Here is a 68,829-nt window from a genome sequence, read left to right on the forward strand (position 1 = left end):
TTTAGTAAGCGTGGTTATAATTGATTTACATATTTATTTATCAAACAAGTAATAAATAAAATATAACGAGTATGACATGAATTTACTAGCTTAATTGGAGAAAAATTGTAATATGATAATTCTATTTAAAAAAATTATTCTCTTGATAAAAAATATAATATTCATGTTGCGAGATAAAAGAATTTAAAACTGGTATGAATTTAATACAATAATAAAATAAAGTCTGTTATTTTGTATATAGCATTATATGGAATAATGTTTAAAGTAAGTGGAAAAAAATAATGAAAAAAAATTAATTTTATTTATAAAAATTAATTTTATTTATAAAAATTAATAAAGTCTATCAATATTTATAAAAATATTTTTGGGATAAAATTATAAAAATAACCGAAAGTTATAAATATGGAGTTTATCAAAATCCAAAGAGAAAAGGTGACAGCTTGACTATCTGGTGACATCCAGAGAGAGCTGTAAAAATTAAGACAGAATTATATCTAAGTTGTAACTAAGAATTTGCATTGATGTCTTAGTTGCCCTTCTGGTGCACTTTTGCCTCATTGGAGCTTCGCACTATTAGCATCTTCATTTTCAATTCTGATGGTTCCCAGAGAGGAATTTTGAGACTGGCATGAATTTATAGTGGTCTGCAGAAATAGGAAACGAGAGGTTATTAATAGTGTAGTCTCAAAAGTGCTACTCGGGAGTGCCCTAAAGGCAAAAACTTTGGCACTTCAATTTGCTGAACAATTGATAGTTCAGATGGATGCTTAGATTTTATATTCTTAAAGTTTATTGTAAAGTTTGAGTGAATTCGTTATCTCGTAATGCTTTTTGTCCTGTAAAAGTAGAAGCTTTTGCTAGCATTTGTAAGAATCTGATACTCGATTAGCTAGAGCTCAAATTAAACATGTGGGTTAGTTTGTGCGACCAATGTTAGCTGATTGAATATCACTCGTTATTTTATTAAACTGTGGCATATTTTAACTAGTTGAAAAGGTCGGACTTGGATAAAATTTAAAATGATACTGTTACGAGAACTAGGAGAATTAATCAACTTAAATTATAATCGAAAGATCATTCACAAGTTAATGTAGAATACTTGCATATATAAATTACATGCTTTATCCAATCTTAAATATTTAATTTATGTCGAGTAGAGTTCCAATAAAAGCTTTTACAAAATGGCATACATTTTCAATAAATTGTACGTTTATTTTTCAGAATAAATTGCTGGAATTCATTAACTGTTAATATTATTTAGAAAAGAAGAGAGAAGAGAAGGCAAAAAAATCAAACGGTTGAGGAGTTTGTTGAGAGATGCGATAAAAAAGGTAGGCGATAAGTAACTCCAAAGGGTAATAGGCATGGAGAGTATGTAATGTAGTAACCTCTTCCTCCTCTTCTGTTCCGAAATTAGGACAGAATCTGTTTCAGTAAAGGGGCCCACTTTTTTGTTGGGACGTTTAGAGACAGGTGCGTGTTGTTCCCTCTTAGTGGTGCACGGCTCTTTTCCTCGTTTGAAACGTGGCGCTATCATAGACACGTCCGCATTTCGGCATTTCTCCTCCTCTTTGCCATGTCACATGTCAGCCAGACCTCCCCCAAAAAGAAAATCACTTGTGTAACAACTCAATTTGCATTATGTGTCGCCGTTTTAGCTTAGCTTACTAGTCAACTAATTTGACGCCACCCTTACCTTACCCACCTTTTCCTTTTTGTTTTCTTCTATTTTGTCCTTGTTTGGAAACAGTCAGCCACCATGCCGCGTTACGCCCGGCGCCGTTGCTCCGCCTCCACGGCTGTCCTGACATTTTTTCTGCCCTTTTTCATGGGCGTAAAAGATGTCTAGGTTAGGTTTCTTAAAAAAAAAAAAAAGGAAATCCTTTTAGAGTCTAACAAAGTATGAAATATACAATAAAAAAATTATTTTTTTAATTCACTATATAAATATACTTTAAATATGAAATATTATAACTTCAATTTGAGAAGTCATCTTTAAAGATTTTAAAATTTAACTGTATTCAGAAGGAAAACTTTATTCACAAGCACTCTACTTGTATGAAATCAATACATAACTATGAATCTTTCGTTTCAAATCTTTCGTTTCAAATAAAATAATATTTGAAGAATTGATATTCAACATTCACTATCTCGAACATTTAATATAAATAAATATTATTCACCATATATCATATAATTCAATTTATTTATAAATATTATGCTTCTAAATGGTACTACTCATATAAACATAACAGGTTTTTGGTGTTAATGAATGTACATATATAGATTTGGATTTGGAAAAAAGAAGAAGAAATCATATTAACCAAAATGTTTGAAATTGGTGAACATTAGAAAGCGAAATTCAGAGACTAATGTTATAGTGAGGAGAGATAGATACAGGACAATGTAGTTAAATTGTCGGTTACCTTCTCCAAAGACAAGGTTGTTTTGGCCACCCCAAAGAGCAAAGGAAAAACGTACGTATAACTAGAGAAGTAATGACAAGTATGAGAACACATGGTGGCATCTACACCATAGCTTATGTAAATTTTCTTTTTAAAAGAAGGATATGATTTGGGTAACACCTTTTTTCATGCACAACTTTAAAAATTGAAAGAAAAGGACCCATGTGATTGAAACTAGAAAGTGCAAGATGTTTTCAGCAAATATCCAACTACATCTTGATGCACTTTAAAATTGAATCACTCGAGCAGTAAGCTAGCTACGTGCTTTAGTATTTTGCCATTCATATATTATTCGTTTTGTATCTCCGGAAAAGGTAGTTAAAAAGCTCAAGGGAAGTAGTTTTACATATACACAGGGTGCATGGTAGGTCCTGATATTTTTTTTTATTTTTATAAATATAATCTTATAGGCTATACATTCCTATCGTTCATATTTAGTAGTTCAGCCAAGGGGGGGATATTAGACTAGCAACTGGAATATGATCATAATATAGAAATATTTCTCATTTATTGGCCTTGCATTTGAGTCCTTCAAATCAGAATTATAGATTGAAATAAAATAAATATAAAGATTGGGGGTTGAATTGTAAAGCAAAGTAGGCATAAGAGTTGGGAGAGAAGTTTGAAGTTCTAATTTAACGTAAAAAAAGTATCAAACTCATCCGGTTCCTCATTATAGCGTAGAATTATGTCAATCTAATTCCTTATTCTACTACCACACACACGTTGGGAATTAAAGAGAGAGAGAGAGATTTCTTTCACAAAGATCTCTTAATACATAAACAAAATTAGAAATAGAATCTGAGTTAGACAGAGAATTTTCAGGAGACAATACAGAGGATGTTGCTTAACGCATTAGCTATTGGTTACAACTTAGACTTCTTCCCTCGTAACTGATGTGAATTTGAGTAAGAGATCAAACAAACAAACTCAATAGATTATGAACCTCGCCTGCATCCTTCCTCTTCCTCACGTGATCCCTTCATTTGTCCCGCTTGAGTATACTCCAAGTCTCCACTCGTTCGTATAATTTTCTTTTTTTCTTTAATTGACTCTAATAATTTCGCATTTGAATTATTTTCTTCAGTGTAGGACTGACACTTTTTATTTTCTTTCTGACCATACTATATATTAATACATAAAATTGGACCGACATAGGATTTATAAACAGATTAATTACGGTTTGAAAAAGTGGATGGCTAGTTTTGTACAGCAGTCAGATTACAGTCCTCCTGTATTTGATTGTGGTTGGATAATTATTAGTCACACATGCATTGGTACTTGCCTTTCCTCTTTTTTCCTTTTATTTTGTTCCCCTTTCATATTGTATATTGATTTTCCTTTTAATCATAATATATCAGTAAGATCTTATCTTAAAGAGAAAATTTAATTCATGTACGGTACTTTACTTAAGATTTATAAAATTTATCTACAAATATAAAATTTATATATTTTAAAATATAAAAACAATTATAGCTAACTAAATTCTCGTTTATCTATTTTTAAATAAATTTTAAATTAAAAAACTATTATGTATCATAATATTAAAATATCTCTTTTAATTTTATTTTATTTTTATTCTCATATTTTATTTTTAAATAGAATGAATCATTTTATGAATTTTAATCAAATATAGCATTAGAAACAACAATAAGTGAATTAAGTGAAATTGAAAAAGTATTTTAGTTTGATATCTTTTCATTGTCCTTCAACATTATATAATTACTGTTTAGTTCATAACTTTAGTGGACTCAAAGTAAAGAAATGAAGAACAATGACACAACTAAGAAGCTTGCCTTCGTCGTATATAACTGGCGTGAGACTGAGAATATAAGTACTTTTTCATTCATGAGAAATGTGCAAGTATAGTCAAGAACTTGAAGCTGCTGCTATAAGCAGATCAAAGGGGTAATTCTAATATGAGCTTAAAAAGCTGACTTAAAATGCATGTGAACACTGCCTCTCTGCCATCGCTCCATAAAAAGTAACAAAAAAAATTTGACAGAGGTTGACCAGTCCAATATACATCATGTGAATCTTTCTACATTACCTTTATTTATCTTTTCCCTGTTCTTTCTTTCTACAGGATGAAGATTATTGACACGCCACCACTTCACGCCTCTTCTCTTCTTGTGAGTTGCGACTGTAATTTACTAACATTTTGTCCTTCTCTGCTTTTGATGACTGTTCATGGGCACAGTAAAAATTTCTAAAATGACAGAAACATCCTCTGAAAATGGGTCCTTTTTAGGAATAAACGGGTAGGGATAGGGGGGGTTTTCTTGGCATTTGAAGGGATAATTTTCTTCTTTTCTTCTTTTCTGTCTTTTATTAATTAGGTCTTCACTGCACAGCCAGAGGGTGCTGCTTAATTGGCCGTGCAAGCAAGAAGTGGGTTGCTTCTTGCCTCCTAGTCGAGGGACAAGTACTCCTTTGCCTTTACGTGCATGGTAAGTGAGTTTCCAACAGCTTCAACAAAAATAACCAAATTAAACCCAATCCTTACTGCTATTACTATTGCTGCTGTTACTATATATTGCACTTATTATTAACTTCTCTCTTACAACTCTTGGACCCAATAGTTTGTCGCCGGTTGCCACTTGCATGCTGGAATTTTGTAAGCTCTCCTTGCATTTTAAGAAAATAGAAATGATTATCTTTACTTCCTGTTATACGCTTTATTTACGATTAAAAACCTTATAGTTTCTTCTTTTATTGAAAAGTAATAAAGATATACATTAATGGCCATCCAAAGGCCAATACATTAATGATAAAAGAGGGAGGACTATCTATTCACTCCTCCTGCAAGAGCATGTTCGACCTAGTTCGATTTAAATTTTCGATGATAATGAGCAATATTGACATAGCCTTAGGGATTATTTAGGGGTAATCTCAAACTGATCTTTGAGACTCTTAAGAGAAGTAATTATGCCTTGTGTTTTTTGCGTTACATTTTATAATTCAAAGGAAGTTGAGTTAGGTGTTCAGCTTCATAAAGTTTCCAATATGTGGAGAACAAAAGAGAATTCAAATTTATCAACAGGGTGCTTTCACTTTTCATTTAATTTATAGGACTGAGGTGGGATTTAAGGGAATCGTTGAAAAGGTGGAAAAGTTTTTAAATAAAGTCTTCTTCTTTTTTACTATAGGTAGAAAAATGGGAAAATTCTCTTCCAAAGAAAGAAGATTGGAATTGGATGGAGTTAAATGGGTAGGAAATAAAGAGATAAGGTAAGATATGGAGTGGGTGGAATACAAATCTGTTCATTTCATTTCTCATCTTACCAGTGATTGGATTCGTGTGGCAGAGGATACGTTTATTTTAATCTAGTGGACCGTAAGTAAACGTAGATATGTTCTCCACTAAAATAAATTAAAAAAGATTGACAATTCAGCTTTGCTACGGCTTTTCTTTTTCGGTTGGGGCAAATCACTACTGATAATAAAAGGCCATGATCAAGTAGTAAAGAAAATTCTATTAGAATTAGGCTTATATATATATATATATATTAACAAATTCAATGAAACCATAACAAAACAATATGGCACCGTTTTAACAACTGTTTGCCTATGAGTTCACGTTTCCCTTCAGCCGATGCTTAAGTGCACTTCTAAGCATCATCATCTCAACAACGCAAAGCAAAATGTTTAATGTTCATCACTTACAAGAAAAAATAATTAAAATCAGATATAGAGGGTACGTAACACATGTGATGAAAAGCTTAAAACAAAAAGAAATTATTGAATATGGAAGTTACATATGGCAGCTCAAGATAGCGTAAAATCCTATCAATATTCTTTGATCTAATTCCTAAAATCTTTTTTTTTTTTTCTTAGGATGAGAATAATAATTAAAGATTATTTGGGATTTGTGAGAATTTAGCGTAACGAACCATAAATGGGATTAATAAGAGGCAACTTCCGGATGTTGCTTAACGCATTTGGCATCTGTCCCTCTTTCTCTATTCTTAATTTCTAGTATAACTTAAAATTTTAATTCTTTTCTATTTTTACCTTTGCTTATTAATATTATTACAAGGACTAACACATCGAATAGAAAGATAGGCACCTTTCCTTCGTTGGTTGTCTGTAAAATCCTAGTAGTTAAGTGTGCACACGTGCTGGCCCAGTAGCTTGAGTCATTCTTAAGATATTTAACATTCTCTGTCGCTTTATCTTTTTTTTTTTTTTTTTAAATGACTTTATACGATAATACCCTATTGTATTAATTAAAAGCGATTCAAAGTTTCTCTTATTTTTTGACTGTGAGAAGAATTCAGAGTTTCAGATTTCAATTTCTTCTTTTAACATCTATTGATATTACCAAGGATTTATTAGGTAATAGAAATTTTTTTATTTTTATTATTATATAATAATTTTTTAAAGATATTTTATTAATTTAGCAAACTCTAAGTGTCTGTTAATTAATTTTTTTTTTTTTGCTTAAGAGATTAAAAGAAGAATAGAGAAGATACCCATTCAAGCTTTTTACCTTTATACGGGAGCCAATTGTAGTCAAAATCAACTTTTGTTTGTTGCTTATCTTTAATTGTCAGTTTTATCCCCATAGCTTTTTTTTTTCTCTTTCATTTTATTCTTTTCGCCAATAAATATAATTAATATATTATTATTGTTAAAATGGAAGCGAATAAAATCATTTTAAACTCAAAACTTTATTTTTCAATATTAAATGATTAGTGATCAGACTAAAATTTAATAGTTTTACTTTAGAATTTCTTTATTTTACTAATTTTTTCTTTTCTAAATTTATAAATGTTACTTATCTTATAAACGCATCGCTAATATCTAATTCATTAATAAAGAAGATATTTAATTCATAATCTCACAGTAATAATTTTTTTAACTTTGACTAATTAGTTGCTTAGATGTCTACAATTGTCATGTAAAAAAAGATATATAAAAGAAGCAGGTCTACTATTTGTTGAGGAGGAAACCCACTTCAAATTATACTTAATCAAGATAAATTGATATAGATTTATTAGGGAGTGGTACCAAAGTAGTGAACAATTACAATAAGAGAATTAAAAAATAATAATTAACCATTTTCGCTACTTTCCCCAATTTGCATATATCTATAACATCAAGAATAAACTTGCTTATGATGCAATTTAAAGAGCTCTAGCATAACATTATTTATAGACAAATCCTTGGATGGATTAATTGGCGTAACTTGAAGGGCGTTGTAGCTAGTGTACCATTCAAACTTCAATGTTGATGAATTATAGTTCATCACATGGCCAAAAAGGAAAAAAAGAAACCCTAAAGTGAAGTAGTAAAAGATTGCTTACTGCCTCCTACTTCCCAAACACCCTTTACTTGTGTGGTAAGTGAAGTTAGACACTATCCAAGATAGAAATTATCAACGTCTATCTCTCTTCTGTTCTTTAAAAGTTATCCAATTCCCTATAGTGAATTGAAGGACTATTAATCATGTTACTATTTTGTGGTTAAATGATTGATTTCTGTTTTAGTTTTATTAATAATTTTTTATTGGAATCTGAATTCAAAATCTTATATCTTTGAAGATAACTTTAGGATTAATTGACTTAATTTTATTGAGATTCATACTCAGTTAACTAGTCGTTTATGATTTAAGTATAAATTTAGAAAGATGATCAAATACGAAAAGATTCATTCAAAAGACTAATTATGAGAAATTTCTAGCTATACGTACTATTGCACACTTATTTTCTATTATAATGTATTTCTCATAATGTATATTAAGAAGCTTACACTCAAACTTGCTTGTTTATTTTATGTAATTTGGTCAATAAAACAACATAGAAGTCTTAGGGGCTTTTTAAATTGGGAAAGGGCACAAACATAGACTACATAGTTATGTCACAACATATCTAAGAAAACTCAGTTGAATTTCCAGAGCTTTCCCTTTTTTCTTTTCGTATACCTTGCTTTAATTTGGTCAAAAATACAACTGAAAACAATAAAAACATAACCGAAAAACAACCGAATCATATGTTTATAATTAAAAAGACATTATTTTTTTACACAGTGAAAATGATATTTTTCTATTGGTTTAAAAATATTTTTGAAAAATTTCTTTATTATTATTTAATTAATGATATAAAGATTTTTAAAAGTTAAAATTAATTTTATCTTATTGCTTTTAGCTTATACAAGATATTATGTACTAATTAAACTCTCCTACATGCATATAAATAGGATATGAGTATTACTTATAATATTAAGAATGCTTATATATTAGGATGGCGTGTTAACGAATATATATATATGAAATGGATGAAGGAAAACTCTAAGACGAGAGGAGATTGATACTAGTCAGAGATTGAATATGGTGGCATGTGATAGCATGCGTTCTGAATTTTCTTTTCTAATTTAAACAAATTTCAATTTGATGTAACTGTTTCTAGAACTGAATTGGCTTAATAGTACCTCCTTTTTAATTTAATCATAACTCTAGAATCAGACATATTTCGTCCCATTCCTTCCTATTGTTTGTTAGAATAGACCCACGAAAAGAAAAGGGGGGATTTTCCAACCTAAATGTCTAAAGAATAAATGAAGAATTAGTTTTAGAAAAATCATTGATTAGAAAAGAATTATCACAAATTGCATCTTTTATGATTATGGCTCTTTAAGCCATGTTTAGAGTGGCAAGTTGAAGCCTTCTTTTCACTGATCTAACATGCTAACTACTACTAACACATTTTTGCTAAAAATGAAAAAGAGAATTACAATCAGCTTGCTGAATTTTAGAATGAGATTCTTACCATAACTAATAAAAGAGTGACACGTATATATAAGTATTTTACACTTTGGTATTAGATGATTGACATATACTTTATCATTTAAAACTATTGAATATGTGTCAACCATCTATCAGTTTTGTATATAGATGTGAACATACATTAAGTCTAGACAATTTTTTTTTCAAAATTACCTTATATTTATACTTGTTATAATATTATTTACCTAGTATATAAGACAACTTATGCATGTCTTTTTTCTGAAATGAAAAGAAGAAATTAAACGTTTATTAGGTATATGTTAGTTTAATAGTAAAATAATACTACTTTAAAATGGACGATAACTATAAATTTAATTAAGTTAAAAGGAAATTAAAAAGAATTTAGAGGGTTTTATGTTCATGTATCCTGAGAGAGCAATTAATAGACGTCATGGTTGAGAACTCCATCTAATCTAACTCACACATAAATATATAAAAGAAACAAAAACCTTAATTAATTTATTAGTAAGTTAGTTTGTATTATAACATCAAATGACAATGAAAATAATTAAAACTATAATATAGGGCTGACTATGACGGAACAAAACATATAAGATGATGGTGGAATCTGGCCGTCCAAAAGACCGACAAAATTAAAATTGTTGTACAGAAAAAAGAAAATGGAGAGGTTAAGGGTTAGGATTAGGTTTGGATTAGCAAGAAATTGTTTTGCATCACTGCAACTATTAAACAACAAAATTTGTGATGTTTGGCCGGTGTCTAATCTTTAACCTCTCCCCATATTGTATTATCTTTTTCAAGGTTTCATTTAAACTTTTCTTTTCTCCCCTTTGTGTTGTGTGTATGTTGTTTTCTTTTTATTTCTCAATTTAATGGCCACTTCTAGAGGCATGGAGATTAGGAGTCCAAAGCTGATTTAGCCAAATTTCCTTCCATGAGAATTCACTGGATTGTCTTATTGTGCTTTGTTTTATTTATAATTTTTTGAGTAAAATAAGATAAAACATAGCACAAACAATTGATGGTTCTACAGTCTGGAATTTGATCACCGATTATCTTTTTTTTATTAATTGAAAATTTTACCATAAAGTGAAATGGTTATTTACGTGTTTGTTCATGTTTGAAGTTTAATAGACACTCTAGTATAAGGATATCTTAAATAAATTAAAAGTTAAAACTATATTAAAGATTTCATTAAATTGGTATTTGACAATTTCAAGAACAAAAAGAAAAAGCTATATGTAATGAGCAAAATCTTCTTGTTGCAGGGACTGCACCAAACATTTCTTTTCGTTTGCTTGTTGATTAATTGGTGTTGTTCCTTGGAACTTTTGGAAGCCGATTAACGAATTAGAAATGAAAGGATAATCATGCAACAGAATCCCATATATAATTTACAGATTTGTTCTAATAATGTAAGCAAATATAATAAGCAATGGATGGTTGGTTTCTAGGTGAAGTATACTAATTAATCCACATTAGATTGGTTGGGGGGGCATGATAAATGCATAATAATCCAGTCATAAGGGCTACATCATGGCGTATCTAATCCAGTAATTGTTATAATTATCATCGAAAGCAAGAGATCAAACCATAATAATACTCCTAAATAGCTAATACATCATGGGATATATATGTTCAAAACAAGATGGTCCTTGTTGCTTCTTGGTTTTATTTTTTATAAGTTATGGTTTTAGTTATATATTTTATATTTGACTTCATCATTAATATGTTGTCACTTCAGAAAGATGATCATCAAATTTTGTGACAGTCTGTGACTAGTTAATAATTATGTTTAGGTGTAAAGAGGGTCAATGTTTAACTCTTATTGTCACAGATTAAAATCTTACTTTAGGTTGCAAAAGAACACCTGAAATTTTCAGCTCAAAAAATAAAATAAAATAAATTTCATATGATGCTAATCAATTTAAACTTGTAAGAATTTAATTATTTGAGGTGAAAGGGAGTTGGGGCATGTAATTTATTAATAAAAAAGAAATATGTGAAAAGGATTGCATGCCAATGAATTCAAAGCATGCATTGTACAGATATAAATATGCATACATCACATCTTGTAGATAAGGGTTTTAAATCCAAGTCAACCCCATAAAAAAGAGGAATTCACAATTTTTCTTTTGTGGACATTTTAAGTTCTATAAGGCTTTGATTGGGGCAGTTGGCTGCTTAACCTACAAGAAAGGATATTGTTTTGTACTGTCTAAATTGTACAACATTAATTATTTGAAATAAGATTGTTAATGTTATATAGTTATGAAATGAATATTGATGGACCCTTTATGTTTCTCTTGCTGGCAATAAAATTTTCTTTTGAAGACAGTAAACACATGATTATCAAACAGAAACACTCATGATCTTCATAATTATCAAACACTGTTCATCACGATACTTCAGGACATGTACACTTCTTTACACTGTTGTTTTATCTGCTATTTTCTCCCCTCATGGTACCCAGATGATGGGTTAAGTAATAAGATCAGATCTCAAAGACAACAGTTTCTCTTAGGAACACTTGGAGTTGACCTACTTAAATATAAAGTATAAAGAAGATTTACAGTGGCTGCTAGTAGTTTTTAACGGTACCAATGATTTCATGCTACCTGCACCATCCCCACTTAGCCAAAAGATCCAAATACCACAATATTCATGACTTCAATGTAAGCCATTAATCTTTGGACCCAATTGTGATGGGGATGGCATCTCTTAAGGGTTATGAAAACTTAGCCCCTAGAAGGCTGAAATGAAAACACAACTTTTTTTAGCAGTATGGTGATACACACACACACACACACACACACACACACACACACACACATATATATATATTATGCATTTTGTATAATATTTTTCTTTTATATAGTAATTTATTGGTTCTAAGTTTATAGTACATGTGGCTCATTTTTAATACATTACAGTCTCATATAATTTTATGATCTTTATTCTTTATAAACTTATCAAATTAATGCTTTTGATGTTTAATATTTTTTAATTCAATAAATATTCAGTAATTTAATCTTTCTATTTTGATGAAAAACAAATCATTAATGTTGAAACGAAATAGTTCTAAAAAGGTATTTATTTTTTATTATTGATATTAGATCTGTCAGAATTTAAATATAAATATATTTAATCTTTTATTTATCAACATATAAATAAATATAAATATTGAAATAATCCTTATACATTAAACAGTTAAAAAAAAACTTAAAGTTATCATTGATAATAGATCAGTAGAATTCGGCTATAAATACACATAAATATTAATATGTTAGAGAACATATATATCTATCAACTAAAGTAGTGCCTATACATAAAAACACAAGAGTGACAATGAACATCGAAGAAAGTACAGATGATATGGTAGATTTTTTTTATAATTTAACCAAATTTTTAAATTCAAACTTTGAACATGCAGTTTTATTAAAACTATTAAGGGAGTATTTTACCACCTGCCACGCTCTAAATTAACTAAATATATATAAAGAAAAGATAGTGTATTTACTAATTGGAAAAGAAGTCCTCGCACATTAAAAGACACAACCAACAAATTAGTTGATGGGGATGCATGGCTTAGCCTCAGGGCTATAGAGTGGCCTCCAAAACAGAAGATTAAAAGGGCCATCCCATCTTTAGTACTGCTTGAAAAATACTCAGAAATGGAAGACTTGGTCAGTAATGGCATTTGATTGCAACTGATGATCTCAATAAAAATTGGTATGTGAAGTTACAATCTATAAGAGCACTGAATACAGAGAGAGAGAGAGAGAGAGAGAGAGAGAGAGAGAGAGAGAGGTGGCATGTGAGAATAATAACAATAGTAATGAGTAGCATATATGAACATGGAACTGATAACCCTAATGATAATTTTATTTGGGGCCAAAGTGTGACCAAAGAATCCGACACAATAATCCTACTTTTTAGAGGTTTGGCAAAGTTGTTATAGTAATTATAACAACCCAAATGTTGCATTATTTAGTACTTTCAGAAAAGAAGATCATCACCTTATATAGAGGATCATTGTTGGTTTTTCTTTTTTCTTTTTTCCCCTCTCCACACACAAGTCAATCATGCCAAAGGACTGCATCTTGGCTTGTTGACTCCGCAACTATAACAATGGATGAAAATGACCTTAAGTAAGTAGAACTTGAATAATTGCTTCTTGACCCTACTTCAAGAATCTCACAATATAAGTAATCAGATCCATTTTATACAATTCTCTTTCTTCTTGAACTTATGTAAGATAAATCTTCTAAACACTGGCCCTTCAAAATTCAGGTTGTGTATGGTTGATTTGGAAGCAAATCAATTAATTCTGAAGACTGTTGACATAATTGGGGAAAAAATGGTTTCTGGGTTATAATTTTTCTTGTAAGACATAATTACAAGGAGTAATAGCCAGCACATGCTTGCATGGAAAAGTAGAGCAAAGGAATCCAAGGCAAAGAGATTTTTTTTTTTCAATTGAAAGAGAAGAAATGAATGCTCCTACTGAAGAAGACTTTTTTCCTTTTTTCTTTTTTCCAAAATATATCAAACATGCTTTGATATTGTTGGTAGACCTCAAAAACATTCATTAATTACATTACAATGTATAAAAGCTTTAACCACTATTTGCTTCCTTAAAAGGCCCAGACTGCACTAAATTGGTGGTGGTGTCCAGGCATGTGACAACCCTGCTTTTAAAAGCATGGAAGATAAAAGCACAGGCATTTTTGCTGGTAAGCTACCAAACTAGATTTCCTGGTCGGTGCTTTTTACTATATAGTAAAACAGTTGATTATGACTTGTCTAATTACTCTTATTAGTGGGTTAATTTATTTGTTATCTTTACATCTCAGGAAAGCTTAATCATGGCACTCTGAAATCATGTGTAACTTTTCCAGGTAAAAAACTGGAATTATGTAGCTGTGCTTTTCAGTCTTTGTATAACGTTGGTGAGTTGATTATTTAACCCTGCAAAATGCATGTTTCAATAAAAGGAAAAAATAAATTGACTCTCTTGAACCACCCCACCTCAGTAGATTAAGACTGAAAATTTATATAATATAAATGAAATAATAAATAATAATAAAATAATTAGTTTTTAGCATTGAGCATATAGCTGCGTTAAAACTCTTAAGATAATATTTTATAATTCGTGAGTGACATGTTTCGTACGCTTTAGATTACTCTAAATTACTAAATAAAATATATGTTATATCGTATTATTAAAAAAGAGTCTATGTTTATACTAAAGATTTTTTTTTAATATTCGATCGAACTGAATTTTAGGTTTAAATTAATTGGAATTAATAGTATAGATTATTATTATTTTTATTCTAAATGATTTCTCAGAAAAAAAAAAAAAAAAGAGGCTACTAGATGATCTTGACCATTTCCCTCCGTGTTAATTTAGGTTGATCCCAAACTTGATTCTAGCAGCCTTAATATAGAATGAAAATAAAATCTATTATATAATGTAATGAGTTGAAATAGAATGTTGTTGATTGAAGGTGGAGATGACAAAATTTGAGACAGCTTCAATAGGTAAATGCAAAGGAGAAATTGGTTGAAATTCCAAATTGGGATTGAAGGAAGCAAGTTGGTAGAAAAGGATGGGTGCAGTGTGTCCTGTGGGCCTGACTTCTATCTGCTTGTAAGTGATACAAATGGGAGCTATGATTTCTCAACAGATATGAAGATAAGAACCATGTCATGGCACCCAGATTTGGGTTTTGCACTCTCTAGTACCTAACAACACCACCTTTTTTTTGTTGGGTAATGGGGTTCAATTTATTAATTTCTTTTTTTTTTCTTTTTACCTTTTTCTTTTGAATATAAAGCTTTCTCTTTTATTTTCTTTTAACATTTTAGAAATTCTTAAAAGGAATAGAGCTAGCAAGCACTGGCCAACTTCAATAATTTTTTATTTAGTTGTCAAATTTTCTGATTGGTGTTCTCATTTATAAGAAATAAAAAATTCTGAATTCAAATAATTTCATCTATTATAGATTAATATTTATGAAATTAGTCTGTGATTTATCATTATCGAGTTGCTAAAGATTTATTGGAGCTCGAACGAATTAAAAAAAGAAAAAAGAAGAACCTTTTTAATGGGTTTTTGGTTATAAGATGATTGCTTTTCTATCATTTTGACCACAATAGTTTACCTTAATGATTGGGATCATGATCACTAAAAGGGAAGGGAAAACAAGATAACAGGAAGAAGCTTCATGATATCCCTTTTCTCTTTGGGTTAAGCCCAACAAAGAGAGGCAGTAGTATCCTTCAATCCAATGTTAAAACTTATGAGTTTCCGAACTTGCCCTTTTACCCATTTGAGAGTCGCATTTCACAACGATGCTAGGCTCTTAGGATACATGGCCCAAAAAGGTCCTGCCCATCAAAAAGGGTTATGTGGAACTTGAAAGTTGGATCAGGCTTTGGTTTCGTATTGCTTTAATTTTTCAATCCAGGAAAAATGGCCCAATTTAAACATTCTTGTCTTTGCTTTTGCTATATCCAAATGTCTAAAATCATGAGATTCAAATGTGTAGGGACTGACAGAAGAAACAGAGGAACTATTAGGCCCCAGTAATGGTAGTTGATATTTAGATATATGAAGCTCAAGGCAAAGAATATGAGCCACCAATTTGTGATTATTCCAACTGGACAAAGGAAGTGGAGGTAGAGAAGTGGGATTTCAGATTCTGTAAGCCACATGGCAGCCAATTAGCCAATTAGACAAATTTTTCTCCTATCCTTTCAGATAAGCCCCTTCTTACATCAACAAATTTGCTTCCATATCACCCTCCATACATCACCCTGACACAGCACAAACTCAATTCAACAACCCAAAAAAGAATATTGGCCAGAATGGCTTCCGTTTGTGCTTCTTCTGCAATTGCAGCTGTTGCCATCTCTTCTCCCAGGCAAGTCTCTCTCAGAACCCACTAAACTAACTGCATCAATGCTATTGGAATTAGCACTATAGGTGACAAAAATACCAATTATATAATCACAATGTATTTTTGTTCCATGGGTTGGTAATTCTATAATTGAAGTATACAACATGTGAGTTATTTAGTGCAATAGTACATACAATGGTAAATTTCAGTTCCATAACTTGGAGTTTGTGTGTATGTTAATCATGTTTAATTAAGTTAATTCAAAATAGAATATGGAAATGATGCACAGTTAATATTGCAGTTCCCAAATTAATGGATCCACAGTAGGGGCAACTAAGGCTTCTTTCCTTAGTGGGAAGAGATTGACAGTGAGAAAGCACACATCACCTGTTGTTGCCTCGAGATCTGTTACAGTTTGTGCTGTTGCTGATCCTGATAGACCTCTATGGTTTCCTGGCAGCACCCCTCCTCCTTGGCTCGATGGCAGGTTTGTTTAACTTTCTTGCGCTTCAGCTTCACAGACAATCCCATTCATCAATTCGAGAATTTTGAAGTCTTGCTTGAAACTTTCTGTGCAGCCTTCCTGGAGACTTTGGATTTGATCCCTTGGGTCTTGGTAAGTAAAAGCTAGCTTACTACCCGTCAGCTCTTAATCTATTTAAACTAAGAAAATGGTTAATTTAGTAGTAGGGTAGTCATCTCTAGGAGTTGAAGTTCTGAGTTTAAACCTGTCGAATGGAGCTCAATTAACCAAAAAAGAAGTAACAAAGAAAAACGGTAATTTGAATCTATGATATTAATCGTTCTTAATTCCTAAACAGGATCTGACCCTGAAACACTCAGATGGAATGTACAAGCAGAGCTAGTGCATTGCAGATGGGCAATGTTGGGTGCTGCTGGTATTTTCATTCCAGAGTTCCTGACAAAGATTGGTATCCTAAACACCCCGTCATGGTATGACGCTGGAAAATTGGAATACTTCACCGATACAACAACCCTCTTCATTATTGAGCTGATCTTTATTGGCTGGGCTGAGGGAAGAAGATGGGCAGATATCCTCAAGCCAGGATGTGTCAACACTGACCCTATCTTCCCCAACAACAGGCTCACTGGAACTGATGTTGGTTACCCAGGTGGGCTATGGTTTGACCCACTTGGATGGGGAAGTGGTTCACCGGAAAAGATCAAGGAATTGAGGACAAAAGAGATCAAGAATGGTAGATTGGCTATGTTGGCTGTAATGGGTGCTTGGTTCCAACACATCTACACTGGAACTGGCCCTATTGACAACCTCTTTGCCCACCTTGCTGATCCTGGTCATGCCACCGTTTTTGCTGTAAGTATACATATCCTTGAATTGAATCGGATTATGAATTCTGAGCGTAGGATGTGTACAGTTGTTGATCAACAAACATTTGTCACAAAATTGTTTTTCTTGGACACTAATTAACCATTTATATTATGCATTTCAGGCTTTCTCCCCCAAGTGAAGAACTCAAGAGTGAGACACTCGAAGGAGCTTGAAAAGATTTGTATTTGTCGAAAGAACGTCCTATGTATCATTAGAAGTTGTAATGCCTGTGTTAATGGTTTTGTCACAGAATTGCTCGCCCTTGCAATGTACAAAGTTTTTTAACTTAGATGCTCGTGAAATATATATTAGCTGGTAAGCAAAGCTGTCCTGCAAAAACACACCATTATTGTGGTTCTGATGAAAAATTTTTAAGTGGCAAATTACCAAGATTCCTCTGAATTATGAAATAATGAAAGTCTTTGCAATCAGGATAATAGATCCTCCCCCTATACATGCCCTGCAGAAACCTTATACCTGAAACCGGAAAAAGAACTTCTTTGGATGGACCTATCTTAATTACTTAAAGTTGTATCATATAATTTTCTAGACCAGTTGTATCATATAAGAATTTTCTCTTATATTGGGTAATAAAATAAAAATAACTTATGCTTTGAAACTTAGCTCAATTGCTAAAATTAAGGAACGATATATAATTCGGTTATTTGATTTTTGTTAAATTCAGTCAAAATTTAGAAAAATTTAAATAACCGGCAATGCCTAGTTAAAATAAAAAATAATAGCTTAGACTTTAGATTTTAGATTTTATTTTTTATTTTCTAATTTTTATTTACAGTTTTTTTTTCCAAGACTAAATTTATATTCACTAGATTATTAGGTTTCACAAAAAATTTATAAACATCGATACAATTTATACAAATTCTAAAACAATTGGACAAAATTATTAAAAACGAAGTTGAAAGTTTTAATTGGTAAACCGAGCTAAATATGCATCGGTGACAATATAAACATGATTAGGGCTTGTAGTCACTTTATCATCCTTATTTCATTACTATCAGCCATCAATCCAAGAAAATTTCGCTGAATCCTTTCAGACCTTTTTTCCACATAAAACCACAGGATTTCTTGAATATGTTTTTCGAGAAGACATACAAGCCACTTCCTGTGGTTCACAACCTGGTTTTAGCCATGTTATGGCGTCATCCAGAAAACACAGAGGTTCACAAAGTTAAGGTTACCCATTAGCTTGCTGCTTCAAGCAGTCTATCTCTTCCCTTCTAATTAATCTCATCACATTCTTGATTAACAGAATTATTAAGCTAATTTTTCTATTTCCTCTTTCAAAACCATGGAGGTATACAGGCAAGGAACCCATCATGGACAAGAATAAACTAAAGTATTGCTGATTTATGTTTTAGAATTCTTCCACCTCAGAATTTTATTAGGATTCCTTTTCTCCCCCATTGCTTTGTTTTTTAAGCTGAAAGTGATTCTTACGTAGAAGGTCACTTAAGAATAGGTTTGGGAGCCAGCTACCATGCACAATAACAGCATGCATAAATAACATTTTAACTAACTAATGCATTTCACACTATATTATATATACTTGAACAACCATTAACATTTTATTCAATTTGTAAAAGAATTATTTTAATAAGTACACTTATCGACAAACATTCTTTCATCTATGTTTGATTAGATCTGATGAGATTTAGACGTTTATTAATTTTCCTTCTATGTTTTGTTCTTTCACATAGTGCCTCCAACAAGAAACTAAAGAGGGCACAAGCTCTATTTAACAAGCAATAAGATTCTGTTTGCATCCCAAATCTGCCTTTGTTAGGTTCACCACTTCAAATGTCTTTCGGGCTAGAAACTAAAATCTGCCGACTGGTATCGGCAAAGATGAAGCTCCGGATAGTAACAGACAAGGGAAACCAAGGTCGGTAATTCAGTCTAAAGTCTAAACACACAAAGATTGAAACTAACATAATAACAATCCAAATGAACCAACTTTTCCAAGCAAGCGGATACGGATATTAGACCCACATAGTTAGAGCATTGGATTAAAAGTGAAAAATGTTAAGAACAAATTCTCAAGAGAAATGCAACAAATATGCAGTGCTGAATGGAGACTTCGGATCCAAATCCGGCTGAGGGAAATGGGTACTGGAAACCTTTACAACAAAGCTATACTGAATTTGTATTTCCTGCTTTAAATATTCATATACAAACTTATTTTCCTCCATTACCTCCATTATTATCATAATTACCATTACACGGCTTCTAAAGAGCTCAAAATCCATTATCATTAGAGAACTTATTAGAGGAGATTACTCGATAGTTAATAGAAATTTCTTGTTTGCCCTTCTTACAGAGTACAAAGTTCATAATGCGTAAAGCATGAAGTATAAAAGAACATATCATTTCTAAAAAGAAACGGATAAAATTGAACTAAACCAAGAAACAATAAGCTGAAAATTATAAAATTGATAATTTTAGTAGCCAATACAAGTAGTTACAATCTACTAATTAATCTCCCAACTCTCTTTCTTTTCTAGTATTTCTTTTCAATTTCTATAGATACACTTTTAAATTTTGTAATTTCCAATTACTGAAAATTGCAAAAAAATATATTAAAAGAGAAGGAGAGAGAGATGGAAGTAAACTTAAAACTCTTTTAATCATAGACCAGGTCAAAAGGATCCATTTGACGGCGGTCGGGCAGATATTCGAACAGGAAGAGGCCGACCAGTACCAGACCCACCGCAACTGCTACAAGCCATACGACCCGACCCAGCACAAGTCCGACAACCCACATCCCCATCTGACCAACGGGAGCATAGACAATTGACTCGACCCGTTCCGTTGCAAGTCGGGCACCGTGAGAATGGACCAGCCATGGGTTTTTGGTCCATAACCGATTTGACAAGAACTGCTCCGGCTAGCACGCTAAGACCTGTTGCCAATTGGGTCAAGACCATTGGTCCCATTTTTCTTTCTTGTGTGAGGTAGATCAGACAGAGAAGAGAAAGAGAAGATGGTTTGGATTTGGAAGATTGAAATAAGAGAAGAGAAGGAAAGATTCTTTTCTGGTTACAGAAGTTAAACTGGTGTATGTTATTTTTTCTGTCTATTTTTTTTTTATATCGGAGTTGATTAATAAAGAGGTAATAGAATTGTACACGTAGACGCGTGAGTGTTTGGTGGTGGCTTTCCCCTTTGAAGAGTTGAAGCTAAGAGACAGGAATTATGTTTGGATGGTAGTGGACAAAGAAGATGGTGTTTTTCTTTAATTAAATCACAAATATAATAAGAATTTGTCTAAAAAATCTACTTCAAATTTCTTTTACCTATATAATGTTTTTAATTAGTTTTTGGAATATTAATTTTACTCTGTATGCCTATTTCTTTGCGTAATGATTGGGTATTGTTGCTTGTATTACTGGATTTCTCTAGATCTTGTTGTTTTATGAGTATATTGGGCTTGTGGATAAAACTTATACACAGCATTGATTTTCTTTTATTTTTTCTTTCTATGGATTCATGTGTGGACCATCTAATTGAGTGGATAGACCTGGATGAAATTTAAGATGTTTATTTATTTTTTATGCCAAGGAAAAATCATAATTCAATTGGATTAGATCTATTTCTGTGGGAAATATCTTAAAACAAATAAGTTGTTGACAAATCAAATTCATTCGAGGTCTCGAATAAACGCCATTAAAAAGCTTACTTTTTTTGCCAGAAACTTGAATTGATATATAATTTATTAAAATTTGAGTTGGTTTTGATTGATAAACAGCTTCCTCTATAATTTAAGTTTGTAGCATGTTTCTTTTGTTCGTAATTGCAATCTCCCCATTCCTCATATTACAAAGCATTTTCCCTAGTATCTGAATTGTAGAAAAATAAAATACCAAAGGAAATACTTCTGCGGAATCTTCTACTAAAGGCCTGGAGCCGCCATTCCTTCCATATTCACATAACATACCAAGTCAATTACAATTTGAATATAGTTATGCACGACCACCTCAACCTTCTATTTTGAGCATTTTATTCACATTTTTCCTCATCATTTAGACTTTGACTAGTAGGAGATATTGAGAAAAGAAAATAAATGTAGGCGAGATACAATTTTATGTGAGGCGGATTAAGATATAACATATGACATAGTGAGATTGACCTGAGTAGAGGATCTACAATGGACTCGCATGATTTTAATAAATGATTCCAATTAAGAAATTGCTGTAATCAGGCTACATATTGAGATAAGGCAACTTACAGTTCAAGCTGATATTCATACAATTTGCTGATGGGATATCTTCAGTCTCAACTGGAGGGATGCATGAGTCCTGATTAGAGTATGGTAAACACCCTCCATAATACAATCGTATGACCTCTGTTTCATTCTTTACGATGTCATAGTCAGTTGCATCCTTCCAACATCACTTCTATTTAGTAGTGGATTAATTAATCTTTATTGTGGTGCTTCAGAGATCTTCAACTGTGTCAATCTTCCATCAATCTGCCTTATTACCACCTTTAAATTGAATACTAACCAGTATTACAAAATTTTGGAAAACGAATAACTGAGCTCAGAAAACTTGTCTGATGTTGATGTTGATCCTTGAGGTTCTAATATACTCTAAGAAATCAGTTTCTTGTGAGAAATGCAATTCAAGAGGCGTGATTTCAGCATTTTCTTTGTCTGTGAAGATCCGAGGCACACCTGCAATACAATAATTAGAAACCAAAGCAATACATTAATAGATAGAAACATATAAAATTGCAGAAAGCCACTAGAATAACAATGTACACATAATGGTGTCAAATAAATGTTTTGCTTCTCCTTCCCCATTTTCATGTTTCCTCAACTATCCAAATATGTTGTTGCTCAACTGAAACCATTTCCAGCTGCAAGGTAGTGATAATGCTAAAAGATTCCTAGATCTCCCTGTTCTTTAGTTAAACAAAGATCCTCCCAACTGATCCAGTGCATCTTTCTCACCCCCATCAGACTCTCCACCAAAATGCTTATCATTTTATCAGCGGCAATTCCAATCCCTCTTAGCAAGAACTGTAGACCTAAAGCCCCGCCAACAGGTGAATTTATTCACAGCAGGACTTATGGAGAGCCTTTGGATTGACGTGGAGCTGCAACAACCTGGAAGCTTGGGAATTGCAATGAACATGGCACGAGCTTTAGAAAGGAAACAACAATGTACGCCATCAGGAAATATCCGAGTAACGGCTGGATGGACAGGCCCTAAATCCAGCGCTAATAGTGCTGTCTCTGCTGAAAATCGAAGCCACAAAGGGGTAAAGGGAGGGACAAACTGGCAGGTTCAGCAGCCAGCAGTTCAGGCAGCACTCCATCTCGATTTTTCAAAAAACTTTCAAGAGTGGAAATGCCTGGAAGAAGGGCTAAGGGGCTGTGTTTTAACTGTGATGAATCATAAATGCAAGACACTTTCTGGATTGAAGTACCCGACTCGGATAGCGAGCAGGATATTGAGGAAATTGTGAGGGATCCAGAAATTGGTTTACATGAGACAAGTGGAACCCGAAGCTCTCAAATGATGCAGTTGCAAGCTATTGTGGCAGGGTGGCTGATGTGGGTATTAGTGGATTTGGGCAGCACCCATAATTTTATCAGGGAAGGGGGTGATCCCAAAGATTGGTATAGTAGTAAGTAAAAGGCCAGGGCTGCAGATGGCCATGGCTAATGGAGAAAAGGTCCCTAGTTTGGGTATTTGCAAGGCAGTAACTCTACAAGTTAATTCTGATTTTTTTTATTGCTGACCTTTACTCTATTCCATTAGAGGGTTTTGATGTTGTCTTAGGGGTTAAATGGCTAAGTACATTGGGACCTATACTTTGGGACTTCGGAAACCTCACAATGAGCTTTGAGCTGGATGGGAAGCAAGTGCAATGGAAAGGGCAGAATCATAGTGCAGCATCGAGGGTGGCATTAATGGAGGGACAACATGCATTTTCCGTAGCTATGGATAATCTACTGGCTGAATTTGCAGATTTGTTTGAAGAACCTTCAGATTGCCTCCAAGTCGAAATTGTGATCATCGGATACCCTTACTACCAAGTTCCGGACCGGTGGTAGTGCGACCTTACCACTATCCTCATCTTCAGAAGGATGAGATAGAGAAGCAATGCGAAACAATGTTGCAGCAAGGAATAATAGGCCAAGTAGGTCCCCTTTCTCGCCGCCGGTGTTGTTGGTAAAGAAACATGATTGGACTTCGAGATTTGTGTGGACTACTGAGAGCTCAACAACCGGACCGTTAAGGACAAGTCCCAATTCCAATAGTGGACGAATTATTGGATGAGCTTCACAGAGCGCGATATTTCACAAAACTTGATCTTCGCTGGGGTTATCATCAAGTACGAATGAATTGCCGAAATATAGAAAATACCACTTCAATGGGGTGATGAAGCCAATTCAGCATTCTTGAACTTGAAGAGGGCTCTCTCTGACGCTCCCATTCTGAAATTGCCAAATTCTGAGGAAGAATTTGTAGTGGAGTGCGATGCTTCGAGTAGCAGTACTGGGGCAATCCTGCAACAACATGGGCAACCAATCGCATTTTTTAGCACGAAATTGGCTGATCACCATTATAAACTTGCAGCATATCAAAGAGACCTCATTGGACTTGCTAAAGTTGTGGCCCATTGGCGGCCTTACTTGTGGAGGAGGTACTTCCTTATCTGAACCGATCATTACAGTCTCAGATTCTTACTAGAACAACGAGTGACCACTTCACCTCAGCAACATTGGATTAGTAAACTGATGGGTTTTGATTTCAGGGTGGAGTACAAGGCAGGGAGACTCAGCTGGGCTGCCGATGCACTTTCTCGATGATAGGAGGACAACCAGCTCTTTGCAATCTCTCAGCCTCAAGCTGACATTTTTGATGCCATACGACAGGAGGGTACAACCTCGGACAGCTTGCAACAGCTACGAGAATGGATAGACAACGGAGAAGCCAGCATTGATTGGAAAGTAAGGGATGGCTTGGTTTTTTAAAGGGGAAAGTCTATCTGCTGCCCACTTCTCCCATGGTACAAATCATTCTTTCCAGCATTCATAACATGGCCCACGAGGGGGTCCAAAAGACCTTGCAGCGGCTGCGTGGGGATTTCTTTTGGAAAGGCATGAAGTCGACAGTAGAAGAATCTGTGTAGAGTTGCTTGAATGTCAACGCAATAAATGGGAAAATTTACATCCTCTTAGGCTCCTTTAGCCTCTTCCGGTGCCTCAACAAGTATGGGCTCACATCTCAATGGATTTTATAGAAGGATTACCTAAAGTTCAAGGAAAGTCAGTTTTGATGGTGGTAGTTGATAGGTTCTCCAAATATGCCCACTTCATTCCACTTGCTCATCCTTTCACGGCAATATTTGTGACCCATGTTTTATTTACATAAGTATTTCGTCTACATGGATTACCTAAGACAATTGTTTCTGATAGGGATAAAGTCTTTACTAGTCTCGTTTGGAAAGAATTGTTTCGTTTGTCTGGTACAAAGTTGGCATTTTCTTCAGCTTATCATCCTCAATCGGATGGGCAGACCAAGGTGGTCAATCGCACAATCGAGATGTATCTTCGCTGCTTTACTGGTGATCAGCCGCGATGTTCGATTGCATGGATTCTGTGGGCAGAATACTGTTATAATACTTCTTTCCACTCTTCCCTGCGAGCTACTCCATTTCAGGTGGTATATAGAATGGAACCCCCACGTTTGCTGAATTATCTTGCTGGATCAACAAGAGTGGATGCAGTTGACCATGCTCTTCAAGAAAGGGATTCGATTTTGCAATCAACAAGATAGTGATTGTTGCAAGCTCAACAGCGAATGAAGCTTACTCATGACGCTCATCATCAAGAAGTTTCCTTTGCCGAAGGGGATTGGGTATGGTTGAAGCTTCATCCTTACAGACAACTTTCCTTACGGCCCAAGGAATATCACAAGTTGTCTCCAAAGTATTTCGGTCCTTTCAAGGTATTGCAAAAGGTGAGCATTGTGGCATACAGGTTGGAGTTACCAGAGGGCAGCCGTGTTCATAATGTCTTTCATGTCTCACTTCTTAAGAAGTTCCAGGGAGAGAACCCAGTTGTGGTTACTCCACTTCCACCTCTTCATGATCGTTACTTGATACCTATTCCTCAATCTTTTATACGGTCCAGGCTTAACAGATGCAGACAAGAGGTGTTCGTACATTGGGAAGACGGTGCGAAAGAAAATGCAACTTGGGAAGGGACTTGCAACACTTCAAGAAGTTTATCCGGAGCTTGAGGAAAGCTCAAAGTCGAGGAAGGGAGAAATGTTGAGGATGCCTTTGTGAGCCAGGTCTACTCACAGAAGAATACAAGGACTTTAATTTTAAATTTAGTTATGTTAGGATTTATTTTAATAATTTTATTTCAGTAGTTTAGTTTCCTAATTGCATTCAGTTTAGGTTTCCTGGTTTCATTCAGTTTAGGTTTCCTAGTTTCATTATAATTCTCTTGTACACATTATACCTAATTAGGAGTCCTAAATAGGAATGTTTATTTCTTAAGCCTATTTAAAGAGAGGCTGTTATTAATAAAGGGCAGGCAGAATTTTATCAAAATTGCAGACGTGCTTTAGACTCTGTCAAGGACAGGTCTCTTGGCTGCCAGCATAGGTTCTTTAAAGAAAGGTGGGAAAACGGCCAAGGAAAAAAGAGAATTCCTTCCCGTGTCTCGACCAATGACTAGATCCTACGCTAGGGCCCATAACAGATGGAATCCTGCTTTCCATTATTTTCAAATTAAAAAAAGAAAAAAAAAAAGAACTTATCCATCTGTTGTGAACAGCTTCTTGAAAAGGATTCTCTATCATTGATATGAAGGACATATTACCTTTAAATAGTAGAACACTTCTCCGTTCCTTAAATTTAAATCTTTCAGTGAGGCCCTTGATTGCTAACACTTCTAATTTCAAATACAACACACCAGAAGTTTAATTCTGGAACATAAAAGGTTAGACCATTAAAGGGAGAGATTTTAATTGTCAGTTTCTTAGGAACATTTCACTATTAAATAGGTTTTCCTTTGTTGAAGATAAAATTTCAGAAGGTGAGAACATGACCATGAGTATTCTAACTACATAATTTACATCTTCATTATCATTAAATCAATAAATTCAGAAGCTGAAAAGTAGCATTTACCGTGAAAGCATTCCCTTGCTTCTCCAGCCATGAGCATTACATCACCACTTTGGAGAAACATTGCTAATGGTGGATCCTCCCTACTTTTCCCTCCCAAAAGGAAAATAGCCTTGCAGCCCAAACTGAGAGACAAAATATACAGTTAGCAAGCAATACTCTTCTTCTTTGTATTGAAGAAACATGAATAATAAGATAGAGATTACCAATGTACCTCATGCTTACAATAGGCTTACTCCAATCAGCTTCCATGTCATCCAAATGACCCCCAAGCGTATCACCTAAAAGAGATATAAGCAATGTGAATGATGATTTATAAAAGCTTGTCCATGAATATATCTATCTTGCTTTTCAGCTTCAGTCAATTTAAGAGCACGGTGAAATCAACGTCTAACAACTTAACCTAAAAAACACGCATAAAGAATGTTTTATGAAAAAAATTCAATCAAAAGTTACCTGATCCAAAATAGTTAACAATTGCAGCTTCTGGGTGGAACTCTTCTCCCCTAGGCATTGCAGGAGCAGCCAATCTTTTGGCCAGCTGACAGAGTGCATCAGGGATCTTGTTATGTAGGAGAGATACATTATAATTCCGCTATATCAAGGACAAAAATGTCTTTAGAAATTATTGCAATGGTTAAGTGTAAAAGATGAGAGTAAAAGATGCAACTATGCAAAAAAGTAAGAACTGATGTGTAATTACCTTAGACCAGTCAAATTGGAGACCAAGGGTACTCCAGCGCAGCTTTCGCAATAAATTTGAGGCTGTAACGGATTTACATACCTTTCCTCTTGATAAAGCAGCATGTTCCTCATAAAATTTCCATCTATGAGCATCTCCATTGCTTACAGACACATTAGAATCCAAACTGGAAGGTGCATTCTCATCCTCCATAAGCATTTTACTTTCCTTCGCTGCAGTAAATAAATCATGTATAGGACCATATATAGCATTGTGATTTGTCCTATTAGGAGGCTGAGGGAAACTTGTCAAGCTCTCTCTTATCCATAGGCATTGTTCATCAACACTCAATGCTCCAGGAATGAAATAAAAACCTTCAAAAAGAAAGTAACTTAATCTTACACCTCTTTGAACACATTTTTTTAATGTAACAAATCCATCTGTGACACGACATGGGAAAATCTCTCTTAAACTTCCAATTATTTCTTTTTATTTACATTAGCTACTTGTTTTACAGTGAAGAAATACAATTAACACACAAATTCAAAATTAATTAGATTTAAAGCATAACCAACAAATGGATTTCAGAATAAGTGATAGATATATAACATATTAGTACCAGGGCGAGTCTCCAAGCAAAATACAGGACGATCAAAATCGCCTTGAAATGCAACAATACCATCAGGAAGTTCACTGTTCTGATAGAAAGAGTTCAAAATTGACCTGAAATCTAAAACCTCTGACAAATCCACTTGTCTCGGTCTCTTTTTCCTGCAGAAAATTTGCTAATTAAATCCTAAGCTCAGTAGCAAAAAAAAAAAACAACAAGAACAGCGGTTTCGATTAAAGAAATTGAGAATAGCTTACTTTTTAGATGATTTAGAATCGTGATCGTAGTACAATTTGTACTTCTTCTCCGCTCTCCGGAACGCTGTTCGTTCCGCGTCTTCGGTGATTTTATGGGAACCGTACATTTCAATTAGTCCTGCGATGGACGAGGGAAATTTTTCAAACTTAGGGTTTTTTTGAAATTGTATGTCGTCTTTGTAATCTTACAGAACCAGGTGATTTCCTTTATATTTGAATACGACACTATCTGGACTGCGTTTTGCATAAAGTACATTTGACCCATCCTACAATTATGTTGCTTTAATCTTACGACATGTCGTTGGATTGCACGACGGTCGTTGGGTCGCACGACATTTGCTTATCACTTTTTAAAGCAAAAACTGCATTCAGTCATGATTCAAGTCAGTTCCCCCACTTGCAATTACCTCGAATTCTATTTTACTTTTAAATATTAAAAGACTTTATATTATTATTACTATTCTAAAAATCCTATTTGTGATTATATATCTAATATATAATATAATTTTTAAGTTAAAGATTAAGAAAATCTTTATATTAAGTTTTCTATGCATCAATATTTATTCTGCCACTCAAAAGCCATCTAGAAAAGGCAAATGAACATGATAAAAGAAAAAAAAAAAATTTAAATGATAAAATAATAATTATATATTTAACTATTTTTAAGTAGAATTATGAGGGTATTTGGTTTAAAAGTTTATATAACTGAATATCTATATTAACGTGTTTAGTAAAAATTTAAAAAATAACTGCTAATAGTCGATTTAGTCTCAATTAACTGTTGATTGTATCAGTTATATTTTAGAGCATTTTCTTATCAGCTCAGCTGATAGCAAATTTATTTATTTATTTATTTAGACACTATTATTTTTATTAAAACTTATTAATAATAATTTATTTTAAATTGATCTTATATAAGTAAATTTTTATATTTAAAAATAAATAATAATTATTTTTAATAGTTAAATAATTATAATATTTAAAATTAAAAAAATTTACTCGTGAAATTTAAATTTAAATTATTCTTAAAATAAATTTTATAAATATTTTTAATAATAAATATAATTGAGCTATAAAGATTAATTATAATATTTTTAATTATTATAAATTATTTTTATTAATTTATATCATTAAATATAATATAATAAAATAAAAAATATATTTAAATAAATTATATTTTTAATGGTCATTCAACGGACTAACAACAACCGCTAATAAAATTTTATCAAACGGTTTAATTTGTCAACTATCAGTCACCAAATACCAGCTACCAATTACATTGATCGGCTAAACTAAATACACTCTAAATATCTTCATAAAAAAATTTCTATTAAATTGCTTGTACATTAATTAAAAGAATACTAATATAATTATTTATACATTTGTCCAAAGCCTATATTACCAGGATTGAAAATACTTAATTCGAAAAAAATATAATAAATTAATTAAAATATGAGACTGAAATATCATTAAAAGAAAATACTTTAAATATCATTTTGGTTTCCCTAATATTTTATTTGGAAAAAATGAAAAAGACAGAAAGACAAATAAGTTTTATTTTCTATTAGTGCTTTTGCTATACCATGGAAAAATTTGAAAAGAATTAAAAGATATGAATTCCACCACTTATTTTTCATTATCTTTTTATTGTCTTAGATCTTCATTTTTATAATTTCTTATAAGTTCCAATTGTTGAATAGATGCATTATATTAAAAAATTTAATAAAAAATATATAAAACAATTATAAAATTTAATTAAATAATGTTTTTATTATTTAAGTATAATATTTATAGTAGGGATCTTTTCTTTTTTTAACAGTAAGTAATCCACTCAGGTACTGAATGCAACACGGAGACGAGTAATATACTCATTCGTAACGATTAACGAAATAAAACGACAAAATATTTCCACAATTAATCTCGCACTTTAACAAACCAAGACGGTAACGATGATGACGGAAGTGAGAAATATTTCACTTCTTCAAACACATGGCATTTTACGAATTAAAATTTCTATCCCTTCCGCAGGAAATCGGCCAAAACGATGACGAAAGTGATCCGACCACTCACACCCTCTTTTGTCACGCCATTATTCCGTAACGGTTTTCACCGAACAGACAAAAAAGTCCCTAACATATGCAAGCAATCAATCCCCAGTAAGATGGTTAATATTGTCTTTCAAGTATCTCTGACCTTTGACTCAAAATGCGCACTCCATTTTTTTATACATCCACAACAAACTGCCATGTCATAAATGACGACCGATGGAACGAAACAAAAATATCCGGAGAATCGAATGGCCAAAACCAAAAGCAAAGTAAATAAAACCTTTCGAAATTAAAAAAAAAAAACAGAAAATTAATCAATCAAAAACGAGAAAATGGCTTGCAGCAGGAGTATTATGCGTTGCTCTGTGTTCATAACTGAGCCATGGGTGAGACCTCTTAATCATCAGAACCGAGCTCTGTTTTCACATCAATCGAGGCACAGATGGAGCTGCGGATTTTATAGAAGAAGAAGTATTAGGGCTCGAGTTTCTCACTTCTCCAAACTAAGCTACGTTAATTGCTCTTATAATGATAATAACAATACTGAAGATGGACAAGAGCAAGGACCGCCTCAAGAAGCTGTTCTTAAAGCTATATCAGGTTAAATTTTTAATATACTAACTTTTTTCGTTTGATAATGTGATACTTGTGGTATATTTTGAAATAAGAAAGGATTAGTTGGTAATTTGCTATACTGATGGATAATTTTTTTGGTTGTGTTTGGTTATAGAGGTTTCAAAGACGGAAGGGAGGGTTGGGCAGACTACGAATGTGGTTATTGGAGGTACAGTAACCGATGATTCTACTAATGAATGGCTCGCTTTGGATCAGAAGGTAATTTCGTTTGTTGCTTTGCGCTTCTATAACATTCTAGAAAGTTAGAAGCTTTGTTTGGAATTTGATTCAAAGCTTTTATTTTACATTATAAATTTATTGTACTTGCTTAGTTGTGTGTGTATAAAGAATGGTTATAGCATTTATTATTGTTTGGAAAATGATTTTAATTAATTTGCCAATAGAATTGTTGACCTTAAGTTGTGGCCTCTCACTTGCTAGGTAAATTCATACCCAACGGTTAGAGGTTTTACGGCGATTGGAACTGGAGGTGATGATTTTGTGCAAGCTATGGTTGTCGCCGTTGAATCTGTAATTCAGCAACCAATTCCTGAGGTATGTACATCGCTAATTCGTTGGAGGAATAAAAACTTTGAATTGGCATGTCAGTGCAAGTACGTTTTGTTATATATCACGCTCTCACCTTATTCTCTTGCTGCGTATACTTGAAGGATTTTGGACTCATTTAAGGTCTTGCATGGTACTTCTTTTTTTGTTCTTCCTTGTTTTGAATAAGTGGCAATTGTTATGCAACATACTAATGAAAAATGTAATAGAGAAAAAACTTTGTAGGATGTGAATGAATAATGAGGCAAGCCTTTGTTCTCACGATTGGAATTTCATAAATACGTACCTTAAATACTCAGTATGTAGTACCATAAAGCATGAGAACAATTGAGCAGAGTGTCTGCTGTCTACGGATTTAAACATTTAATAGTTACTTTTTTATGCCATCCTAGATGGGAGACATTATGCAATGAATGATCTTTTAAACCGGCAATGATTAGTGTTTTGCCTGGTCAGATTGATTGCACTCGTTTAAACTAGTTTGAATGAAAGAAATGTCTGGTCACCAGATAAGTGGGGAAGTTATCAGAATTTAAAGATCACAGAATTTACTAGGCATATGCATAGGGAGTACAGACTGAAGGAGACGAATGGAAACTATAAATCTCATTCAACTTAAGATGGTTTTGTTATTTTGCCAACAGTTGATAAAATTTTCTTAAGAAAACATTAATTGGGATTTCGAAATTCAAAAGTAGATGATGCTAGTGTCATTTGTAAGGGAGCATCTACCATTAGGGATCTGTATGTGCAGAAGAGTGATTTCACTTGGTGTTTCTGCCATATGAACCCTTCTTTTAGTATTATTTTAAGGTCAGCTTTATTCCTTTATTATTTGGAGAGATTATTGATCCTGCTATGTTTAATTATATAACATGAATGAGGATATTGATTATATTTTCTGAGAAGCCTTGTGAGATAGGACTAGAATGCAAGCAATATAAATCTTTTTGTAACGCTCAAGGGTAGTTATCCTGCCCACAAAGTTAAGGATTGAAGAGTAATATGCAAGATATAGCATCCGGCGAGTATACGAGTTTGTAACTAGTGTAGAGTGAGGAGTTCTGATGATGGCAGATAAATTTAGGAAGTTTGGCCATTATGCCTTCACATAGGGGCAATGCACATTTTTTCTTTTCCTACTTCTCTTTAACTATAACTCTGGCAATAGGAAATATTCCTTCTTCTTATCTTCATATTCCAGGTACACAGTTCCTGTGACTTGCTTTGCCAGTGATTTGGGATGGAACAATTATAACTCTCTGCTTGGAAAGATATGCTTGATTGCTAGTAGCGATTGTCGTTATGGATTGTATGGAATTTGGTTGGCATGCTCTGATATTTGGTATCTTATATGCTGAGAAACAAAGTTCTTGTTAAAGAGAAATATTGTGGGTTACAGGATTGATTAGTGATTGCGGAATTGAGAAGTTGCTCTATTTAATTATTGGTGATCTGTTTCAAATGTTTGCTTGTTTTAAAAGTTTCTTGCTATTTTGGCATAGATAAAAATGCTTATCATTGCCATACACACTCATGTTATTCTTTGTCTGCTGAATGTGCGACAACCACTGGAATTAGCCACCTATAGTAGTTTGAATTGGGAATAAATATCAAGTTGGAATGATCATTATTTCAGGGTCACGTGAAGCAGAAAGTATCATCAAGGGGGAAGTATGTGTCTGTCAACATTGGTCCAATTCAAGTTGTTTCCAGTGAACAGGTCTCTCTCTCTCTCTCTCTCTCTCTCTCTCTGTCTCTCTGTCTCTCTCGCGCGTGCACACCATACACCAAAGAAAAAAAATGGAGGAACAGCATCAATGAAGTAACACTTTTCACTCTCTCATGGAAAAAGCTCAAAAATATTGATATGTAAGAGGTTTATACTTAAGATCTTTAACATCTTCTCCTGGACATCCCTGCCAAAAGAGAAGGGGCAAACTAAACTGGGGGAGAAAAGACAATTATATGATACTTCATAAGATCAGGAAAATCCTAAATGAAAACTATTTACTGCCAATAGATGATATGCTGTATACTTTGTTCCTTGCATTTATGTTAAGAATCTTCTTTTTTGGTTTGCTGTCCAGGTCCAAGCTGTATACAATGCCATGAAGAGAGATGAGCGGATGAAGTACTTTTTATAGTATGAAACTTCCTTTTTTGTATAGAATCTGATAATTTGGGCTTCATGATTGCCCTTCGTCCTCTAAAATTTCCTTTACTCCTTAACCTCTCAGTTAGTTTTGTTCTTTGATTTACTCATAACTTCAGTAATTAAGTAATCATGATTCATTAGGTTCTGTTCCATACTTGCACAAAAGATGTATATTATAGCGATTTGACAGTAAGCAAGTTTTTCTGTTCATTCTCTGTAATCTTACATTTAAGTAGCAAATTGGTTATGGATAAGCATTGCCTTGAGCATGTGAAATCAATCAATTCCATCTTTACTTTTGTGGTTCTAATTACTAGAGGGGGGCACAAGAGTTGTTTGAGTATGAGCTTATTAGTACCAATGTCTAGTTGATAGTCCTTGAAGTCCAGAGAATGTGGAAATAGTGGATAAATGTTGGCCCCTACTAATGTTGCCTCCTAATTGGCAGGTAGTTCTATCATTACTGCCATATGCAACAACAAATCTTCCGTCATTTTGTTCCTATTTCAAGGGTCCGCCTTCTGAAGTATTGTTATTGATCATTACCCATTTGACCATGTAAGATTGCTGAGTCTGATTTTCTCCTTGTTTCCATAATCATTGGCTGGATTTTAATGCTTCCATGTAGATCTTGCATCCTCTGGTAATTAGCCACCATATAACCCTCTAGTGGGTTTTTTTCTGTTCGGGTGAAGTGTTCTCTCCATTTGCACTTATCAATCATCACGTTTTTATCAGACACTATTTCTATTGCTTTAGTCAAAGCAGTCATTGCCATTATGTCATGAATTTTGGTGACTTCTTATTATAAAGTAGATTGACATAAACATCTTGTAGATATATGTCGTAATCTGATGTTGATTGGAGGAGTGCTGAGAGAGTAGTTGCTGAAAAATGCTTCTAAGATGCTATTTGAACTAAATTCCAAATGCATGATAATTTATAACCACTGTTGTGTTCTGTTGGCAATTTGTTTCACAGAGCCTTGACTGATCCTTGCAGGAGCGTTAAGAGTAAAGATGCTGCCATGCAGCCAATTGATTTACGCCCTATGCATCAGAAATTAAATTTTTTAAAAGCATAGGAAGGACTATTGATTTGACTTTCAAGTATCTCATATGTCTTGACCAAATACATAATGCAAATGCATAGGATTAGGGCACTATTGCACATTCACACAGGCATATTTTCATACAGAGAAGAAAACAAATACATCTCAAAATTCCAATATATAAAATGACAACAGCAAATTTGTAGGCTAATGAACTCTCAGAGTGAACAAATCAATAATATTCTAAGCTCTGTTTGGATTGCAATTCCAGTTTGGATGATGAATAAACAGTATAATTAGAATTCATCTGCCCCAATTCCAATCCCAAATTCCTATTTCAGAATTGCCAAATGCCACCTAATTGATGCCAAAGCAACATTTTCTAATCTAATGGCTAACAATTTTTCTAATTAGTGACATAGACTGACTCCATGACAAGTCCTTTTCAACCTAAAAGAGATTCCTCACTCCTTCCCATTTTTATTACGTGGCCTCACACCAACCCGAATGGATCGTAAGCATAACGTTCAAATTTTAACGTCTTCAAATGCTCTACCAGTCACCATCTCATCATAATTTTTCATACTCTTTTCGAGACTTAGCATCCCCTTATTGATAATAATTGTGCAAATTGTTGCCATTACGTTTGCTCTCTGTATGTATTAGCAACTCAGATTGATAGGGTTTAGGCAGGTAGTCCAAATCACTTTAAAATTTTAAATTCCCCCTTTCTTCAAAATAAAAAAAAGTTATAGGTTTGACCGCAACCGATTATAGTATCAAATGAGTTTTAGTAGTATATTACTTAAATCGAGCATTATAGGAATATGCTAAACTCACTTGCACAAAATCATTGGAGATACTTGCCCTATTATTAGATACCTCCAATTCAATTTTCTTTATTTAATAGAGGCTAACATATTGTGCGGTTGTTAATATTACTCGAACTTTATATTTCTTTAATTTTCGCAAATATGAATATCAACTAGTTCCTACCACTTTTACAAATTCAAATATTTTTATACTATGAAATGTATTAATAAAATGAATTAAAAAATAATTCACCGATTCATAGCTCTATGTTACTGGCAAATGCTGCCGTCACTAGTGAGCTTTTCTCTATTTGTCATGATTCTTTAAAAATTCAACTATGCAAATTCTTTAATCTATTTCTGCTACAAAATTTGTTTATACGGTAGTGGAAGGTCTTCACATCAACCTTTGTGGCTTTGTTCATTCTCCTTTCTGCTTTTAAACAGCTTTATAATTTAGTCTTTCCTGGTCTGTCTGTCTTGATCTTTAAGAAAGAAGCAAGAACCACGATGGTGAGTGATTTTGAACAACTTATTCTAAATGGAAAAGCTAAGGTACTTTTATTTGCCTGTTTTCGAGTATTTTCTCGGCCAATTTAGTACGTTTCTTGCATTCCTGATATGGGGATTTCTTATATGTTCAGGATACAGCAGAAGCAGGAAAACAGGAAAAACCACAAGCTTCACCACTCCTAAATGGCAGACCAAGCAGCATGATCATAAAGGCAAGTTATATTCTTTTGTATCTTTCCCCTCTTTTTTTTTTTTTTTTCTTTATTTCTCTCTTTTGGTGTCTATGACAGTTCATAGCTTAATTAAGCTTTTGCCTTGATAACAGAAAGCACATACAGTAATTCCAGCTCACTTGATAGCTGAAGCAATATCAACAATTCGTGGCCTTGATCTGAGATGGTCAGGACCAATAACTCCTACAGAAATGGAGTACGTCAGGCAATATGTTTTTGCCAAATACCCTCAGTATAGCCATGGAATTGTAGAAGAAGGAGACACAACTGATCTCATTGCCAATCTCAATGGTAATGAAGAATCATCAGAAGTTACTCAGGATGAAAAGCGAAATATTTCTCCGAAGAATCTTGGCTCTAAAGATTACTCTCCTTCTTTCACTCGCAGCCTCTCTGATCTTGACAAAACTCAACTGGAAGCATCAAGACTATTAGATATTCTTTCAAAGAAAACTTCCTTTCAGGGGAATTTCATTTCAATCCCAGAAATTCAAGCTCAAAATAGAGCCCTGAAACAATGTGGTCTTAGTGAACATGATTACTTGGTCATTTTCATGCCAAACTACAAGGATGCTATGGTTATGATTGGAGAGAGCTACCCTTTCTTCAAAGGCAACTACTACATGACCATTCTTGGTGAAGAAGTTGATACAATAAGAGAATTTGCAACTCATAAAGAGTCAAAGGTTATTCCTATGCCGGAATCTTGGTTAGACTTGAGGATTAAAGGTTCACAACTCAGCCAATATTTCAGAAGGAAGTGCAAGTACATTCCTAAAGGTCTGTTCTCTTATCCAGTTACTGTGAATGAGACCAGATACTCTTTGCATTGGATTTCTGAAGCACATAGAAATTCTTGGCATGTTCTTCTTGATGCTACTGGCTTAGTTTTCGGCGAGGATCGGCTTGCTCTCGCCCTTCACCGGCCGGATTTTGTGCTATGTACACTGGAGAATACACATCCTCAGCCATCAAAAATTACATGCCTCCTGGTCAGGAAAAGGTCATTCGATAATACCTCTGCATCTTTGGCATAGGTTCTTCTTCAGACCAATAAGGATGTAGAGATGAGGCTGGCTTAATTTTACTCTGTATCTTCTCCTTTTTTGAAGAAATCATATATTGTCCTTCTTCAATAATCCTATATTAAGTGAAAATTGTTCTGTGCCATTAGCAAATTGCTATGATTCTGTGCAAGAGAGAACCTCAAATAGCTGAACAGAATTTGATAAACAGGATACAAAAAAAAAAAAAAAACCCTTTGCAAATCCTTTACCATAGACAAAGCTATCATCAAGAATCATCCTGATCAATTATTGTTCTTTTCCTTCTAAAAAAACTTTCGGTATATCAAGTCCAAGCCTTTGAAGTGTCATTAATAGCAGGACCTAGTTTGTACAATCTTTGACAAGTTTTAAAAGTAAAGGGCCCAATTCTGCTTTACAAACAGCAGAAAAACAGTTTGAAATTTAAAAAGATTGCACCTGCTCCTAGCCCTACTACTCCTACACATGCATCTATATATTGCAGGCCCAACTTTTTTAGACATTATTTGGAATGATGTAAGATATAGATCTGAGCAAATAAAAGTAAAAATTCACCGTAAACAAACTGTGCAGGCAAAAAGAAAAGGATATGAAAAGAAGCTTTTTAAACCTTTTGGTGCCATGTGTTACTTCTGCATAATGCTGACTTGAATTAAAAAGCAGTTGACAAAGAAAATGGCATCCCCGCAATCACTACACTTATTTATGCAACATTTCAGTAACAGATAAGGACACTTGTCCAAACACTGACGGTCAGATGATACCAAATAGCAGTAGAAAAAAAGAAAGTGAGCTAAACAGTGAGGAGGGTCCTTCCTATTAATAGGTAGATGCTCCCATTGCCCATTCGAAAGTAGAGAAATAAGCCTGGAAAAACCCGCCTCTGCCCAGACACAGTTATCAAAGTAGTCACATAGTACTGCGGCAGCAATGTAATACTCTTTTTTCAAAATCTTTTTCCCTTTCATTTCTCCTTTAAAAAACGAAAGGTACTCATCCATCCACCTGCACCATATTTATTTCATTAGTAACTATTATTGTTCAGAAATTTAAGTCCTTTTCTTTTAATTTGTCTTACATTATAGTCATGTTTTATTAATTAATATAAACGTTATTACATACATTTAGTTTTTATGGTTATATTTTCAAATTAAAATTAATAGTTTTTATGGTTATTTTATAAAATTAATAATTATAATAAATATTCCTTAAAAATCATGCTAATGTCATTATTAAAATTTTTTATAATTTGTATATAATTTAAAAGTCGACTATTAATTAATTTAATAGACAAATGATATGCATTTTTTAAAAATTAGAACTTATTAAATGCATTTCACTCAGTCTATTTATTCTGATGAGTTTTAAATATGAAACATAATTCAAAATTAACAAATTTTATCTTCTTCCGACCTATAAATAATTTAACAGACCATAGCAACAGCAGCAGTAAAAATTGCATCCACCGAGGCACATTTTAGCAAAACGAATCGCCGGTCAGGCTCACATTAGCAGCCGGAGGCAGTTCAAAATGCCATAACCTACCGACAGCCTTGACTAAATATTTCCTACATAAAAACTCCTCCGCATAAATCTTCTCAACCTTCCTATCCACATCGTGCAAGAACACATGCGTCGCACCGGAAGCTTTCCTCGCTCTGGCCATAACCGCCGCAGAGAATATCGCCGCCATTCTTCCAGGGGCTTCATTGAAGTATCCTCGCGGCGCGTCAATCATGATAAGGTCCCACTCCTTGTCATAAACCTCATCGGGCAATCCAGTCAAGGCGAGCTTGCAGCGATAGTTGCCGCGTAAATAAGCTTTACTCGGCAAACAGTAAGGCTCGGACCGGTAACTGGAGAGCAACTGGTTAGCCTCCTGTAGCTGCGTCCGGTACTGGACGGCGTGAGCGTGAAGGGTGGGGGCGTTCGCGAGGACAGTTTGGATCCATTTGGGATCTTCTTCGAGGAAAAGCGTAGTACCATGTGGATTAAGAGAGCTCCACATTAAGGAGTCATGACCGAGGCCAAAAACAAGAAAGTTGCAAGGAGCAAGAGACTTAAGAACATTGAAAGTTACAGAGATTTCGCCCAAGGATTGTTGCGGGACTACGCGTGAAGTGGCGTAGTGAATGATTGCTTGGAGCTGGATTGGGGTTGCTGCATATTCTGCAGTGGCGCGACCATTTGAAGTGGCTAGTGAGCACAGAAAGGTCATATCTGCTGTGCCTGATCGAATAAATGTAGCCAGCATCAGCCCGCCTATTATTAGACCCATGATTGCAACTATAAGGACCCATAATTTTTCAGGACGATAAGTAATGCGATTCTTCATTATCTTCTTTTTCTTTTCTTGTTCTCGTTTGAAATCTGTGTCAAGATATGTGGTCTTGGAGGGTTATGCAGCTTTATGTGTGTGTGTATTTAAAGAGAAGGGTTAAAAAAAAATAAAAGATATTATTTGAATGGAGTAAATAGTGATGGCAAAGGAGTGGTACCCACGTTCTGTGGAACGTTGTCAAGGTCTTGGTATGGTGTTTTATTTTGTTTGGGAGGGATCATGTAAACATGATGATATTTGTTAATGCATGATTAGATGTGGTATATTATTAGACAGATAAACTCTTATGTTGTATATTATTTATAAATAAAGTTTTGCTGTTAGGTTAAAGAGCTTAAATGGGGTCCGATTTAGGTTTATAAAAATATGCTTCTATTTAGAAAACCCTGATTACAATCTTAGCATATTTTTTATTTTGGCAAAATAATCTTTAAAAAACCAGTTTTATCAATTTTGATTATCAGTTTTGCTATTCTTAATACGGTGCTCTAAAAGAAGTCGTGATATAAATTTTTTCTGAATTTTATGGGTTTTTAAAGGAATGTTATCAAATTTTTTATGGATACATTTTTTTTGTAAATTTGGGTTGGCTGAAGAGAACATGAGGAATGCCAAGAATTTTGATTTAAATTTGATTTTAGCTTATTGGAAGACATTGACGTATTTGAAGAAGGAACTTGGAAGTTGCAGCCAATAAATTGCACTCCTAGCTATTTGGTCATTTTCACATACAATAATGCTTAAACATCACATTCTGTGGCGATTGATGACCCTGTATGAAAGAAAGAAAGAAAAAAAAAAAGAAGTCACTCGTTTTAGCAAATTGGACATCAATTAGTGGGGTTCTCACGGATTGTTATTGACATTAAAAGGACTGAAAAGCTATAGTAATTGAAAATTGGTTTTGTTAGTTCAAGGTAGAAAAGTAGTAGAAACCAACAAGTGTTCGAAGAAACATGCACGAATTGCCGCAATTGGTGGGTAGAAAATTAAAGGAAAAGGAAATTTCTCTTCTTCTTTTTTGTACCAATACTAAACAATAGACTACTATGTTTTAGAAAGATTTATCTTTTAAATTAATATTGCCTATACAATTTACTTATTATTTCCATAAACAAGGGCTCGGTTAGGTTATCTTTATGATCATAGGATAGAGAAGACAAATTTTGATCCATTCTAATACAAAATTCGTCTCCATTTTAGATTTAGCAGGACATTTCTGTCCGTTTATAGCAATAACGGTTCTGTAGAAGTAGTTGCATTGTTTGTAATTTTGGGCTATATGGGTATCCAAGCCCATGAATTTTGTCCATAGAAATCTTGGAGTATTTGTATTTTTAGGCTAGGTGTGGGTATTTCAGAGCCCATTGGACTAGCTTTTATTTCTTTTCTTATCCTTAAAGGAAACAGATGGATTAGAGGGGCCAAGGCTCGAAAATATACAGGAGGGATCATAATGCAGCAGAAGAAGCTATTTCTACCTAGAGCACGAGAGCCAACAGCCCAAACAAGAACACAATATGAAGGGTCCGAAAAACAAGAGCCCATGACCCATAAGACCCTATAAACTGGATTTAAAGCCTAAGAAACAAACGACACTAAAGCCTACTTTCATAGAAAAGATATTAATAAATTAGTCCCGACTATAAAACTTGTCACTAGAAACATCCATCTTTTTCCCAAACTACGATGACAATTGAAACTAGAGATCACCAATCCCTTTTGCATCGGAATTGATTTGGTATTCCATGACACCCCCGTCATGTATACTTCGTTGAATTTGACCACAACCATTAAATGAAAATTTTATTAATAAATATAAATATAAAGTTTAATAATATTTATATTTTATTTTATCAATTATATAATTTTTTAAATAAGTTGACAATTTTATTTTATTAAAAATAAAATTTTATAATATCAGTATCATGTGATACTAAATTATGATCTTTTTTATATCATTAAATTTTTATTGTATCTCTGATCTTTCAACAAAAGCATAAGGTTTTTCTAATAGGGTTGCAAAAATTATGGAGATAACCTGATGCATTATCAATTGCTTGACCGCCATATAAAGAGACTAGAAAGGCCACCTTTTGTGGATGTGGATGGTGGAGAAGCCATCGACAACCGCCCAAAAGAAAAAACACTAGACTAGAATAATAAGAGAAAACTGCAGAAAGAAAAAAACATATTAATTAATTAGAGTAAGTGTATAAGGATATATTGTAGTTTCATCATTTTATGATTTTTAATATGTGATTTTTTTAAATAAAAAGAAATATATATTTATAAATTGTGATAAAAAGAATATCACTGTTAAAATATCTCGATTTGCAATGGTTCAACCACATTTGCGTTGATCAGTCATTATTATTATATAGTCCGTATTTGATAAGACGAGTTTGAAGCTTAACAACTCATAATTTCAATATTTGACTGTTAAATTACGATCTAAAAAATTATAAATTGGATGATATCGATTTAATTTTGAAAAAATAATATTTTAAATTGTTAAATTCTAAATTTATATTATCAAATACGAAAAATATGATAACGATGATTAATAAGAATGAAAGTAGTTATATCCTCACAAATCAAAATTTTTTAATGATAAAATACTTCTCTTATTATGATTTGCAATTACACGATCTGAAAAAAACTGCATTGATACTAAAAATTATGAAATGATAAAAAATTATTTTTATATGATTATATAATAGAATTGAGTGGTTTAGGGGACACATCAAACATTATTATGATTTTTCCTCGCAAAAATGAAAATATCTAATTCTCTGTCAATTCTTCCATTAAGTGGACGCAAAGGAAGTTGTGCACTTAATCGAGCCACGTGTATAATACATAAAGTCCATGAGACAATTTGGGTTCTCAACTGGTTGGTAGACTCACTAGTCTCTTTACTTGTTTAATTCGTATTTTTTTTATCTGTTTAACTGCTATTTTTAAATATAATTTTTGCTTATAAATTAAAATAATTTTAATTTTTGGTTTTTAGATTTTAGATTTTCCTTATATATTAAAATTTATTTTTATTTTTTCAAAACACAGTTATGTCGTCAGTGGTCTTCATCATCATTTTGTGGCAGCTGATTAGCAAATTTTGTGGCCCATAAATGAGACCCCACGGGCCACTTCTCAATTTTCACTCACAAATTATTCACATTAATATTGCTTGAATTTATTTTTGACTGGATTAATTACCATCAAATAAACAAGTATTAAGTAATTTTTATTATTAAACAGGAAAGACAGAATCATAATTAAGCCATAACTTCAAGAATTTTATAATAATTAACTTTGCATTTTTCTAACTTTCAAGTATTGTACAGTGAATGATGTAATTGTAATTTCAAAGTTTCTTTTATTAAAGTCTAGGTCAATGGTCTTCGTCATCATTGTGGCAGCTGTGGCAGAATTTGTTGCCCATAAACGAGACCCCATAGGCGACTTCTCAATTCTCACCCACAAAACTATTCACATTTATATACCCAATATCGTACCTTATACTTTAATTACTCTAATCAAATGAAACAGAAAATTCAAATTGTTCTGATCTTATTCTCATCTCCTAAATACAAACGAAAAGAGAATTCGACCCGTCAAATCAAAAGATTCACAGAACTGAAATCAAAAATTCATTACAAAAGAATTAGAAACATACTCTACCAATGTTGGTTTCCACTGTTAATTAAATGTTATCCTAAGCGTATTGAGATTTTCTTCCCTACTTCTCCAGTCGCAGCCAAAGTTGATTACATATTGTAACGACTTTCCTTCCATCCAAACACAACCATTCTCTACTGTTTGTTTTATTTTATCGGACAAAGTGATAGAAGGCTTGGAATTCATGAGTTGAAAACAGCTGCTATCTCTAATACATAGGATATACTTTTTCACATTAATACATTTCATTTAATAACTGGAATAATTAATCATGAAATCCGAATTAATAATAGTGGCAAGATTGTTTTGCTTTTTAAAAAAGAATTTCGGAGTTTAAATATTTATCTTTCGCTTTTTTTTTTTTTTAAAGAAAATTTATCTTTTGCGAATGTTCTATTTATCTAATATTATATATAATATTTCTAATTAGACTATTTTTAATATTTTATAACTATATAATTTTATGAGAATATTATATATCATATATTAAAATAAAATATTTAATATCTAATATTTTTTATTCAGCATTAAATATTTTATTATTTTTGTAAGGGATGTAAATAGATAATGATCGCATTTATGATATGACATTCTGACTTCTATATAAGCTTAAGAAAAATAAAATTTAAATCAAAGGCAACCCTAGTCCTCCAATTAGATGCACACAACAAAGAGTTATTACAACTGTGCCACATATGTAGTAGTACTAATACACGTGTTCCCATGTTTCTAAACTTCATTAAAGGCAAAGCTCTTCTCCACTGGAAAACCAACAACTACCCCAAAATCACCTTAAAGACTTCTTATTACACCCTCAACAACCTTGATGGAGCTCCATTTATAACTCTTCACTTTCCTTGTTCTACTACGACAACTCCACCTTTCCAATCTCAACCATTGATCTAAATAGATTGCGGGCCCTCACTCACATGGACGGTTAAGAGACAGGAGTGATAGACCACTTCTTAACATTCATTGACAATAAAAAGGCCAAACCTTTTATTATACAGGGAAGCTTATATTTTTTTAGAACACAAAAGAAAGAAGAAGGAAAGGGAGTTAAAGAATCAAATAAAGAAAATGGGTTGTCAATCTCTGTTTGTGCTTAGCGTTTTCTTGATTCTTTCCTTGAATTGTTGTTCAGTTTCCAGTGATAATATAGCCGAGGAGTGCAGCAGTGAAGTGCAGAAGGTGATGCCTTGCTTGGACTACGCAAAAGGGAAAATAGATACACCACCAAAGGGTTGTTGTAGTGCAGTGAAGGATATGAAGGACAGTGACCCAAAATGTTTATGTTTTATAATGCAACAGACGCATAATGGTAGTGCGGAGATCAAGAGTTTGGGTATTCAAGAGGCTAAGTTGCTTCAGCTTCCTTCTGCTTGTCAGCTGCAAAATGCCAGCATTAGTTTCTGCCCTAGTGAGTCCTCTCTCATTATTATTAATCTTTATTTTTATTTCTTTTAGTAATAACAGACTTGATATATATGAACATATGATGGCTGTATTTTGATGAATACACTGTAAAAAAGTTGAGTTTTTTTACTAGTAAGATGTCCCTTAAGTCTGATTAATACAAGAGTTGATTAACATTTTGTTCAGAAAGATTACAAGGTGAGACTATATCTTAACAGACTGAGCTCTTTATTAGTTATGAGTATTATGGCCTTATGGCCGAAGAAAGAAAAGCATAAATAATGCACATGTTTCTCCCTTTCTTATGTCTTAACTGATAGTAAAAAAAAAAAAGGGTAGTCGTCTGTTCTTCATGACTAACTAGTTAACTGAAGAATCATCTATGTGTTCTGAGTTAAGTCTATTTTCACTCTCGCTAAGCTTTGCCACCTTAGTATTAATGCCTTAGTTTGTATAGATCTAGCTCGTGAAACGGTTGATGGCAATGACGACAAAAAAATAACAACAATAATAATAAAGAAAGACGTGCAAGTAAGAAACGCTTTGGTTCACTCAAGTTAGCTAGTTGCTACTTCTTTTGCCTGTTTTCTTTGATTTCACACGACAACTTCCTCACCACTATATAACCCCACAGGCCAAAAATAGGCCAAACGGCCAGTTCCCTTTTTAAGCCCTTGCGTGACTCGTCTCATGTGTCAGAATGGCTTTTATCACACTAACCTACAAATTACATATGAACTTCACTGCCCACCATCTGATGATACTGTACCATACAGGTGTTTTGGGATTGTTATGCCATCACCGATGAAGCTCTTAAAATACCCTAATGAGCTTTTTTTTTTTCTTTTTCATTTTCTTTCTGAAAGAAAAAAGGACCCAAATCTCCTCTTCAATAGCATCCATGAGGAAGAAGGGTAGACTCTAAATTGCATGTCCTAATGACAACTATAGTATTATGTATGTTCTTCCATGGCGCATAAAATTGAAAAATTTTCTAGTTCTACATGGCTTGACAGATCTTCACACAGAGTAATTTATTATATCTCATGTACTTTCTATCTTGTATTGAATGGACAGAGCTTCTAGGAATACCTCCCAACTCTCCAGATGCTGCCATTTTTACAAATGCTACATCAACATCAACTCCTGCCGCAACCGCAACTCCAGGAACATCCGCGCCAGACACATCTAACAATGATCGCCCCAATGGGACTATGCATAGGCCTTACTTGGCGATTGCTACGGCCATTTTCATCTACATTTTCACTGCTGGATCAGCCTATAGGTTCTAGACTTTAGGGTCATGGCCACAAAATGGGAACAGTAAAAGTGAACCCTGTGCTCTCTTCTTTTGTTTTTTGTTTTTTTTTTTTTTTATCGTTGTGGTGCTGGTGGTTGCTCAAGACTTCGTCGGAGTTTCTATGCATTTTATTGTAATCTTGAGTTTGTGACTTCTCTATGACATGTTCTTTTTATCTGAATCTTCAACCTGCCAAAGCTTTCTAATCCAGCCAAAACAATCCTTGCATTGCAGAGACAAATAGGTTAAAACGTGATCCAATCCTAGTAACCCTAAAAATTTCTTGACATTCTCGTCGGAAAGACATGGAGAACATGCCCTATGTACTCTTACAGAGTACATCGCTTACATAAACCTCGAATTTTAGAATTATACTGAAACCAGCAACATAACATCTATATGAAAAGTGATGGGGCATGTCTTCTATAGCAGAATAGAATAAAGTAAAGCAGAAATATCAATATTATATGTGATATGACAACGTTATCAATCTTATGAAACAATCCAGATAATCTCCATGTAAATTCAGAGGTAAAGAAAATCAAATAAATAGAAAGAAAACGGGAGAATGAAAGGTATTATCAAGTTAAAACTTTCCTGTTCAAGACACCTAAAAGAAAGTTTCTACCTATTTCATTAACTGGACATGTTTCTGTCAGCTTCCTTGGTTCTCTGAGGCAGATGTGTCATAGACAACTTTGTTTCATTTTCATTGAGAGAAACAGCTTGAGCAAAACTCTTGGATAGTTTCTTTACGTAGTCATTAGAAATTGATACAGGGTATTGTTCACTCTCTCCAGTAACCCCAGTAGGCACCAGGTTGGCTTGCTGCCTTGACTTCCTTGCTTGCATCATTTTCTGCCTCTCTTCATAAAAATGAAAATCATCTAGGATCGATGAATGACTTTCATAGTTCTTGAATATTTTCAACATCTCAACACCACGTTCCAGTTCTACCTGAAATATTCAACAAAGCATAAAATAACATTCATGAGAAATATAGCACGGCAATAATAAGTGCAGCTGACCTACATCATAATACTAAGCAAAATTATTGTGCCAGAATCAGGCATCACTTTCAAGGAACAGTGAATGCAAGGTCTTCCATACAGGCACTATCCATATACTGCAAGCATTCAGCACAAAGAACAAGGACAATCAGTTAAATGCATCCACTATCTCAAATGTCGGGATGAGTAACAAATAGAAGACGTTCAACTAGATTTCCTTTCAATGCTTGCAGTACAAGGATGAAATATAATAACTAAATGAGCTATAAGTAAACAATACTTTAACAGCCAAAGGAACAGTTTTTAAAAGCCTTCCATCAATCATGTTGTTTGACATAAATATTGTACGCAATTTTGCAAGTCATTCCTAAATAATATTCACAAAGAGTCTTAAGTCCATATAAACGTTTGTGGATAAAACTAAAAATATCAGTATCCTAGGTCAGGCTTCAGGGTTCTAGGCAGTAAGTCCCTGGGCATTCTAAAATATACATTAAAGCCAGCTGAAAGCAAATATGTTAGAAGTGAATGATCTATTGAGAAGGGAATCGAAGTGCACAATTGCAAACCAATGACCAATAAAAGATTTTAAAGAGTTGATAAAACAAGTCTTACCTCCTGAGTATCTCTACTGTTGGTGACTGGCTTGTTGTCATTATTCTCAAGTACAATATGGCGAAATTGACTGTTTGGAACATCTTTAATAACGTGCCACTTGACAGGAAACTGTCCAGACCATTTATCCTGCTGCCAGTAGTCCACACTCTTGTCAAAGTCCACAGGCCCTACCATCTCAGCGACTCCACAAAACTGGGCACTAGCATTCACCTGTACATGATTGTGCAACAAAATAAAAGGTCATCACAGTAGTACCCTCTTTTGCTTTTGGTTTCCAGAACATATTCCGAGAAAATGAAGCTCAACCAATGAATGAATGCAGATATCTGTTAATAGCTAGTTGCTGAACTCAATGATCTTACCAGACTCCAAACCAACTGAATTTTTAAAACTACAACATTAGCACGGGGAAGGGAAAGTAAAGAAAGAAGGAAAACCATAACTCTGAAATCATGCTTTCATGAAGCAATAATAAACAAGATATAGAGACAAGAACCGAAGAGGGTAAAACATATATCTGAAGATACATTAGTTTTTCTGCACGTAAAACGAGTTGAGGTAATTTTGACATTATTTAAGGCCATGAACCAACTAAATAGTAAGAACCAAGATGGTTGTGCTAAGAAGGCAGACACTTGCATGCTTGGCCTGGCTAAATAAAACAAAGGGATCATGTTCCCCTAGAATATTTAATTTGCAGTAAAATATCTTTGTCGTCTCCCCCTTCTTATACCAAATTTCCTACTTGCACTCTTTCAACTATCAATGTTTTTTAGAATTTTATTCGATAATTGGTGGATGAACTAGAGGATATTTCCAACTTTAATGCATCACCACTAGGAGATTAGGTAACTTACTGAAAACAACAAGAAGACTGGACAGGTTCCATGTTTCTCCTTTGCCTCATTATAAGCAGCATCCAATTTCTTGTTACCATTTGGAGTGCTTGCCCAAACACCATACTTTATGCTCTTATGTACATTATCTTCACTGTAAGATTTGATAACAAAGAACTTTGCATCCTTGTAGTCAACTATAAAATCTAGGCAGTTATAAGACTCATTATAAATATCAGCAACAACAATCCTGTGATTATCAATAGCAGATCCATTTGTTGCTGTCTGACTTCTTGGCTTGAATGCCCTCGGTCCTCTATTTCGCTCACCTAGTGTATCGAGTGCAACATTACAACTGCAAGCAAAGTCATTGCACCTCCCCCCTTGTCTTGCTTCATGAAGTGTGGGCCAGCTCTGACCATTCATCCCAAACATAGAAGAGGAAACATCATAGCTAGCACTTCGTTTGCTTTGACCTTGAGGATAGCTTTTATAGCTGGAGCCTAAACCAGATCCAAACCCATAAAAGGATTCCTTTTGTTGGGAAGCCTGAATAATATTTCAATATTAGATGACAAAATAAAACCTGAAAATCAATCATAGGCCTCACAGATCTCAAAAGGAAGCCAGCTTTCCATTTAGTGATAAAAGCGAAAATCTCGTTCATAAATAGAAAACTAACCGATCCAAAATGATTTGCAGAAAAACCTAGTGAACCAATTGGTTTTGAACCAGCTGTTGACGATGAGAAATGCATCAAAGAACCTTTCCGACTCCCAGTTTTCGACCAATCTGACCATAATCGACCACTTTCAAACCCATCAAATCCTTGCTGCAAAAATTTTAAGCCTCCGGAGTCTCCAGAAAAGTTGTTTCCTCTACCAAATCCCATTGTAGGCAAATAACCTGGTTGTGGTGCATATCTGTTGCCATCTCCTTGAAGATTAACATTAATTGGCAATTTCGCAGGAGAAACTGCTGTTCGTGGAGCAATATTTGGAACATTTTGTGAAGTGAGGTGCTGATAGTATGATGGATCAGAGTTTGGTAACTCTTGGATATTGTATAGCTGACCATGACAACTTGCAGAAGGGGGTGGTAGTGGGAACGAGGCATATGGTCCTTGTGATATTTGAGGAGTGTACCCATAACCATTAAATGGAAGTGATGAAGAATCATTGTAGACACCCTTATGTCAAAAACAATCATTCAAGTGTATAACATACTAATACTCAGAGCAGAGAACATTACAAGTGTTGAAAAAGTGAAAGCAGGAAAATATTCTTACATAAGAACCATTTTCTAAGCCACAGGGGTTAACATCTGGAAAGCATGTGCTCCATGTGCCAACCATATTTCCATTACCTGATTTATATCACAGTGGAAGATTAGGAATTAAGAGAATTTCCATTTCTCATGTCCTACTAAACTTAGTTGATCATTGTTATCCTTGGATATTCCAACGCATCTCAGGCTCAGCGAGCAAACATAATGTTTGAAGTAACGCTCCTCATCCAAAGTGCTTAATAATCATCATAATACACTATAAGCACACACATATGTGTATTTTACCATTTAACATTTAGTTGGAAACACATATGTTAGCCTTTAAGCAGGAAGACTGAGTGATAATAATATTTTGAGTTGCATATTCAAGCAAATGGATAAAGAGACTATCAAAAAGAGAACACTTCCTATAACAAACAATGGAAAGGGCGAATTCTATGGAATTCACTGTTTCCAATAATAATCAGTTTTGAATGCAGTCAACAGAATGAAAGCAAGGTTTAATTAGTCAACATTCATGTCATGAAAATGCAAAGAGCAACATTATGAAGTTCTTTGTTTAAAATAGGCATGAGCATAAACATCAAACTAGCTTTTGCGAATTCAGGTCAACTTCATTTCGACCACTGAAAATAACAATAATCTTACCAGCTAAAACTTATAACTGGAATCCAACAGCAGAAACACACTTTGCATATCTAACATGGATAGAAGAACACAATATAAACAAACCTCCATGAGAGGCTGATTGTGTTGTTTGAGAGGGACAAGCATTGAGCGAAGCGTCAACCCTCAAAGAACCAACAGTAACAGCAGCCAGTGAAGAATCAACCACATTTTCATCTGTGGCTAGAGAAGGCTAACAAATAGATATCAAAAGACTTGTCATTGAAATCCCTCGATTGTCACATAAACAAAGAAAATGGAATAAGATTATACATGGAAAACAATAACAACAACCTGATCCATTGACATGTTTGGACCAGCAGGTCTCTCTTGTAGTGATACTAAAAGATGCTAAAATGCTCCAGTGGTTTCCGTAGTTCAGTATCTAGAAGTATTGAACAGCAGTTAGCATAAGTTTAATTGCAGAAAGATGATCCGGAGAATTGCCACATTGATCATGCAAATAAATGCACACAAAAGAAAAACTTATGGAACTTGGTCAGATAAACATAAACTGCGTATTTCAAATTCCAGCACAGGGAAATACATAAATTGCAAATCCAGAAAACACTCCCAGAAGGAAATTTAATTTGACAATATAAACATGGATTACAAATTGCACATTGTACAAATAAGGATCAATTAACAGTTTCTTTTGTGATCCAATTTTCACTCGATTGTCATGGGATATTAACTATAATTAAAGCCAGCCGATTAAAATAATTCTTAGCACAATTATATAATTCAAAACATAATCTAGCCACAATCCAAAGAACAAAAAAAGAACACTCTTGATTGATTGAAATTCTTAAAACTCGGGGATTCATAATAGCGGCACCTCAGCATTAACAAAACACCATCTAAACCAAAACAAACAAACAGAGCATAAACTTTCTTCTTTTTTCTTTTTCTTAAAAAAAAAAAATAAGACAATTTTTCCCTTTTCTTTTAATCCTGTAATCCAGAAGAAGAAAAAAAGAAAACAGCAACAGCAACAACAATCGGTTTGGTCCGTACCAGTGGATATTAACCGATCACGAAACCTTTCTTTTCAGCGGCAGATGCCGTACGAGTAAACAAGAATAAGAGGTGAGGCTGAGATGGAATTAGAGGTAATAGAAATTTGTGTGGGTTGAGTTACAGTTGAGTGTTTGGCGAGTGAAAGGAGAAGGTTTGTTTTCCTAAGGGTGTAGAGTGAAGTAGAAATTAGGAGAAGGTTCGGGTTCTGTGCGAGTGCGTGTGTGGCGATGGTGGTGCTTTTCTGAGGGTTGTAGAGAAGAAAGAGGGCATTGGGAATTGGGTTGGGTTAAGAGGTTAGAGAGAGTGAGTGAATGAGTGAAGTGATGAGAATGCAAACGTAACTGCAGCAATACTTTTTCTAAATAATAATAGTACTAATAAAAACTTCAACATCTTTTTTTCCTTTCTGCCCAGTTGGCTTCACCTTACTTGTCCACCTGCTCTTCCTCTTACCCCCTCTCTGTTTTTTCTTTCCATATCTATACTATTCCAGCTGTATTGTCAATTTGCCCCCTATATTTTCCATCTACAAGCAATTTTCTCCAAAACTAATTTCTCTTATGATAAATCCGAAAAATGTCATGATTCTGGCTAATGTATTGAGATTGGTACATTAAATTTATGTTTTACATATTTGGTATAGATAAAAGATTCATTTTAAATTTTTATTTCTGGAAACTGAATGTCACAAAATCAAATTCGATCAATTTTAATAAAACTATAAAATAAATTTTAAAAATCTTAAAAATTATTCTTTTATTGTGATAGAATTACATTTGGCTTTTTGTCTAATTTATTCCTCTTTTTTTCCTTTTATTTGCTATTTTTCTTAATAAAACTAAATTAATTTTTAAATAAATTTTATATTTATATCTTATATTAAATTAAATAATTCATTTGCAATAGATTATAAATTATTTATGGTTATTTTATAGGATTTGAACTAAACACATTGAAAATTTAACCATGTATTTGAAAGCAAGTAAAACTTACTAAGAATTTTGCATATAATTTTAAGTGTAATCAATTTTAACTTCTATAAATAAAAATGAAAAGGAATCATTCTCTTTTTTATTTTCGTTTATTCTCTTTTTTATTTTCGTTTCTTCTCTTCTAATTACACTCTATTTAAGAATAATGTTAAAACCTATAGATTTAGCATTTAAGAGTGTTTGGCTAGCTATTGGAAAGCAACTTATAGTTTTTCAATAGGACAAGGTAGTTGGTTAGTCTTTTTTAACATCAGTTGATAAATTTCCAACAATTAAGTCAAGATATTTGGTTAATCTTTACGAATGTTAGCCGGTAACTGTTAAGGCATATAACAGTTCAAGCTCAGAACAGTTCCAGTTTGAAGCTTTTTGTCAATAATTCTTAATTTTAAAGTATGTTTTATGTCTCTTTGAAATATTAATTTAATATTTAAATAAAGAAATTTTCATTCTTTTCAATAAAACTCTTTAAAAAAATAATAAATATGGTACTTTAATAAAAAAGAAAAAATAATTAAATTGATGTCTATATTAGTCATTACATATAAATAACAATTATAAATTATTTTATCAAATACAATTATCAATCAGCTATCATCTATTAGCTTCCGACTACTAGTTATCAGCACCAACTGCCAGCTGTTAACTACTGACAACATTTTAGCTAAACATGCATTGAATACCTTATAACATTGGCTATTTATAAAATTATGATTTTAATACCTTAGAATCTCACTTTAATCAAATTATTTGTTAACCTATTAGCTTCTGTATAGCATATAGCTTATTAATTATCTAACGAATAAAAAAAATAATAGAAGCTAATTTCTTAAAAATATTAAAATAATAGTTGAATTGAATTTTATAAAAGAAATTATAATTTAGTATTTTTTGATTAATCTTTCCTAAAATTTATACATAATTTATCAAGTAAATCACAATAAACTAATTAAATGTAGTATTCTTGAATATAGGTAGTAAAAAAATATCAACATAAAATAAAATAAAAAAAGGAAAAAGCTTAACGTAGTAGAAGTTTTGGTTTGGTTATGTAAATCAGACATCTATATGCGACTAAGCATGTGACTTGCTTGACAGAGTTTTAGCCAGGATAGGAGATGGTAAAAAAATAGAGGGAATAAATAACTTTTCTCTAAAATAATAATTGGTCCTCTATCTTTTTAATTTACTCAATCTCCTCCACTTTCTTTTTATTTTTTGACCTCTTAGAAAGAAAATATATAAAACAACAAAAGAATTATTTTATTAGTTTTTAATAAATCTCATTTGTTCTCAAAAACTTGCAATCAAATCTCTTAATTTTGGATTTAATTAGTCAAATTGCAAAGTATTTGGATTAGTAAATTATAAATTTTATACTTAAAAATTAATGCAAGTTGCAATAATTTAATTTAATGAAAGAGATTTTAGGTTTAGATTTTTTTCTCTATAATAAATGAATTTTGTTGGTATAATAAACATACCATTGTGCTTTATACTTATATACGAGACTTTTCTTCTTCTATTTATTTTCTCTTTTATTTTCTCTAACAAGCTTCAGTATTTTTGTCAAAACTCAAACTATTCACATAAATTGAAACTTTAAACCATGTCATATTACATATTTAAAAAGAAATAATTCATTTTTGTGTGAACAAAAATCGTATATCAATATTTATAATTCTCTTTTTTCTTTTTCATTTAGGGTCATTTTTTTTATGATACTTTTGATACATATAGTTTTTTTTTATTACATTTTAAAATATGACCTGACACTAATTCTATAATGAAATGATATTGATATAAATTTTACTATAAATAAAATATAAATTTTTGAAACGATGTGGCATTTAACTAGTTTTGGTGAAACTTATAAATGCATCACAAATTAATTTTGATCTTTTTTCTTTTTCACTTTAAATTACTCCTGCTTGAAAAGTACATAGGGCTTTGTTTCTTGTTCATCGGTTGATCCATTCCTAGTGTTTTTCATCTGTTCAAACTTGCACCAAAATATGAAATGGTTACAATTGTTTTTGTTTATTTGTAAGCAATTAAGGAAGTTTTCTCGCAGAACCTCGCCATAACAGTTCAGTCACATGTTATTGCCTACTCTTGGCGGTATCGGTTGGCATACCTGTGTTTCAATTGCAATTTTTTGGCCATTCCATTCTAATGATTTAATTTTTTAAACTTTGAGCATTTAACTAGTGATTTGTCCGAGTGGAAGGCAACTATTATTTGAAGGGGTGTACTTCCACTCTTTTGAGCTAAGAGGCTTTTTTCATTAATTTTATTCGGTGAGTTTGGTTTAGGGTGTTGAGAAATGTGCAAAAATCTGCTTATTACAGGATGATGTGGTTACAAATTTAGCTATTCAAACTGCGAATGCCTTTTAAGGGGACTGATACGATAGAGGGGAGTAATCATTTGAAAGAGGTCCATTTGTTCAGTTGGATTCATTCGCCTGTGAACTGGATGACCACCAATTCTTACAAGGCTAGCAAAGGGAATCCAAAATTATAGGTGGTGGTGGTGGTTTGATTAGAGATGCTAATAGGAAATGGATGGGTGATTCACTACTAAAATTGGTGCTTGAAGTTTTGTGCTATTATTCAAGGTTTGAAGTTAGCATGGAACAGGGGCTTTCGAAAGTGAAGTTTAAATGAATTCTCTATTGGTGGCTAAATGGCTTGCTACTAATTAAAATGTCTATCATAGAATGTAACCATGCTGCTGAGTACCTTTCTTATATGGCTATTAATCATGCTAAAGGTGCCAATATGTTAAAAAAGCCTTCCGAGTAGTATTCTTCAAATTATATGGAATTACAAATCCAGTGTTGGTTGTGTAAAAATGTTGGTTTTGGTCTTAATTATAAAATAAGTTTATTATGAAAATTATGCGATATATTTTAGTCCACTGGTAAAATAAGACCATTATAGCATGCATGACATTCAAATCTCACCTATATTTGTTATCTTCTTTTGTAACAATTACTATAAGTTGATGTATTAGTTTGTAATTAAACCCAAGGAGCAAAAGTAGGAAAATCCAAACGGTGACGTTTATAAGAAGAGGTGATACTTTCGTATAAACGAAATTTCACACTAGCGAAATCGAGCCTCTTTTATCTGTTCCCTCAAAAACTATCGCGGCCTCTGATATCAGGGGAAAAAGAAGAAGGGAATTCCCCATCTTCCGAAATCCAAAACCAGAGATTTTTGTTACTTTTTATCTTTTCAAATCTCTCTCAATCTATTAACGTCATGTCTCAGGTACTTTGTCATCCAAATGTTTATTTAGTAATTGCTTAATTCGATTTTTTCTTTTCTGCAGAACCCTAGAATATCGACTGACTTCTCTTATATGCTTTTGTTGTTTTAAAAATTAGGCTAGATTAGTAAAATTAGCCTCTATTTTATTTATTTATTTTACCTCGTAACAATTTCATGGAATTTGGATCTGCTTTTTGTTCCCTTTTTTTTTTATTTAATATATTTACATATCCTCAGGTCGATAGCAGAAATTCCTCTGCAGCCAAACGGGCTCGCACTGACGGTAAAAATATTTTATTTTCGATTTATTAAGTCATGATTGTTGATATTCGCATGTTTATGATAATTATTTAACTATTTATATATTTTTTGGGGTAATTCTTAGGTAGTCGAAGGGAAGATGATTGGACATGCCCAAGTTGTGGCAATGTCAATTTTTCATTCAGAACAACTTGCAATATGCGTAATTGCACACAACCCAGGCCTGCTGATCATAATTCAGTAAGTCAACCTTGAAATCGTTTTCTTTTCAAAAGGGAAAAGAAAAGAGTCGTTTCTAACGAGATAGAGTAAATTTATCCTTCTCTTTTCTTTTATTGGAAAGTAATTTGGATTTTAATGGATGGGTAACATTCTAATGTATGTGTCAGTAGTAGTTACCTCGTTTTCTGATTTGAAATTAGGTAAAAGTCTGTCTTGTAAATTGAAGAACCGAACATGATTTTAAGTGACATTTTAAGTTGAAATATGTGTTTCCATATTCTTGAGTGCATTCTTTGAACATCATTTTTTTATGTTCATCTAATTCCATTGTCTTACTATCACTTTCATCATAGGCTGTTATTGTCATTTTGTTTTTCTTTTTGGATTTGTTTTTGTTTTGTATTAATAAAGTTACTTTTAGATTCTAAATTATCTAATTGTTCTCCACCTCCAGAAATCAGCTGCCAAGCCAATGCAGCCTCCACAGAACTACTCATCCGCAGCTCCTTATGTAGGTTCTGGTCCGCCTTCTTCAATGTATATGGGTGTGCCACCATATGGATCATCCCTTTTCAATGCATCTTCTATTCCCCCATATGATGTTCCATTTTCTGGGGCTTCAGCTTATCATTACAATTACGGCAGCCGCCTTTCTGCAGGCAGTCCTTATAGACCATTGCATATGTCTGGTCCACCTCCTTATTCTGGTGGATCTATGATGGGAAATGGTATACTCCTGGATCTCATTTCTCATCATCATAACTTTTTATGTTCTGTTCTGCATTTTGTTCGCCCGCTCTTCATTCAGGGTGGTTTTTCTTTCCTTTTAATTAATTCAAGGTTTAATTGTCTTTATTTCAGTTGTTTCATGTCCTCTTTATTATTTTTTTCATTTTATTATTTTGATTTTTAAATTTTCGATATCTCTGTATCTGATTGTATCTTCACTTGTTTCTAGATAATTTTGGTTTATGTTCCTTCTGCATTTTAATTATTTTTTTATAGTACTTTATGTAAAACCTTTTCTTCAGATACATGTCTATTTGTTATAGTATATTTTGAATTCTTTAAGTTTCCCATTGGTTAGTTAGCCATTTTTCATCGTTCTCAGGTGGGATGTATGGTATGCCCCCTTTGATGGACCGTTACGGATTGGCTATGCCGATGGGTGGCCCTCCTGCTATGGTATGTTAACTAATTATTCCAGAACTGGTATTTGGAATTTAGATATGCATCAATATAGTGCTTTTGAAAGAATTCCAAATGGCGACATGCCTGCCTATGTATGTAAGGAACAGTGTTAATTTTTTCCTTAACAGTATTGACTTTCTGTATCAGCCAGTCCATGTCTTTTGAAGAAAAAATCTGAAGGAAGAATTTGAAGTTTCCCTCCCTTAATAAAATAAATTAATAAGTAATATAGAAAGTGTTTTTACGTATTGTTCCCTCAGGCTTTATCTTGAAGATGAGTTTGAATTTACAAGTGTTGTTTTGTTTTGCCTAGGGGCCGAGGCCGGGGTTTTTCCCAGATGATAAATCTCTAAAAAAGGGTGCAGGTATGAAATCTAAGTATGATGTGGATAAGCGAATACTTGTAAACTTCTTTGTTTCCTAGCCTCGGTTTTGACTTCTCATGACGTATACTGAACAGATGCTGCACGTGATAATGACTGGACATGCCCAAAATGCGGGAACATTAATTTCTCTTTCAGAACTGTTTGTAACATGAGGAAGTGCAATACACCAAAGCCGGGATCCCAGGTTTGCTTACCTTTCTCTGATATAATAGAGTCAAATTTGGATAATGTTGTTGGGTAATATCTGCTCATGTTTCTCTTTCTTGACTTTTCTTACTATCATTCGACTGTTTGGGACACTAGTTTAGAAATTTGTTTTGTTCATATGGTATGAGAAGTTTTTTGGCTTAGGATATTTTAGTTTGTTTAATAATGGTAAATCAGTAATTTGTCTGATTGCTGAAAATGTTCTCTTGCAATTGCAGGCTGCAAAATCTGAGAAAACTTCTAGTAAGTCCTCCAAAATTTCCAAGTGTACTGAGCTTCATATTTTGAATTTGATACTTACTTGCTTGTTTTTGTTCTTCAGAACAAAAGATGCCCGAGGGAAGCTGGAAATGTGAGAAGTGTAACAACATAAATTATCCATTCAGGACCAAGTGCAATCGACAGAATTGTGGGGCTGAGAAGCCTGATGAGTCAAAGAAGTCCCCTTCACCAGCAACGGATGAGAATGATCAGGTTTGTTATGTGTTCTGTTTTGTTTGTGTTTTTGTTGGTTGCTTGAAACTGTTGTCTTCATTAGTTATATATGTACTCTTGTCAAACTCGAAGAGCATTATTAAGAAGAATGCTTCTAATAAGCCCAACCTTTCTTCTCCTTTCTATTTCTTTCCCGTTGCTCTCTATTTCATGTTTATTAATTTTTACATATTGCTTTCTACATTGTTAACTGTCACATATATATCACTTTGCAACAATTGATTTGCAATTGTCTACTGTTCCAGTGAGTACTAGGACATGTTTGAGGTTTGAGAAGGTCCAGAGTTGTCGTCCAGCATTGCTCAATGTGGGTGTCTGAAAGTCAGTCTTGTCGTCTTCATGTTGCTGCGGTTGTCAAGTTACTCTTACCTTCTCATTATGTCTGTCAAGTTGTTGTATCACTTGCAATGATATTATTGGTCTTCATGGATCTTTTAATGCATCATGTGTCTGTCAGTTTGATGTGGCAAAGATTCAACAGGTTGGTTCTGGTTTCCTATCAGTTAGGCTTTTGTAATTTTTGGCATCAACTCATATATTCTAGTACGTATGTTACCGTGAACTTAGAATGCTGCAGGAAGCATGTTTCTTGTTCTTCATTTGATTGTTTATCTCTATGCCATCACTGTACTGTTTCTGTGGACTGGGCTTCCAAGTTCAAAACCTAATATGGTCTGTACCAGAAAATGAGTCTTGTGGGTCTGTACTTTAAATCTCTGCAGCCTTCCTATTTAGTTGCCTGCAATGCTGTCATGCAACTTCTGAAATTAGAGGTGGTCTAGACTGTCAAAAACTCATTTCCCCAGCTGCGGAGTTTTGGGAGGTTTCAAGTACATGACTGTCATGTGGTCGTCTCAATTAACTAGCCCTACTGTTGCTCATGGATGCAGTATTTTTATTCCCTTATTTTCTCATGTGTGAGCCCATGATTTTCCTTGGTCATTTTTGGTGCATAGTACCAAATTTATTCTCCTGTAGTTGCATTTCGTCTGAGGTGGTTTTGGACTCGGTCTTGCCCATACATTTGTGGAACTAACCAATTGGGAGCTAGGACTATACGCTGGTGCTTTGATGTTAGTATTCATTGAAGTTGGAAACTATCATGGCACTTTGTATAGTCGGAATTGCACTATAAGAAACCAGTATGATTTGGAGTTGGATTCAGTATTGGTTTTAAAAAAACTTACAGCTAGCAATATTTTTAATGAAAATTTTAAGGTAAATGAAAGACCCAGGCAGCTATTTAGTTACAACGGATCAAATATGTTAGTTTAACTCTATTTGAAGGCGGCAGCGGCAGTTGGGGGTTGATTAAGTTTTCACCCATGTTTCTTTCAGATGCCCATAATCAATTACAATCAATGAATACTATGCATCTGACGAGACTTTCACTAGGTTATCTCATTTGTTGTGGGATGACGACAATTGCTAGCTTATCTTTTAGGACCTGTTTGGTTGTAGTCAGGACTGAGAATGGAGAGGAAGGGAATAAGCATTGATTATTTTTTATATTTTGTTTGGTTAAGTGTGGAATAAGAATAAAGTAATATTTATCTTTGACACTAAGAATTATACTTAAAATTATGAAAGATAATAATATTTAATTTATTATTATAGCATGCAAAAATAAGCTATTATTTTACTCGTTTGATTATTTATAAATTGTGTGTAATTCTTATATGGGAAGGGGTAGTGGGTGATTTCCATTCATAGAGAAATCCCATTTTTGCTGCTGGGTAATTTTTGAATAATCAAATGCCAAATATGGGAATCAATCATTATTTTTATTTTTTTTTTCTTTTACCAACCAAAAGGCGTTTTAGGTGAGTGCGTGTTCAGGACTGTTGTTAACCTCTGCTCGAGCTACTAATAATACTGCACCGGTGTTGGTCAAATACGGTGGAACCTTTCTCATATTTTCATGCATACCATTGGAAGAAAGCAGCTATAAATATTTTAGTTGTTCTATAACATTTCTGAAAAGAATAAACAAATAAATTGAAAGGAAAGAAGAAGGCAATGCAATGTGTACGAGAGATAGATGGACGAGTGGGTTGGACAAGACTGGCGTTAGAGTTTAAATTTAACCGGAATTGGAAAAAAGAAAGAAAGAAAGAAAGAAAGAATGAAACAGAATATCTAGTTCTATGATGATAGATGTCAATGTTGGGCATGAAATGTCTCCCTTATAATTATTAAGGCAATCAAAGAAATGGATAGAGATATTTTCTCTGGCTCCATGGACCGCCACCGTTCACATATGATATGGAATATTCCAGGGTAGGATGACAGTTTATTTATCTTTATTTGTTAGATTTCTTAAAATAGAATTACATTTAATGTGTTAAGAATAAATCTAGAAGACCAGTAACGTACTTATGGGGATAAAATATGGATATGGTAAGAACATCTACGGCACAACTCGTACAACGTTTGTATTTATACATTGTAACAGTAGTCACCTCATTTTATTCTTAACGAAGTAGTCTGTTTTTTCTTTGTTACCCAGCCGTTCATTTTTCCTTCTTTATGAATGTAAGAGAGGGACGGGCATTTTAAAGAAAAAAAAGAAAAAAGAATAAGAAGAAACAGGAAAGAGGTGAAAGGGGTTGTGCCTGGTTCCTTGTATGCCACAAGCACAGTCCAATCTGTTCACTGGATTGGCTTTGCCGGTGGCTTGCATGGAGCCATGCATACCATCTCTCTCTCTCTCTCTCTCTCTCTCTCTCTCTCCTTCTCACTTTCTACTTTTACTACATATAACACACGCACACACCGGCACGTTATGCACTATTTTTCTTTTCTAATTTTGTTTTTAGTGTAGATCTTCTCGTTGATATATATATTTTTTGGAAAAGAGCAAATTAGGTAATCGAAGGAAGACATGTGTGTCTTAAAATTGACTTTTGAACTAAATTATGGTACTCAAATTCTACTAAATATTGGGATTTATTTTTAAATGGAGTGGAATATATATAGAAAGAAGGCAATTAGTTTAGAAGCCGAAGCCAATCCTGCCTTGGGTTCTCTTTCCCGTGTGCTAAACAGACTTACTTGGACCGGGTTTAGTAATTATAAATGCAGGCATTTCGTGTATCTTGGTCCATGACTAGAGTCGGTCCAGTTAATATTTTTTCATGTTTGTGCCTTGTATATTCTGCATTCCACATATCTCTAGCCCAACACCAAAAAGAATTTTTGTCCCCTTTCCATTTTAGAAAAATTACAAAAATGCCCATGGGTTTTTTTATTTTTTATTAAAAAACCTGGTGTAAACTTTTTTTTATCATTTTTACTATGTAAAAATATCAAATATACAGTTTTTTAATTTTTTTTTAAAAATATGGTATTGGTTGTTTTTTATTTTTATTTTAAAAAAAACAATTAACGAAAAACAATACACGTTTTATTTTATTAATTATGTCGAAACATCAAACTAAATACGGATATATTTATTAAATAAATTAAAATAGTCGATTCGTATAATTCATTTAATAAGTTAAATTTTAGAAAAATAAATGTTAAAAAGAATAATCATTATAATAATTATATTTTTATAGCATTATAATAATTATATTTTTATAAGTAATCAAGTTATTTATATAAATATAAAGAGAGAATAAGCATAAATATGTTTATATGTATCATGTATACTAATCTATGAAATCCATTTAGATAAATAGATTTATTTATATATCACTCCCGAATTTAAGCAATCAAATCTAGTTTTTTCTGTGTTATAAATGAGTTGGCATGTTTATAACTTCAACCTGTTATTTTAAAATCAAATTCGTTTAACTATATCTCATGTCGTTAATTGGATCGTGTCAAGAATTGCCATTTATTACCGCCATCTATTGGTAATAAAAAGATCAGATCGTGTCAATAATTGCCAGCCCTACATGTGCATCCATTGGTAATAAAAAGGAACAGATAATTGATTGTTTTAATCATTTCTGATTTTCAGAAGTTGTTACAATACACTTTCTAACCTCCTAGTACTAATTAGCAACCATAAACCTGACAAATATTTTTAAACTTGCAACCTTGCAAACCTCAATAATAATAATTTAGGAGAACATCTTGGAGCTCATAATCACTTGCTCTGAAATTTGAAGCTCCTGGAACAGCAAACAGTAATCAAGCACATTACAGCATGTTAGTAGTGAGATAGAAATTTCATCATAGATTAAATGATTTATCCAAATAGACTAATTTCAGAAAACGAGACTAATGTTCAAGAAACTACATATGCATTTTTCTTACTCCAGTGCCACATGATTTCAATGATCTATACGAGTTATTTATGCCTCTTGCAGGACACTTGATGTATATCAATCATCAAACATTAGAATAGAATTATGAAACATGAAAGCAAGAAAATAAAATCCAACCGTGTGACTAAGCTAGATAATGAATGAGTTATGGACCTGCCTTCGGAAGTGAGCTTATCAGAACGAAAATGATTATTGAATTTTGAGCATTCAGTTCAACTGACTAGAGTAGAAGTCATTATCATATGGTGCTCTTAATAGTTGGAACTCTTGGAAGTAACTGCTGCTATCATTTTGCGAAGTCAAGGTGTGGACTCGAGAGTTTGTAATGTGCTGTTCAGCCCTCCAGTAATCTGACGAGGTAAGTGGCAAGCCTTGGGGCACAGCGTGCAGCACAGACTGGGGCATGCCTGTATGGCTCAATTGGGCAGGCCGCTCATGTGAAAAGGATTTAGGCTCACATGAACCCCACGAGTTAGTTGACAGAAGAGAGAGAGCACGATGAAGATCCTGTGTGGCATCCACATTGGACGAGATAATTGATTCTTCTAAATCTGCAAATTTCAGTAATCTTATAATCCCGTGCATCATTTTTAAAAGACAAGCATCACTCGAGAAAAAAAAACAAAAAGGAGAAAAAGCACAAGAATGCCTCTTACTATGCATTGATATTCACATCATTGATTCTCTTCCATTAAGCTAATGTCTTTGCAATCATACTTCAGTTAGCTTACAATAACATGCCTCTAGGATGATTTTAGTAACCATCCGTGTACATTCGTAAGGTTCTTTTGTATCCATTAGAATCCTCAATTTGTGCCATAACTATTCTATAATCCTCAAACACTTAAATTTAACTCCCCAATCAACAGAAATCAACACCAAACTCCAACACCAGTCACCTTTTCCTCAGACATGTCTGCTCTCTACAATTCACCAGAGCCATGTTTTTTAGATAAAGAATCACATGAGTTTCACGAACCTGTAGGGAATATTAGCATGTGTATCTTTGTATCTGTCAAACTCTATAACTAAAATAGATTATAAATGGTTCAAGGCAGAACGAATTTAAACCTTCCAGAATTAATTTGTTAATTAAATTAACCGATTGTATGCATTTGTTTCTCATTGCTTCTACATTCATTGATTTCAATGACATTAAAATCAGATATCGATCCTATAATGGATCCCCATAGGTTTTCTCACTACCACATCGTTCTCAGAATAGATCACATGGAAGATCTTGCTAGACACTCATATATAAAGGTCTTCAGTCTGTTTTATGACACTCAACCACATCATGGAAGTTTGAAAATCAAAAGTAATCATAAAGTTTATTAGCTTATTTTTCTAATAAAGTGTAGAACGAACCTTGGTTGAGAACCTCAGCTATGGGGACCTTGGCCTTGGATGGCAACAAGCTCTTGCAATTATGAGGATGCAAGGGAATAGAAGTTGTCAGCTCATTAGCAGGCAAATGCAGCTGTCCATCAATACCTCCTATTTTAGCAGGCTTCAGGACATACTCTTTCGTTATCGTGAACTTGGAGCTGGATGTGCCTTCCCATGCCAAATTAGCATTAGCCCTGGCATGGACAAGTGGAGCCCTGTTCCAGACAAGACTCATATGTGGCCTCTCATCTACACAGGCAAATACAGATCAAATCAAATTGCAGGAGTGTTTATATTGCTTTACCAATCTATTACATGATGTAAAAAGTTCTATACAAATGTTGTCTTGCATATTATTGTCATACATACTTGTATTAAAGATAAAATAACAATTGTTTCCAAGACAATCACAAATATGCCATTGTACTGCATTATGCATGGTGGTTTCTATTTCATAATGAATTTCCATTGTTGTGAACGGAGCATTTTCCGCTACAGATAACATGTTTGCAAGCTGCAACTGATGGCATTAACTAGTGGCAATTGCAATAATAGAGAATTCTATCTGGAGTTAAGTATGAGCAAAACAGAGAATGATTATCCTATCATTCACAATTAGGCAAAGAGGTTCTGTGCGTGGCTTTGTTAAGGTGAAGGGATAAGTCTAACATAGAATTCATGGAACTGCATTTCAGAGTATATGATAAAATCTTTAGAAACTTACTAATATGAATATCAATGCCAATAGCATGTTATATGCATGAGATGAGAGATATCAATGAGTTCAAAACCAGTACCATATGATGATGAAGAGAGTCTTGCAGAATTCATTTGGATCGACTCAGGCTGTGGTTTGCGACGCCTTGCATTGTGATCAGAAAGACGCCTGCGGCAGCTTCGCTTCTTTTCATCAAACTCTGACAAACCATGGAACCTGACAGCCATAACCAATAATTGGTTATTATTAATAGGATCTACGAATAATTAACATAAGGAAAATGCTATAATTCACACTTTTCATGGAGGTTAACCATTGACTAATTGACAAAACAAGCAGCAAAGAAGGGAAAATTCCAGTTCCCACCATCTTCCAGATTGTCCACTTTATTAGAAGCATTACCTGCTGCATTGCTGGCAAAACCTGCGTTCCAAACCAGCTACAATGACCTTTGGGCACTTCGAATGATTTTCACACACTCTATGTTTACGATGGTAATCTTTAGCTGATGAGAGGTCAAGATTACAGCCTTCTACTTGACAGCGTGGGGTGGATGAAGCCTGACTACTGGACTTGGATCTCTTCGGAGGAGAGATAGAAGACCCAGGAATGGCTGAAGAAAATGATGAACTCTTAATATTGCTGCCTGCACAAACATCTTCAAAGTATGTCCGTTTACCAAGCTTTAAACCCAGCAAAGGCTCACCAGAGCCAACTGAAGCTTCAATAGTAGAAGAAGTACCGGTTGGCTTTGCTGTGAATGCTTTCTTATTGTTGAAATCTTCTGTGGCTTCAGATGCCTCGAATGTAAAATTGGATGTTTTCACTTCCCCAATGGAAGAAGAATTTATGGAAGCTGACTTTGAGCTCTTAGATAAAGAAGCAAGTCCCAAATCAGAACCAGAACCACCACTACCGCTACCACTGCCACTCCCAGATGAATATATAGACCCCGAATCAATTCCTTTCTCTCCATCAATTTCCCATTCTGTCACTCTCAACTTTTTCGGATTTTCAGTTGTTGTATTAAACATTATCAGGTTCTCCCAGTCCCACTGTATGGGGGGCTTTGTATTCCACTCCATCAGTGAGAGGGAACTCATAGAATAACTTCACAAATTACCCTCAATAAATATAAAAGCAACAGGATTCCAGATCCTGCAAAACATAAGACATGTATGCTTGTAAATTGAAAAAAAGGTGAAGGAAGAAACCTGCAAGTTTTAATAATGGAAAAATCGAACAGACAAAAGATTAATTATTTGGAAGCAACTGGTAAAGATTCTAGACAAATACAAACAAATTCAAAAGGAAAAAACCCAGAAAAGAGCTTACCTTTAAATTTCACTAAATCCGAGGATTGGCCATTTCTCTTTGACTAAAATTTGCAGAACCGATCTTCATTTCCCACCCTTGAAAAGAATAATATCCGATCTACTTGCTCCTGAGATTGCATAAACGACTCAAAACCAAATTCACCAAACTCCACAACTCCAAGAATTCAAAACACAGCAACCGAAGAAAAAACAGAACTTCTTAACCAACTAAAACACAGCATGTCAACAAAAGATGCTCGCTTTCGAACCCAGAAATTCTCTTGCATACATAAACATCCATCTCAATCTCCATAAAGATATAAAATACAATCAAACAAAGTAAAAAAAAGAAGAAGAAAAAAACCAGATTTGAATCCAAGAACTATGTTGATGTGTGATCTTGTAGATGTCCACAGCCTCAAGACATTGATCATACAAAAGCTTCACTTTCTTTCATAACTTGACTACCTAACAAAATAAACTCTCTTCTCCACCATTCATAGATAAGAAAAGTAAAGAAAAGCCAATCCACACGTTTAATCCAAAGTAAAAAACTGTTTCCCAATTCCCTGCAGCACTACTTTGTAGTAGCTACGGTCAAATTCTTGCAAGAATTTTATCTTTTTTACCGTTATTACAATCTCTGTCTCTCTCTCTCCAATTATATCTTGGCAAGAACTAACTATAGGAAATGTTTCACCTTTTACCATCAAAAGATAGATTGATCCATCCGTACTAAGAAGAAAAGCCTTCAACTGCAATAATTCTCATTAAATCCTGCTTGGGCTAAATCAGAGAAGTAGGCCCTTGATTAAGACCCACATTCATTCATTCATCAACAGACAAATCTGTTTTTCCTTTCTTCTTTTTTTCTAAAGGAAAAAAAAAATTTAAACCATAAATCAATTATTAATCACTTTTCCCAACAACCATGTTCTAAACCTCATAAAATTAATAACAACAAAAACAAAAGTTTTTTTTTTAAAAAAAAAACAATCGCCAATCAATAAGCTCAATAAATCTATCTACCAACAAAAAAAAAAGACAACAAACGCAGTTCTCATCTCACTAGTTTTTACCCATGTACTACAAAATTAACATTAATAATAATAATCTTTAAACAAAAAAAATGGCAGCAAACAAACAACAGTTAGAGCTTTCCAAAATGAACAAAGAAAGGCATAGGTCCCCTATCATTTATGGTTTCTCTGCACGGAAAGGTAAAATCTTTTTCTCGTTTTTTCTTTTGTATATTATGATTATACATGTGAAACGACACAGTTTTGTTTTTCTTTTTTCTTCTTTTAACTATCTCACTTTCCCGAGGAGAATTAATAGAAAGAAAAATATCAGGAAAAAAAGAAAAAGCATCTTTTAAAAAGTCCAGATACAGAAGCTCTCTCTTTATATATATATGAAACACATTTCTGATATATGGAACCATCCAGAAAATGATGTTTCAATCTAAGCTGCAAAAACCCACACGTCTCACTAAATTTAGCAAAGTGAAAAAAAGAAACAATCTTCTTTTTATGCTTTTTTCATTCATTGATTCATTCATTGTTACTACTTTCTTTCTTTCACTGTTTAAAGTAAAATACTGCACAGTAAACAGAAAAAAAAAAAAAAAACCTTACCAATCAGAAACATAAGCAGAGAAGGTGATTCGGGCAAGTGAAACAGAGAAAGAAAGACAGCAAGAAGAAAGTTTTTTTAATTTTTTTTTTTAAAAAAAGGTTTTTGATTTATTTATTTGTTTATTTTTGTTGGGATTTAAAGATGGAAAAAAGGCAAAGGAGAGTGGAGGGGTACTAGACTAACAGTTGGCTTTGTTTTGGACGGTTTAAAAAAGGGCCCTTTGATTTTGTCAGTTGGCGCAGAGAGAATGCGATGAGTGAAGACACTTTTGTGAGACTGACTACTGTATCCTTTAGTGTATTGATTGAGCTGTAACTGAGTTTATTCGAGTTAACCCAGTTTTTATTTTTTGAACGTTGACTGCATTTCTTGGTCAGTGCAAGGAGAAAAATATTGGATTTCTTTTTTTGGTTTTCTACTTTCTTGGAAATTTAAAGACAGAAAAAGAATGGTAATAAAGGCTGTGCCAATAATATATATATATATATATACAGACTAAACTTGTATGGTAGCCCAAATCTTTTTATGGACTAAAAAGTTTTTTACTAAAAAAATACGTGCAAAGGTGACTATTTGATTAATTTAAATTAAAATATATTTATAAATAAACTGAATTTTATACAAATAAGAAATTATAAGTAACTAAATTAATCCAACCCAAGTGACAAAGGATTAAATCATAAAAATCAAACTAAATTATTATTATTATTATTAGTAGCATATGGTGTGTGGAATATATATGTAAGTAGTTGGCTTAAGAATTACAAGTTGACTTAAGAAATTTAATTTATATTTACTCTAAATTAAATACAATGATAAAAATTACAATTTTATATTATAGTATCATAATTAATATAATAGCACACGTAATTGAAATTATTTACGAAAAAGAAATATAATTTCTGAAACTCGCATATGATACGTCCAAATGAATGCAACCTAAAAGAAAAATATAAAATACAAGAATGCGACCCTTTTATTTAAAAATGTAATACAAAGATTCCATATTTCCGATTTGCTGCCTCTCTCTCTGAAACTGATAATACCCC

The 68,829-nt window shown here is 33.4% G+C and overlaps 10 protein-coding genes and 1 long non-coding RNA gene across 20 annotated transcripts; 6 read left to right on the top strand and 5 right to left on the bottom strand.

Moving 5' to 3' along the window:
- Positions 1-4,254: 4,254 nt before the first annotated feature.
- On the top strand, positions 4,255-5,127 carry LOC125370553. The gene is made up of 3 exons (XR_007216601.1): positions 4,255-4,373; positions 4,552-4,597; positions 4,805-5,127. It is a non-coding gene; the product is annotated as an uncharacterized LOC125370553 (long non-coding RNA).
- A 10,842-nt stretch (positions 5,128-15,969) lies between these two features.
- LOC8286796 (chlorophyll a-b binding protein, chloroplastic) lies at positions 15,970-17,758 on the top strand. Its single transcript, XM_002514868.4, has 5 exons — positions 15,970-16,142; positions 16,420-16,605; positions 16,697-16,734; positions 16,940-17,454; positions 17,591-17,758. Exons 1-5 carry the CDS (start codon positions 16,087-16,089, stop codon positions 17,606-17,608), a joined length of 813 nt encoding a protein of 270 aa, XP_002514914.1. The 5' UTR covers positions 15,970-16,086; the 3' UTR covers positions 17,609-17,758.
- A 2,127-nt stretch (positions 17,759-19,885) lies between these two features.
- Positions 19,886-20,451, bottom strand: LOC8286795. The gene has a single exon (XM_015716795.3). It carries the CDS (start codon positions 20,421-20,423, stop codon positions 20,127-20,129), a length of 297 nt encoding a protein of 98 aa, XP_015572281.1. The 5' UTR covers positions 20,424-20,451; the 3' UTR covers positions 19,886-20,126.
- On the bottom strand, positions 20,348-28,381 carry LOC8286794 (alpha-ketoglutarate-dependent dioxygenase alkB). Of its 3 annotated transcripts, XR_003078386.2 has the most exons (8): positions 28,190-28,380; positions 27,942-28,093; positions 27,344-27,696; positions 27,097-27,235; positions 26,855-26,921; positions 26,644-26,765; positions 21,716-22,162; positions 20,348-21,402 (listed from the first exon to the last, which is right to left on the bottom strand). XR_003078386.2 is itself a non-coding variant. In XM_048376971.1 (7 exons), exons 1-7 carry the CDS (start codon positions 28,294-28,296, stop codon positions 22,029-22,031), a joined length of 1,020 nt encoding a protein of 339 aa, XP_048232928.1. In that variant the 5' UTR covers positions 28,297-28,381; the 3' UTR covers positions 21,627-22,028. The 3 variants fall into 3 exon arrangements, 2 of the variants coding, with proteins under 2 accessions (XP_048232928.1, XP_015572280.1); XM_048376971.1 differs by lacking the exon at positions 20,348-21,402 and having other exon boundaries at positions 21,627-22,162; positions 27,097-27,181; positions 28,190-28,381; XM_015716794.3 differs by lacking the exon at positions 20,348-21,402 and having other exon boundaries at positions 21,627-22,162.
- A 2,064-nt stretch (positions 28,382-30,445) lies between these two features.
- Positions 30,446-33,857, top strand: LOC8286793. The gene is made up of 5 exons (XM_015716671.3): positions 30,446-30,837; positions 30,968-31,071; positions 31,294-31,407; positions 33,059-33,142; positions 33,510-33,857. The coding sequence occupies exons 1-5, from the start codon at positions 30,570-30,572 to the stop codon at positions 33,564-33,566; spliced, it is 627 nt and encodes a 208-aa protein (XP_015572157.1). The 5' UTR covers positions 30,446-30,569; the 3' UTR covers positions 33,567-33,857.
- Positions 33,858-35,590: 1,733 nt separating this feature from the next.
- Positions 35,591-37,364, top strand: LOC8286792. Of its 2 annotated transcripts, none has more exons than XM_015716691.3 (3): positions 35,591-35,953; positions 36,085-36,165; positions 36,279-37,364. In XM_015716691.3, exons 1-3 carry the CDS (start codon positions 35,951-35,953, stop codon positions 37,221-37,223), a joined length of 1,029 nt encoding a protein of 342 aa, XP_015572177.1. In that variant the 5' UTR covers positions 35,591-35,950; the 3' UTR covers positions 37,224-37,364. The 2 variants fall into 2 exon arrangements, with proteins under 2 accessions (XP_015572177.1, XP_015572176.1); XM_015716690.3 differs by having other exon boundaries at positions 35,615-35,995.
- A 1,249-nt stretch (positions 37,365-38,613) lies between these two features.
- On the bottom strand, positions 38,614-39,772 carry LOC8286791 (probable methyltransferase At1g27930). Its single transcript, XM_002514863.4, has one exon. It carries the CDS (start codon positions 39,565-39,567, stop codon positions 38,710-38,712), a length of 858 nt encoding a protein of 285 aa, XP_002514909.1. The 5' UTR covers positions 39,568-39,772; the 3' UTR covers positions 38,614-38,709.
- Positions 39,773-44,056: 4,284 nt separating this feature from the next.
- Positions 44,057-46,154, top strand: LOC8286790 (non-specific lipid transfer protein GPI-anchored 1). Its single transcript, XM_002514862.3, has 2 exons — positions 44,057-44,677; positions 45,751-46,154. The coding sequence occupies exons 1-2, from the start codon at positions 44,338-44,340 to the stop codon at positions 45,963-45,965; spliced, it is 555 nt and encodes a 184-aa protein (XP_002514908.1). The 5' UTR covers positions 44,057-44,337; the 3' UTR covers positions 45,966-46,154.
- Positions 46,155-46,412: 258 nt separating this feature from the next.
- LOC8286789 (YTH domain-containing protein ECT2) lies at positions 46,413-51,772 on the bottom strand. 4 transcript variants are annotated; one of them, XM_002514861.4, is made up of 8 exons: positions 51,408-51,772; positions 50,685-50,775; positions 50,457-50,583; positions 49,726-49,802; positions 49,120-49,626; positions 48,459-48,986; positions 47,599-47,811; positions 46,413-46,930 (listed from the first exon to the last, which is right to left on the bottom strand). In XM_002514861.4, exons 2-8 carry the CDS (start codon positions 50,697-50,699, stop codon positions 46,610-46,612), a joined length of 1,788 nt encoding a protein of 595 aa, XP_002514907.1. In that variant the 5' UTR covers positions 50,700-50,775; positions 51,408-51,772; the 3' UTR covers positions 46,413-46,609. The 4 variants fall into 4 exon arrangements, with proteins under 4 accessions (XP_002514907.1, XP_015572203.1, XP_048232517.1 ...); XM_015716717.3 differs by having other exon boundaries at positions 50,682-50,775; XM_048376560.1 differs by lacking the exon at positions 49,726-49,802.
- A 3,724-nt stretch (positions 51,773-55,496) lies between these two features.
- LOC8286788 (ranBP2-type zinc finger protein At1g67325) lies at positions 55,497-59,041 on the top strand. The gene is made up of 10 exons (XM_002514860.4): positions 55,497-55,680; positions 55,918-55,963; positions 56,066-56,181; positions 56,618-56,891; positions 57,275-57,348; positions 57,668-57,719; positions 57,815-57,924; positions 58,166-58,190; positions 58,270-58,421; positions 58,688-59,041. The coding sequence occupies exons 1-10, from the start codon at positions 55,672-55,674 to the stop codon at positions 58,688-58,690; spliced, it is 861 nt and encodes a 286-aa protein (XP_002514906.1). The 5' UTR covers positions 55,497-55,671; the 3' UTR covers positions 58,691-59,041.
- A 3,318-nt stretch (positions 59,042-62,359) lies between these two features.
- Positions 62,360-67,978, bottom strand: LOC8286787 (squamosa promoter-binding-like protein 2). Of its 4 annotated transcripts, none has more exons than XR_001534939.3 (6): positions 66,162-67,494; positions 65,229-65,984; positions 64,906-65,042; positions 64,088-64,357; positions 62,877-63,270; positions 62,360-62,563 (listed from the first exon to the last, which is right to left on the bottom strand). XR_001534939.3 is itself a non-coding variant. In XM_025156619.2 (6 exons), exons 3-6 carry the CDS (start codon positions 65,927-65,929, stop codon positions 62,927-62,929), a joined length of 1,452 nt encoding a protein of 483 aa, XP_025012387.1. In that variant the 5' UTR covers positions 65,930-65,984; positions 66,162-66,270; positions 67,780-67,978; the 3' UTR covers positions 62,360-62,926. The 4 variants fall into 4 exon arrangements, 2 of the variants coding, with proteins under 2 accessions (XP_025012387.1, XP_015572190.1); XR_001534940.3 differs by having other exon boundaries at positions 62,873-63,270; XM_025156619.2 differs by adding an exon at positions 67,780-67,978 and having other exon boundaries at positions 62,360-63,270; positions 66,162-66,270.
- Between the last annotated feature and the right edge of the window lie 851 nt (positions 67,979-68,829).

Source organism: Ricinus communis, chromosome 7, assembly GCF_019578655.1.
Source record: "Ricinus communis isolate WT05 ecotype wild-type chromosome 7, ASM1957865v1, whole genome shotgun sequence".
In the NCBI taxonomy this organism is placed as follows: domain Eukaryota; kingdom Viridiplantae; phylum Streptophyta; class Magnoliopsida; order Malpighiales; family Euphorbiaceae; genus Ricinus; species Ricinus communis.

Coding starts and splice junctions, on each gene's coding strand:
- LOC8286789 (XM_015716717.3), bottom strand. Junction 49,803..50,456: donor ACAATCAGCCTCTCATGGAG/GTTTGTTTATAT, acceptor GATATAAATCAG/GTAATGGAAATATGGTTGGC. Junction 47,812..48,458: donor CAGTCTTCTTGTTGTTTTCA/GTAAGTTACCTA, acceptor AATCATGTACAG/GTGAATGCTAGTGCCCAGTT.
- LOC8286795 (XM_015716795.3), bottom strand. CDS start 20,423: ATGGGACCAATGGTCTTGACCCAATTGGCAACAGGTCTTAGCGTGCTA.
- LOC8286787 (XM_025156619.2), bottom strand. CDS start 65,929: ATGAGTTCCCTCTCACTGATGGAGTGGAATACAAAGCCCCCCATACAG. Junction 65,043..65,228: donor TTTTGCCAGCAATGCAGCAG/GTAATGCTTCTA, acceptor TATGGCTGTCAG/GTTCCATGGTTTGTCAGAGT. Junction 64,358..64,905: donor ACTCTCTTCATCATCATATG/GTACTGGTTTTG, acceptor TTGCCTGTGTAG/ATGAGAGGCCACATATGAGT.
- LOC8286794 (XM_015716794.3), bottom strand. CDS start 28,296: ATGTACGGTTCCCATAAAATCACCGAAGACGCGGAACGAACAGCGTTC. Junction 27,236..27,343: donor TCCAATTTGACTGGTCTAAG/GTAATTACACAT, acceptor TCCTTGATATAG/CGGAATTATAATGTATCTCT. Junction 26,766..26,854: donor AAGCCTATTGTAAGCATGAG/GTACATTGGTAA, acceptor TTTGTCTCTCAG/TTTGGGCTGCAAGGCTATTT.
- LOC8286793 (XM_015716671.3), top strand. CDS start 30,570: ATGGCTTGCAGCAGGAGTATTATGCGTTGCTCTGTGTTCATAACTGAG. Junction 30,838..30,967: donor TGTTCTTAAAGCTATATCAG/GTTAAATTTTTA, acceptor GTTTGGTTATAG/AGGTTTCAAAGACGGAAGGG. Junction 33,143..33,509: donor AAGTTGTTTCCAGTGAACAG/GTCTCTCTCTCT, acceptor TTTGCTGTCCAG/GTCCAAGCTGTATACAATGC.
- LOC8286792 (XM_015716690.3), top strand. CDS start 35,951: ATGGTGAGTGATTTTGAACAACTTATTCTAAATGGAAAAGCTAAG. Junction 35,996..36,084: donor TTCTAAATGGAAAAGCTAAG/GTACTTTTATTT, acceptor TTATATGTTCAG/GATACAGCAGAAGCAGGAAA. Junction 36,166..36,278: donor CAAGCAGCATGATCATAAAG/GCAAGTTATATT, acceptor CCTTGATAACAG/AAAGCACATACAGTAATTCC.
- LOC8286788 (XM_002514860.4), top strand. Junction 56,182..56,617: donor GGCCTGCTGATCATAATTCA/GTAAGTCAACCT, acceptor CTCCACCTCCAG/AAATCAGCTGCCAAGCCAAT. Junction 57,720..57,814: donor ATCTCTAAAAAAGGGTGCAG/GTATGAAATCTA, acceptor TATACTGAACAG/ATGCTGCACGTGATAATGAC.
- LOC8286796 (XM_002514868.4), top strand. CDS start 16,087: ATGGCTTCCGTTTGTGCTTCTTCTGCAATTGCAGCTGTTGCCATCTCT. Junction 16,143..16,419: donor GTTGCCATCTCTTCTCCCAG/GCAAGTCTCTCT, acceptor TTAATATTGCAG/TTCCCAAATTAATGGATCCA. Junction 16,735..16,939: donor ATTTGATCCCTTGGGTCTTG/GTAAGTAAAAGC, acceptor ATTCCTAAACAG/GATCTGACCCTGAAACACTC.
- LOC8286790 (XM_002514862.3), top strand. CDS start 44,338: ATGGGTTGTCAATCTCTGTTTGTGCTTAGCGTTTTCTTGATTCTTTCC. Junction 44,678..45,750: donor CAGCATTAGTTTCTGCCCTA/GTGAGTCCTCTC, acceptor TTGAATGGACAG/AGCTTCTAGGAATACCTCCC.
- LOC8286791 (XM_002514863.4), bottom strand. CDS start 39,567: ATGAAGAATCGCATTACTTATCGTCCTGAAAAATTATGGGTCCTTATA.